At 35.4% G+C, this 60948-nt stretch overlaps 1 protein-coding gene across 1 annotated transcript; it reads left to right on the top strand.

Moving 5' to 3' along the window:
* Positions 1-37647: 37647 nt before the first annotated feature.
* Positions 37648-56153, top strand: LOC120353140. Its single transcript, XM_039435878.1, has 4 exons — positions 37648-37773; positions 54366-54442; positions 55117-55315; positions 56124-56153. The coding sequence occupies exons 1-4, from the start codon at positions 37648-37650 to the stop codon at positions 56151-56153; spliced, it is 432 nt and encodes a 143-aa protein (XP_039291812.1).
* The last annotated feature ends 4795 nt before the right edge of the window (positions 56154-60948 follow it).

Below are 60948 nucleotides of genomic sequence, written 5' to 3' on the forward strand. Positions count from 1 at the left end.
TAAGATCACTCTCAATCTAACTTTTATGTTTAAAGTGAGAATTAACTCCATTTGAATAAACTTTTCTACTATTGAATAACATGAAGCTATCATATTTGTTCATGTTTTGTAAGAGTAGTCACTGGTAACAAGAAATACTAATTTGATGATCCATTCTTATTTTTTAATTTCTAACAATGCAATAGAATTAAGAATCATCATATTAGAGGTTAGAGGAATCTGGCATCTTGTTTGCATTTTTAAAGAACACACTACTCCTACTTGAATACAAGTTCCAGTATGTGACCTTGCCATACCAGCCTATCTTTAAAGCTTTCTTTTTGTACAAAAATGATAGAATAAGAATTTAGAATAGCCGAGACTTATAGAAAAACACCTTGCAATTTTAAGTTAAGGTAAAATGACTATTTCGAAAGTTCTGGAAGTCGAATGCTAAATTGAGCCTTGTATTTCTTCTTAATGCAAAAGCTGGGCTGTATTATATTGATTGTTGTGCTGGATGTCCTGCTAGTTTCAAAGTTTATGTTTTCGAAGATAGAGAATTACATTTTCATTAATGACGGTTCTCTCTGGTAACAAGGAATATTATACTGTATTATCATCATTGACAGCAAAAACAATAAAATCAGTTCACCTGATTAAGTTAAGAATATAGTTCTAGTTTTTATCAGATTCTGAAAGGACTAGAGTAGGGGAAGTAACGAACATATATGATGATAATTGTGAACTCCATCATTATTGTTATTATTGGTGATAAACTTTTGATTTCAGCAATTTGAATTTTCCTCCTACAAGTAGATTTTACGATGGTCATAAAATGGTATTATTCAATTATGAATAAGTTCCGCATTTTTACTCAAGAAATTCTCGGAAGTGAGAAGTGAAGGTCATGAAAGTGGGGAAATGAAAATGGTTTCAGCTTTGAACGGTTTTGAATCGCTGACTTAATTGTAGGTATTGTTGATTTCAGGAATTAAATTCAGAGTTGAATTTTGTAAAGTTTCTTCAAACTCTTCTAGAAAAAAAAAACTGGGTGAGTGATCCTTATATGGACAGCTTCTTACTGATGCAAAAATAACTTCTAAGAATCGGTCGTTCTGGCTTTGTTGAAAAAATTCAGCTTCCACAGAACCTGGAGTTTTATTTCTGTTCAGTCTCGAGATACCGTAAATCCGAGGACTTCATTGTTCACATATTTAAGTAGCTCCATCGTTTGATAGAGCAATCAATTAGAATGTGAGTGTTCTCTTTTATCACCAACTGGACTTGATGTAATGATCTCATTTGAAAAGTAGATTGCATAATGATGTGACAAGTTTTTTATCACACACCAGCTTGCAAGCAATAATTGAAATGTGGTGAATTCAAGGATATATATTTCCATCGTGAAACTGGACATGTTCGACTGATCTGATATATATCGATGTCAACGCACTGAAATAAGTCGTCTACCCATCTCCACAATAAACAAAACTTGTTTTCGAACTTGACTGATTCCCAGCAACATTAGAAACTTATCGTTTTTGTACCAATTGAAGAATTTGAAGAATTGGAGGTGATTAATCTTTAAAAAACTAGAAAAATATGATGCGACATTCAACGAAATACTGTTTGTCAAAATGTAATGCTGTTCGCTTCTAGCGAATATCAATATTTAGCAATCTAATGACGCTTCTAGCATCATACACAATGCTTAATAAGCTGTATGAATGTTACATACACAATCGAACCTACATCAACAATACATCTCTGTACTTCATATCAGAATGGAAAATTATGGTAGTTGAGCTAAATAGATCAGTCAATTTGATTATAACTAACTTATCTATCTTCCTATTGGAAGTTACATGTTGTATGCATGCTAATAATGTATGTATTATATTAAACTACTACATGGATGAGCTGAAGGAGTAAGCTTTCCATCTCTCCAAGCCTTCTCACGTTGTTTTTGTTAGGAAACAAGTGAAGTGAACTTCTCAATGGTACGTACATTCTCCTTTTAATAATACATGTTGTGCAATAATTGTCTTTCATAACTTGCCATTATGTTCAGGTGTTTAGTGTTACTATCAATGGATGTCCCTGATGGCTCGAACTATTCTTCACCTTCGAAAGCCCGCTTTCAACAATAAAAGCTTCAATAATACTATATTGCAATCAGTATTTTACTACCGGTAATTTACTCTTATTTTCTTCATTCTTCACCATCATTACAGTATTATTTCAGAGTAGGAAAGAGATTTCAGAGTATGAAAGAGGTTTCAGAGATATAAACAGTTTCCAAAGTATGAAATAAAAATGTTAGAGTATAACCATATGTAATTTTAGAATGGAAGTATGGAGTAGTTCAACAATATCTATTAAGAAGGTTAACACACATTGCCTAGAGGTTCGACAATATCGGTAACTGAATAACATTTTATCATGTGTAGAATCTTTGATAAAAACTGAGGTGAATTTGAAAATGGGAAATTGAAATGTAATATATTATGCTATTGACACTTTTCTCTATGGACGTATCTTCGAGTTATCTATTCACCCTATAGCTTTCCGTTACCACAATTCATTCTAGTGATGCGAGTCACCAGTTTCAAAATCGTGATGGTATTGAAAAGTTATATTCCCGGTGGGGGATAGTAGTGACATGGAGGAAAGATAGCATGGAAAGATATCCCATGGCATATGGCATTTATGTTCTAGCGAACAGCTTATGTTCTATGGTGATAGTCCTAGTTGTTTTGTTCGTGAAGGTATGTGACGTTGGTAGTCTTTCATACTGTGCCGTTCTTACACTCTCATCCGGCCAAAACAGTAGGTTAATAATAGAGTGTAGACGACAGTAATCAGCTTGAGTCAACAAAAAATAGGCTAGAAATTTGGAACATAAACGACACATACCATTTTCTTATGCTATCCTCTATGGTAGTGAGGATTATTGCACAGATATTATCATAATATTCTGCTTACTCTAGCTTTTCAATCTTATAACATATTTTAATAATCCTCGTTCCTGCATAGGCTTGAATTCATTCTGGCTAATAGGCTAAATTCATTACTTATGACATTCACAATATGGAAAGGTAGCTCTACCCAATCAATCAATTCCGATTCGATGGTCGTCTAGTCAGTCTTCACAAGGAAAATTAAATTTCAATCAAATTTTCTATCTTAACACATAATGCCTGTGTCAGGCCACATTCAAACATTCACTCGAAGGCTCGTAGTTTAGAGATATTCGTACGTTAGCTATATTTTTTGTACAACTTATTATCCGTTACTCCTGATGTTCAGTAGATATTATTTTCGTGTAATATATTAGTATGTTGTATTGTTGAAGGGATTTCTCCGTAGAAATCGCATTAGTTTAACACTAGAGACCACAAATTGTTTGCAAAATTGTGAAAATAGTTCTAATGAAGCTGAAAACCTTGAACCCAGAGTTGGAATTGACTCTAAGTGATTGGGCAACATGCCGAATTACGTACCTTTCAATTGGGCTGAGATGCCGGTCACTGTCCAAGTAGTGTAGACGAAACTGAAATAGCTTGATGTAGGTCACTGTTTGGTGGGGGTTCCAAAGTTAGAGTCGGAATCTTGTTTTGTTGTGTGTGCACAGTGTACGACGAAAATGATGAGTTCTTTTTTACGAAGTCAGAGTCGAACACGCACTCGAGAGTCGGAGGTGGATTGGTAAAGTCAGAAAGCGAACTATGGCCGGCGCGCGCTCATTCCTTGCTTTATAAAATGCCCCTCCAGGCGCAAAGCAACGCAACGCAACGCAGAGACAACGCCCGCCCGCGCTCCATGCTCGATCCACGATCTCGCGACTCCACTAGGATTCCCTGTGACGCACGCACCGCCATCTCACACACCACGATTCAGAGAACACCGTTGCTTCCCGCTCGCAGAACAGCTGTGTTTTCCTCAATAATTGAACGATGCGTTATGACTCCACTCATCCACATGATGCAACAACCATTGATGAGGACGACTTGTTTTTAAATATTCAGGTTCAAGTTTAACATCACTTGAGCGATGCTATCACTGATGTCTCAACGGTATTCTATTAAGCTTTTTAATCGCCTCGCAATTTCCGTTCCAATCACTATCATTCGAAATGACTGACAGAGCTCATTCATTAACTCTCCTTCACAAATCAATTGCATCGATTGCACTTGTATTAAACCAGCGAATGGGATCTTCATGGGATCAACTCCAGCTACAAGATGTTACATAATGTTGTTAGATATGAAATTCATTTTTTTATACTTCAGGAGTTGAGATGCACCATCAAGAAGAAAAAGAATTGAAATTTGATTTTGAAAAAAATAATTAAGGAACAATAATGCGGCCAGGAACAAAAATTTCTTTGAATTTGAAATATTTGAACGTGATTTTTTTCAAATGAATTTAAAAATATCAATATCATGTTGAATTTATGCAGCTTCCTGGATAAATGTACTGTAGTATGAAATTGCCACAAATTGTTACCATTTAAGAAGTCCCAGAAGAAAATTCAAGCTGAATCTCGGGAACACCCCGAAAATATTAAAACTGTGATTTTCTTTATGAAAAAGAGGGGATATTTTAAAATATTTTTCAGGATTGAACATTCGGCAGATGTGTAAGCTTCCTACTTGCATGCTAATATTATAATAAGGAAAACGTGACGGAATAAATTGGTGATCAGAGAATGTATTCTTGTCAAAGACATAAAACAGCAGAACAGGGGATTTAGCGAGTGAGGATACACGACGGATTAGGCTGTAAGTCTGAGATTTTGGAATTTGGAGAGTTTACTTCACGAGGAAGGAAATGATAAAATGTTTAACTAATGATTTGGTTTAGGTGTTGAAAAGTTATAATTATGATCTTTTGATAGAATAATGTTGATTTCAATTATATGTTTACAACAGTCTCAAAGGTTTCTACATTTTTTTGTAGTTTTTGATATAAAGAAGTTAGTGTCAAAGACAGAAATAAATATTATAATAAACATTTTGAGAAATCTGACCAGCGTTCATATTGATATACAGAGTGAGTCATATGTATGGGAACCCCCCAATAAGTTGGAGATTGTTGTATATATAATACTGAATTTCAAACCTTCATAAGGGGGTGACTTATGGGTTGTAACTAGAATATTTTAAATGAAAACACCCATTGTGTGGTATATTATTTTAAAGACCTTTTTGAAACAAGAAAGATGGCATCGATAAGAAAGTTCTATGATACTCGTATCCAAAATGGCGCCTGATTGAAGTTTTAGTTTTTGAATGAATGAGGGTTTGTAACTCAAATATTTTAAATGTGAACACCCATTGTGTAGTACATCATTTTAAAGGCTTTATTAAAACAAGAAAGATGATATCAATAAAAATTTCTATGATACTTGTATCCAAAATGGCAGCTGATTAATGTTTTAGTTTTCAAAGAAATGATTGGATACAAAAAATATTATAGAACATTGATGCCATCTTTCTTGTTTCAAAGAGGCCTTTGAAAAGACGTACCATACAATGGGTGTTTGCAGGCACGGCCCTAGGGACTTTGCCGCCCTGGGCGAGAACGGCAACTGCCGCCCCCCCCGCAAGTATCCCGTCTTTAATTGTTAATCACGGGTTCCACACCTCCTTGAGCGATCGCCTAACGCCGGTTACACATTGGGCGGTTTCTGCCGGGGCGGTAATTTCGCCGTCGCCGCCGTTCGAGCAGTAGTCTATGGACTTGAATGGAAGCTTACACACTGGGCGGCAGAAACGCCGCGCGGCTATATTATTGCCGTTGGCGGCAACTGTGCAGCCGCCCACTGTCACTGCGGCTGGCGGTGTTTTTGCCGCTCTTGTCTACGCAGTGGCATACCTGACCAAATGGGCGTTTGGTCACACATTTGGTGGTTTTCTACCGTCGCCGCTGATCAGTCGTCTTTCCCAGTTGCTCCAAGTCAGAGGTCTTAGAAAATCAGCCTTTTAATTTATGTCTTGTTGTAAAGTTTGTAAGTTGTTTATAACATTTATTTATTGTTTTAAGTGTTTGACGAGTGTGAGAAAATGAGTAAGTTAATAGACAATGAGTTGTTAATATCATTTGTAGAACAGAGGCCAGTTTTCAATATATTGTTTGAATACATGAGAAAAGACCAGAACCATGTTTTTGATGTAAAATTCCCTTGTGCTAATACAGAGTGGCCCAAAAACCTCGTAGTTTAGGTTCATTTTCCAGTATTCAGCTATTTCCGGCAAAATCAGTGATCGAACAGAAAAATTTGCTCTTGCCTTTTTTAAGATCATTAATTCTGAAGGAAATGAGATCATTCGGAACTCTCTATCTCCAATGAGTACTGAGTTATGATTTTTCATATATGAGTGATATTTTAAGAAAAAAAAATCAATTTTGATCATATTTAGTATTTGATCAACCATATATCCCGATTACAATCCAGATGTAAAATTCTAAATCCCTCTGGGTGTAATTTTGTGCTCTAAAATCTGAGACTAGGTAGAACGCTCTATCTCATATAGATTTCCAGGCACACTTGACAACAATGCTCATTGTATTGTGAAAAACACCTCATTTTTAGCTTCAACCATCATCACCATCTATATTGTCCTCACAGTGCTATTTCGCACAATGATATAAGCTCATGAGATTATGTTTTATGAGAATCACCCGTTAGTTGACTTCATTTCAGTATTTCCTAGTGGAGAGGCGCGCGAGGACACGATATCAAAATGAAAAAGTTTTCTTAGGAAAACCTTTTTTTTTCAATCATTACTTTCTGAGACATGAGCGCCTAAAGTTTAAATTTTTGGTACAGAACATTTCAAATTCGGTATGAGATGAATCCATAGAATTCAAAGGATAAATTCTTCATGGTAAATCTTTGGGACAGAACATTTCAAATTCGGTATGCGATGAAACCATAAAATTCAAAGGATAAATCCTTCTTGGTATTTTTGATTTGATAAAACAAAAATATTCTGAAAATATCAATTTTTGAGAATGTTATTCAATTTACTAAAAATGACCAAAAATAGCTTCTAGTTGAGTTTTTTTGTAAATTGAATAACTTTCTCAAAAATTGATATTTTCAGAAAATGTTTCAAAATTTTCTTGTTTTATTCAATCAACAATACCATGAAGAATTTATCTCGTACCGAATTTGAAATGTCCTGTCCCAAAAATTTAAACATTAGGCGTTCATATCTCAAAAAGTAATGATTGGAAGAAAATGTTCTATTAAGAAAACATTTTCATTTTGATATATACCGGTACAAATCGAAAAATTTTGAAAAATATCACCAGTACAAGAAAGCTTATTTTTAGCCTTTGCACAGCCTTAAGACGTAGACTGCAACATAGTATTAGGCCTACTTAAGTTGCTAAGTAATTAGAACTACAATTTCTACAAGTTTGTTTAACACACCTGTTTAATTAAGTAGAACTTGTCTGACCTTTGCATGGGGAAATTCCTTCACCAATTCTTCAAGATCTGGGGACTGAACTATTTTATGTTCGCTAGACCACTCAGACATTGTGTTCCTGGGACATTGTTGATCTTAGAAAGTCTTCATTAGCTCGAGGTTGAAAAGCTTCTTATATAATTTTACCATTCACATTTTATATTATGAATTTATTATTTATTTGTATTTTAAAATTTTCCGTTCCTTTAAATTTGCCGCCCCCAAAACCTGCCGCCCTGGGCGGCCGCTCGGTCCGCCCACCCCTGGGGCCGGGCCTGGGTGTTTGCATTTAAAATATTCGAGTTACAACATAGAGGTGGCTATTAGAGGTGGCTATGGTTACAATCCCTAAGTCATCCCCTTATGAGGGGTTGAAATTCAGTTGTACTTCAAAATGGTAGAGTATTCGACCAATAACTTATCCTGAAAGTTACAGTATTATATCTACAACAGTTTCTAACTTATTGAAGGGTTCCCATACATATGGGAATATATTCACTCTCTATATTTCTGACACAATATTTAGGGCCGGTCTCCGAGCTTGGGATTTAGCTAAGTTCTATGTAGACTTTAACCAGCTGGAGTCAGAAAGTTGGCTTTCCGAAACGGTGCGAAGTCGCAGTTCTTATAACAATCTTTATTTTTCTTTTCTCATTTCTATAATTGGAAACTTTTCTCTTTATTTTACTTTGTGTTCAATTTTCTAGTCTTTTGAAATTATTCAACGTGACTATGACAATGACTAAGACTATGCCCAATACCTACTATTACTATAAGTAATAGTAGGTATTGCTATGCCCCGTTTCGGAAAACCAATTTTCTGACTCAAGCTGTTCAAAGTCTAGAACTTAGCGAAATCCCGAACCTCGAAAACCGGCCCTAAAGGCCCACCGCAAAGTAGGCCACGCTAATAAACGCCACTCCAACCCACGCCGTGGCATGTTTTGTAAACCATTGCTATAGTAAACGCAAATTAGTGAGGCCGCGGTGATGGTGGCACCATCTCTCAGTGAAATTGGTAAATTTCAAGAATTAAATTGCTTATGTTATTCTAAATATTGGAGATGTGTCAATCATATGAAAATTTTAAGGTTTTATTCATGTTTTAGAGGAAGACAAACAAATATTCGTCACTAGTACAATTACAACGGCTTAGTGAATGCTTGAATTGGTGCTTGAAATGTTGATGTCCATTCCAAACTATACAGTTAGAATAAAATGTATGACTGAATTAAAAAAATCATTGAAATAGCTATTTTTGATGACAAGTCAAGTTATGATGACATTTAAATGTAAACAAACCCGAAACAGACGAACTGTTTGAACTGTTTTTACAGCTTGAAATTTACAAATTTCACTCATAGATGTAGCCACCATCACCCGCCTCTCCTATTTGCGTTTACTATAGCAATGGTTTACAAAACATCCCACGGTGGGTTGGAGTGACGTGGATTAGCTTGGGTCAACTTTGCGGCAGGCTTGAGGCCTTGTTTGCGCCTTGAAGCTATATTAAAATGTTTGCCTCATTTATATTATATAAATGCTATATTGGGTTGCTTCACAGTGATACAGATGAGGCGATTCTGGTGGCAAAATAATAAATTTATAATTCCTAACTAATATTGCCACCTGTGAACATGTGAATAGAACTTCTATAAATAACTAGCTGGCCGGGCGAACTTCGTACCGCCAAAAAGTCAATGTATCTCATGTCATACTTGACTTTATTTGGTAAATCATGAAATTTATCTGACAATCAATATTTTCATTTACATTTCAATACGGACTTCCTATGTGCTTAGTCATGCAGCATTTATTGTTCCGAAAAGATACTCTTCTCAATCATTTGGTAGTAATATCTATCAGTTAAGTGCGGTGCGATATACACTGAAACACAGAAATCCATATTCTTTCCATCATCCATTTTTGGATCCATTTGAGCTAAATTAAAAAAAAAGTAAATTATTCTGACATTCTTCAGTAATTAATGAATGCAATATGAACAACTCTCTTCCATGAGGTGAATCATTTTTTCCAACATTTTCCAGTTTCTCAATGATAGGGGACTGATAATTTTATTATTTGTATATGTCTTCTAAGGAACCATTATCTACAGCTGGTCCTGGTACCAATCAACTATAGTTCAACTCCAAACCGTTTTTATACCAGTACACAATTTATCACAGGGTGACGTGTTTATTACAGCTGGTAACCTTAGATGCTAAATCATAGATTATTATCACAATATGATCTTGAATCATGATCTTCTTCCCGTTCTTCGGTAGCCGCTCGGCCGAAAATTTCAAAAACATAGGTCTGTAAAATGGATTAATAAATATCTATTATAAGGCCCATATTAAAATTTCTGGTCAGAAACTATCCCCAATATTCACACAACATATCCCCAAAGTTTCATGCCGTTCTGTCAAGTAGTTTTCAAGTCTATAGGCAACAAACAAACAGACACACAAACAGAGATCCATTTATATATATATAAATATATATATATATATATATATATATATAATATATATATATATAACGGAAAACTCTTTAAAGTTTTATAGGCTAATATAAATTGAAACAGGATACACACGACACAGATAGATTAAAAACACTTGAAAACTTACATTATATATATATAATATATATATATATATATATATAATTATATTATATATAATATCATACATATATTACATTAAAAACGAAAATTTTTCTTTTTTTTTGTTGTTGCGGTCTCCTATTTCGCAATTGATCATCTCTTTTCTCTCGAAATCTAACTTTTGTGTAAAGAAATATAAGAAGTTTCTGTTTTCTGATTTGGATCCAGCACTACCAAAAACGAAAGACATATTTCCGAAAATACCAAAGAATAAGGGAGTCTTGGTTACTTTTATGTATTTTTATAGTGCTCAAGGTCTCTAGAGCAAGGTCTCATGTTAGAGCAAGTTGGCGTCCACGCTGTCATTGCACCCACTTTCATGCAGTTTGCGTCGAAATGGAAACAATAAGCGAAACGTTGTAAACCTCAACAAGATGGCACAGCTAGTCGTGCTGTTGTGATATTCCAAATTGCCAGAATGGAAACTAGGCTATAAAACACCCGGCACTCTTGCCTAAATGATTGTCGATTCAAATTTCGGAAAGTAATCATTCATGAATTCTTTGAACGATGTGAAAGATAAATTTTGGTGAGAATTATGAACTTAGGAGGTTGAAAAACCTTGTCTTGAGTTGATGAACCTGGATCGAGCTTGCTTTGTTACTCGATCAATTTTTTCTGCAGTCTTATCCTTGCAGATAAATCCTGTTCTGAGTTTGAACTGTTCAACAAAAATCTTTTGCATACTAATATAGACTCGGTGCATACTAATTCAAATCACACCTGTGATTTAAAAATGAGAGCAAAAGCAACCATTTATGTCCTCTCATAGTTTTTTCTTTTAGAAGAATTAACACTTTTAGTTGGATTGTGAATGGCACAGTTGGAATCGGATTTATAATACTCTAAAATATAAATATTGATAAATGTATCGTAGCTGCTCCAGGCTGAGATGTTATAGTTGATAAATGGTTGATGTTATGGTTGGCTTCTAGATGTTGAGGTAGTCACTTGCTAGACACCTACTCTCTCTCACTCATAGCAATTTGACTCCTGCTTTTTCAATCTCTCGGCAATGAGACTTCGACGTGCAGCTGTCGGGCAACATAGAAGAGAGGAGTTTGCCAAGTGTTAGCTTAGCAAGTGGATAGAAGTACTGCACTTTTTTGTAATGTTGATGCAATGCTCTTGATTCAAGTAAATCAGTAATCAAGTCATGGACTTGTTGCGCAACATACAGATTTGAATCTTGGGAAATGTCTACTAGTGACCATCAGCCATCGCTCCTTATCACTTGGATCATTGCTACATTCTGCACGGTTATCTCTCGAGCTACCTATGCACCCAAGCAATAGAATACTTCTATTTCAAAGCTACGTTATCATGCTTTTAATTGAATAGGTTACATATTACGTATTTAGTGATTGCAGTGAAATTATTTGGATTAATACATTTTTGAAAATCATTATAAGTTGTTTTTTTCAAATGTAAGATACTTATTATTTACAATGCAAATCGAGAACGTATGCAGTGACTAGATTTCACCACGTTTTACTATACAAAACGGATATTTTCTATCCAGCAATATTGTCATCAAAATGATGTACGTTATAATAAATATATCTATGAGCCTTAAAGATAATATTTAAAGTTGAATTTTATTTTTAACTGGTAGGTAACCCGTGCTTTGTAAGGGTCTATTTTAAAACTTGACAAACTGAAAACTTGACGTAATGAAATTCTGAAGAATTGAAAATAGGCCTATAACCATCCTCGGTTAATTAAGAATCTATATGCAAAATTTAAAGTTAATCAGTCTAGTAGTGATGATGCGTCAAACATAATTTTCCTATCCCGTACGTGTAAAAGCCAGTTCTTTCCTTTAGATAAACTGGTTATTTGTTAGGCTGGGGTTAGACCAAAAGCGAATGCTGAACAAATATTAATAAAAATCTGGATGCACCCAGTTTGAAAGCTCTAAACCATGTGAACTAACATTGGATTCATATATACTTTTGGAGACAAAATTTATCATGCTTCTCATATTGTTCTATATTGTTTCAATGAGTTTTTGCTCCAGAATTCCTGCTCTAGCTCTATGCTTGATTGGTCTAACCCAAGCCTTATAATTTTGAATCATACTATGATTATTGAATTACTACATTGATTATTGACTATTGATTAAGGTTAAAGGTTTTCTATATCTAAAAAATTTAGAAATCTGTCAATTCCTTTCATTAGTTCAAGCTCACTTATGTCATAGATTTATTCAAACCCCTATTCACTTGGTCTAATGAATGCAGTGAATTGCTATAAGTGAATGTTAATTCAAATCGATCACCTAGTTAGAAACTGGTACTGGAGATACTTAGTTGTCACAGGCTATGAATATTAAAGTCATAACACTCTATTATCTATACTATAATATCTTGTTAATTCCATAGGAAATTGAGGATTTGAAAATCGGAATGTGATACATCAACTAACCTTCATTACTGCAATATTTTTGCAGAATAGGAGTGCTCCAGTTTGTTATTGCTGTCGATATCAAGGCAAACACAGGATTATCCTCATTTCTTATCAGCCGACATTGAATTTTTCCCAACAATGATACATTCATTTTTTGTCTAAATCTTTACTACAATAAAATGATTTTCAACTGATCTTCCATAATTACTCGTTATAAGGGAAGTACAGATTTCCGTATTATTTCCGTTTTATTAATATACACACTGATGTAGGTAAACCCTTATTCATTTTAAGAAATTCGCTGTAATCGTTTGTGAGAAATAAGAAAAATAATGAAATTAAAAATTGCAATTTTTATCTCAAGCTTTACTTTTCAAATGGACTTCACTTGCTTCTCTTGCTCTTATTGGAAAGGACTTTTCGATTTTGCTTCTGGACGATTGGAATGCTGAATTTGATAATTTTGAATCAACTTCGAACAAAAGACTGACTTCAATTATAAAGTAAGGAAATACCAAAGTTAGTAGACAGTTTGTCTACTAACGTTGAGGAAATACTGCTAATGGTGTGAAGCTACTGCTTCACGGTATTTATGAAAATAATCGAGTTTTTTAGTATGAAAGTCTCCTAGTTGATGTGATATAATTTATCAAGAAATATATCAATACGAAATAAATTTCACGTCATCATTTTTCCATTGAGGGATCATGCAAGTGATTATTTCTATTATCTCTGCTTTAACTTAAATAATGTAACATTGCCAACCATTACTCATATTATAACTTGGAACTATATGTGCATACCATATATTCTCAAATCAAGTATATTTCTTTGGTAGGCGTCGTCATGAATTTATTGTCATATTTTAAGTATATGTCTTGTGAGATCTATTCAATACTCATAACTATTTCATTATAAGTAATTGACCGAACGAAGTGAGGTCTAAGATTCAAGTCGACGGTTTGGCATTTCTATTAATGTTTAAATGTTTATATGTTTATATATTTATATGTTACGCATTTACGGCGAAACGCGGTAATAGATTTTCATGAAATTTGACAGGTATGTTCCTTTTTTAAAATTTTAAATTATCAACATTTTTTAAATAAATTTGGTCAAATCGCAGCTTTAAGGTATTTGGTTTCAATATTTTGTTTTGCAGTCATGGTATTATTATGCGTGCCCATCAGTATCAATATTCTCACATTCGAAAAAACTAATTTAATATGTGAATAAAAATAAACAAATGAACTAAATAATGCTGGAGAAATTACAATATTTTTGATTCTAAAAAATTAATTTTCATCAGATAGAAAGATCATCACGGAACTGGATGAATTATATCATATGCAATACAAATTCAAACGTGAACTGAGTTTGTTAACATTTAATACAGTTGACATCTGGTACTTGTGGATGAGAATACTGCGTGAGGTCTACTGTTCACAGAACTACTAGTTCATAACTAACTCTCCATTTGTTCTTCATAAATTCTCTCCTAATCTTTTCACCTACATATCTGAGCGAATGAACAATAGGAAAATCATTTGGAAATGTTGATATGAATCAGGATGGCATGATGTGAGTGAGCCTACAATGTGAGTTGACTAATTTTCAAATAATTCGGAAAGGTGCCTCATTTCCGAGGAGCCTCGGGAAAGATTTTGATCTGCCACTTTTGAATCTTTTATAATATTAGATTTCTCAAAAATGCTAAAATTTCTATTTATTTCTATGTGACCATCAACACGACAGACACGGCACGTCAAGTTGTTTTGGACAAAGCCACAAAGCCCAGTTGATTATTCAAATCAATCTCCAGCAATTATAATATTATCCATTGAGTTCACACTCCACTCGATTAATGATAATATAACAGACAACAAAAACATCTGTTTCAAGAAAGAATTCTAACATCATATTTTCTCAAAGAAGCATGGAATATTGAATAGTCTTATCACTGAATATAAATAGTTCTATAAATAGTTATAATTTAGATTAATAATGTTCTATTGATATAACATTACCATCAATAGAGACGAGAAGTTTGTATGTTGTAAGTGACTATTTAATTCTCTGAATATATTTATTCTTATTTGTATTGATTAAATTTCTTTCATAGTCGACTTCCCTGTTAATTCGAAGGCTGAATTGAAATCAAATGTCAAATTAATGAGGATAACCGGCATGAGTTGATACGAGTATTTCATACTTGAGAAACTGCAGAACTTATTAGTAACGTGTCTACGAGATTTAGCAAAAGAGGTCAGTCAAATGCATATTAGTTTTTTATTATGAACACTTGCGTCTAAGCCTAATAAGTAGATCCCAACCTGTCTAGGAAAATTTCGAAAAAAAACTATTTTGACAGCCATCGCTTTGATTACGTATTTAGGAATCAAGATTTCGTGTCACAGTAGTGAATGAATCAGTAGTAATGAATGCATTGCCTTTTATAGCAGAATGTTCATCAAAATCTACTATCACGAAAATTAAGTGTTGAATTTGTTTAATTTCCAATGATACTAGATTGGGTTATTGCAACCAACAATTTCTTGCCATACGATGATATGCGAATATAAATAATAGGCATCCATTTCTGGTGTTAAACGGAAACATGAGATTTACAGTGATGAATGATGAGATTTACAGTTTCAGGCTGGTTCTGAACTAAATTATAGATCGGATTAAAATATTTACTGACTACCCATCCAACTGATTGGACATGTGTCCAATTGCTTGGCTCTAGTGTAGATCTCCGAATGTGAAATTATTTCACTCCTTCAGTCCTTCCTCCCCAAGTAGCTAGGTTATCATGGAAATTCATATAGAAGACAAAATGCTATAAGCCAAATACTATACTCAGTTGAACTTTTACGAGAGAATTCCAGAAATTGTTGAAAAATAAAGGTTGTACTATCATTTTGAAAGATATAAACTCCTGCCACTCAGTGTCTTGATATAATGTAGTATTACGTTCACTAAAACTACAATCACATCATAATATCTAAGCAATAAACAAATGAAAAGTTTATTACAAGACGTTAGATGAAGCTCAATTATCAGGTATTAGGAGGGAGTCAACAGCTACTGTGGAAATGAAGGGGCAACAACCCTCACAGTGCTACACGTGTCCATGGCTGATTGCCTAGCCTTCCCCCTCCCTCCTTACCACAGCAGCAGTGAAAGTCGCGAATCAAGTTGACCAACTGACCAACCACGCTGCGAATCATACGATTTGACTATCTCTCCTGTCGTCATTAATTTGTATACACATTGCAATTGGCACTTTCAAATCATTCAAGGACAACTGATAAAGCTTTGACTTTTGATCTTATCAGCATCAATTTGTGTAGCAACAATCAGTCTTCCATTATACCGGATCGTTCATTTCAGCTTTTCTACATGTGACGTGGAATAATCGTAGATTGAAATATTGGTAATGAATTTTATCTGAAAAGCGTTTATCAGTCATAACAAAAACTCTTATCAGGATATGTTTGGTTATTGATGATCAATGTCATAAAAAGCTTTGGAAAACGTCAGGACCTATCAAAATTCATGCATAAATTTTCAGTTTGTATTATTTTTCTCCGTAGTATCCTACTTAAGATCGTATTTTGAAATAATGAGGTGTTGTAAAAGTATTTCTTTTTTCTCTCTCTTCTAATTTCACGAGGCTGGCCTACAATAAATATTTCGAGTCCTCCCTTAATAATGATGATTATCAAGATCTTTCAAACGTACAAGTCCCAATTATAAACATTTAGCTCTTTCAAGATTGAGTATTAAAAGTTCTACAAGAAATTGAAAAGTTCGCTACTTACAAAAATGGCCAACTTGACGACGTCATTAAACTAAATCAGAGTGATTCCTATCCAATGCCAGCAACTTAGTTATTTTCACATGAGTTGTGCAATTTTTTTAATGTTCCTTGATTACTAAATTCTATTAGATTCTTTACCAACGAATTACGTACCTTTAATGGCTCTGAGGCTTCTCTTTTCGTTACAGTTTACCGTTCTGAAATGAATTGGCAAAATTCGTCACAAAGAAAACATAGGCTGCTGAATCAGTAATGAGTTTTCCCTCTGAGTAAAGGATCTGTGTATTCAATGGTTGTTTGCACCAATCATTGACCGCTGTAGTCGACACTAAAGGAATGTAGTCGACACTAATTTAGTAATAATATTCCATTAAATATTTTCGAATTATATAAATTAAAAGAATAAAAAATTGATCACAAGGTAATGAACAACTCTTATAGTTAACTACAGTTTCAGATCTTGTAGTTCTCCAGTAATACTGGATGGCCACGTTATTTAGTCGGTCCCGGCTGTAGTATGATAGTCGTAAGGCCTATTTTCGGCTTGGATTTAGTTGTATATTTAGGCCAGGTGGGACCTGCCCGCAAGGGAGACCCTACCAATAAAAAGCTGTATGAATTGCTAGCATATGATAGCATTATGATAGCATAAAGATGAATTCAATTTCATCTTGCTCTATATATATATATATATATATATATAATATATATATATATATATATATATATATAGTAAATAGAGGGTAGTGAAGTAAGGAGATTTAAAGACGTTTGTGCTCAGAAAGTATAGGATGGTCAAAAAGTATAAAAAGTATAGACTAATAAGCTACTGTACTAACTTCTTATTAATGATCTAGATGGTTCATCAATGACGTCTTTAATTCACGGAAAACTTTATGAACAGGAACTTAATCTGCTCTGTAAAATACATTTTGAAATAAAACTAAGTATATTAAGTATATACTGTATGGTCGTACAACGATGCTTTTGTTTTTTCAATTTAGGATCGTGCAATACTTCCTTGTATCAATTGATCTGAATAAATGCATTCTAATCCTAAACAAAGTTGACGAGTTTCTGGAATAATTAAGCAATTATTTGAGAACGGCTAGTTGATCAGTCTGCGTTTAAGGAAAACTTATCTTGATTTCCTTCTCACACTTAACGTTTTCCAAGAGTCAAACTTGAATCCATTACTATTTCAGTTCCCTGATCCGTATTGCACTTATAAATTCAGAAAGAAGTAAGGAATACAGATGTTCATTTTTATATGACATGAGGAATAATCTTTAATTTATTCATTGCACTCAATGATATAGTCCAGGCAATGAATGCTCAAAAACGGGTATAGAGGGAAAAGTTGGGAAGGCAATTTCTGACCCCGCAGTTCTGCTAAGGGTAGTGAGGAGGTGAACATATCAAAAGTCCCCACCCCTACCCCCTGTGCTAAGGGGGTGGGGGTGGTTTAAAGGTACTATTTTTTGGTTTCTCGCATAAAACTCAAAAACTATGTATCCTGAGGACTTGACTGTCATATATAACAAATTAAAGCTCATATAATTTCCTATAATATTCATTCAACAACTTTTTTAATATCTCCTCTAGTTTTAGAGATATCCGCTCTTGAAGGTGTGACATTTTTGAAAAAACACGTTTGCCATAAATTTTTTCCTGTTTTTGCTCTTATAACTTTCTAAAAATCGATGGGAGGAATCAATATTGATTATAGAGCATTATAGAGCATAAGATTATAGAGCATTTAATTCTCTTCAATTTGATCTATAATTTCACACTTTTACGAATTTCCCTAGACCTTTTGAATCAGCTTTAGTGTTAAGTGTGAAATCTCCATTTTTGCAACAATAGACCAATTGACAAAGGAATTTGGAGAGAATGTTTTAAACAAAATGTTTGACTTTGCAGCTTTGTTGAGACTAGTTAGGAGGAGAACATATCAAAAGTCCCCATTCCTAACTCATTTGCTAGGGGAATGAGGGTGGTTGAAAACTTGCATTTTTCAGCATTTTGCTTCCACGCTCATATCTTGAGAACAATGCGTTCAACCGACATAACAAACTACTCAAAAATGAAGCTAAATAAATTAAGGAAGAATTCCTTATTTGCGAGAGAGATTAGCAATAAAATGGTAATTGGAACCTGGATACATTTCTCATTTTGTCATATCAAGTTAATATCATGAACCAATTTGAACTCATGAATTCATGAATTATTAAAGATGAAAATTTGAATATCTCAGTATTAGAATTAATTCGTTCATTGGATGAAATGTATAAGATCTACTATTATTAAATTGATTGCTAGTATTCGTAATAAAGACAACATGAGGTGACAAGTTTCAATCTATTGCAGGCTATCTTTCCTTCCTTTCAGAAAAATTATGAAATACTTTTGCATAAAGGCGCATTCAGTACCTCTATAGAATGATGATCAAGCGGATGCATAATGAAGGGATACTGTCTTATATTCTCTAATTAACTCGTTTATGTTGAATTAGTAAAGCTAAATATGATATTGTGAAAGCTTAACATTTTCTTTCCAATGAATAATAATCAATGAACTTTCACTTTCCTTGCCTTACCTGGTGGTGTGTGTGTGTGTGGTGTGTGTGTGTGTGTGTGTGTGTGTGTGTGTGGTGTGTGTGTGTGGTGTGTGTGTGTGTGTGTGTGTGTGTTGTGTGTGTGTGTGTGTTGTGTGTGTGTGTGGTGGTGTGTGTGTGTGGTGTGTGTGTGTGGTGTGTGGTGTGTGTGTGGGTGTGTGTGTGTGGTTGTGTGTGTGTGTGTTGTGTGTGTGTGTGGTTGTGTGTGTGTGTGTTGTGTGTGGTGTGTGTGTGTGGGTGTGTGTGTGTGGTGGTGTGTGTGTGTTGTGTGTGTGTGTGGGTGTGTGTGTGTGTTGTGTGTGTGTGTGGGTGTGTGTGTGTGGTGTGGTGTGTGTGTGTGTTGTGTGTGTGTGTGGTGTGGTGTGTGTGTGTTGTGTGTGTGTGTGTTGTGTGTGTGTGTGTTGTGTGTGGTGTGTGTTGTGTGTGTGTGTGTTGTGTGTGTGTGTGTTGTGTGTGTGTGTGGTGGTGTGTGTGTGTGGTGGTGTGTGTGTGTTGTGTGTGTGTGTGTTGTGTGTGTGTGTGGTGTGGTGTGTGTGTGGTGTGGTGTGTGTGTGTGTGTGGTGTGTGTGTGTGGTTGTGTGTGTGTGTGGTTGTGTGTGTGTGTGTTGTGTGTGTGTGTGTTGTGTGTGTGTGTGGTGTGGTGTGTGTGTGTTGTGTGTGGTGTGTGTGTGGTGTGGTGTGTGTGTGTTGTGTTGTGTGTGTGTGTGTGTTGTGTGTGTGTGTGTGGTGGTGTGTGTGTGTTGTGTGTGTGTGTGTTGTGTGTGTGTGTGTTGTGTGTGTGTGTGTGGTTGTGTGTGTGTGTGTTGTGTTGTGTGTGTGTGTGGTGTGTGTGTGTGTGTGTGTGTGTGTGTGTGTGGTGTGTGTGTGTGGGTGTGTGTGTGTGTGTGTGTGTGTGTTGTGTGTGTGTGTGTGTGTGTGTGTGTGTGTGTGTGTGTGTGTTGTGTGTGTGTGTGTGTGTGTGTGTGTGTGTGTGTGTGTGGTGTGTGTGTGTGTGTGTGTGTGTGTGTGGTGTGTGTGTGTGTGTGTGTGTGTGTGTGTGTGTGTGTGTGTGTGTGTGCATTACTATTTCAGTTCCCTGATCCATATTGCACTTATCAATTCAGAAAGAAGTAAGGAATACAGATGTTCATTTTTATATGACATGAGGAATAATCTTTAATTTATTCATTGCACTCAATGATATAGTCCAGGCAATGAATGCTCAAAAACGGGTATAGAGGGAAAAGTTGGGAAGGCAATTTCTGACCCCGCAGTTCTGCTAAGGGTAGTGAGGAGGTGAACATATCAAAAGTCTTCACCCCTACCCCATGTGCTAAGGGGGTGGGGGTGGTTTAAAGGTACTATTTTTTGGTTTCTCGCATAAAACTCAAAAACTATGTATCCTGAGGACTTGACTGTCATATATAACAAATTAAAGCTCACATAATTTCCTATAATATTCATTCAACAACTTTTTTAATATCTCCTCTAGTTTTCGAGATATCCGCTCTTGAAGGTGTGACGTTTGCCATAAATTTTTTTCTGTTTTTCTCTTATAACTTTCTAAAATCGATGGGAGGAATCAATATTGATTATAGAGCATTATAGAGCATAAGCTTATAGAGCATTTAATTCTCTTCAATTTGATCTATAATTTCACACTTTTACGAATTTCCCTAGACCTTTGAATCAGCTTTAGTGTTAAGTGTGAAATCTCCATTTTTGCAACAATAGACCAATTGACAAAGGAATTTGGAGAGAATGTTTTAAACAAATGTTTGACTTTGCAGCTTTTGTTGAGACTAGTTAGGAGGAGAACATATCAAAAGTCCCCATTCCTAACTCATTTGCTAGGGGAATGAGGGGTGGTTGAAAACTTGCATTTTTCAGCATTTTGCTTCCACGCTCATATCTTGAGAACAATGCGTTCAACCGACATAACAAACTACTCAAAAATGAAGCTAAATAAATTAAGGAAGAATTCCTTATTTGCGAGAGAGATTAGCAATAAAATGGTAATTGGAACCTGGATACATTTCTCATTTTGTCATATCAAGTTAATATCATGAACCAATTTGAACTCATGAATTCATGAATTATTAAAGATGAAAATTTGAATATCTCAGTATTGGAATTAGGATCCGACACGAACAATTTCGATCAAATGCAATTCAAGATGGCGGCTAAAATGGCGAGAATGTTTTAAAAACAGTGTTTTTCGCGATTTTCTCAAAAACGGCTCCAACGATTTTAACCAAATTCATACCTAGAATAGTCATTGCTCAGCTATAACAACTGCCACAAGTCCCATATCTGTAAAAATTTCAGGAGCTCCTCCCCATCTATGCAAAGTTTTATTTTAGATTTCCAATTATCAGGTCTCAGATATGATTTAAACGAAAAATTTCGAGTGGAAAATATTGAGCATGAAAATCTCTTCAATTAATGTCCAGTAACATTTTCACCTAAAATTGAAAATAAGCTTGAAATTTGAGAAAATGTGATTATTCAATTGCAAACTGTTGGCAACTGTTGATTCTATTAAATCATTCACTATGAAGAGATAGCAGATCTCGTGTGTCCAGCGTTATTGTCCTGTCACCAGCTGGCTCAGATCTTTGAATAGTAGTAGACTTGTGATGCGCGGGGACACTAGCGTCAGTTGATCAATTTTCATAACGGCAAGGAAAGTTGTTTGAGTGCGCCACACCAGATTTTTTCAATTGCACTTCATTCAAAGAAGATATTTAGCATTTATTTAGAAAATCCTAAATTTTCATTCCAGAGCGCGGAGTTACCTATCCAGACTACTTATCGAGTAAGCAATTAACTAAAATAATTTACCAAAATAACCTGCTGAATCATAATAGGTTGATCTTGATATCATCCAGTTTGAACAGGTAGTCTGCTTTCTGTGTCTGCAGCACAGTTGATTTTCTCTGCAACTTTGTTCTAGGAAGATAAGAAAACATTGGCAATGAAAGACTCTCGTTTATTTCAAGTTCAATAACCAGTTCAATACTTTTTGCCTACTTATTCACTCTTTCTTGATACACATTCAAGATCATTGATTGATTATCGATTACTTCTTTCTTCGTTTTGATAGAGGAGATAATCTAATTGCTGTCCAGTAATTCGCTTTGAGGAAGTAGTTACTGTAAGCTTCAACGAAACGTAGCATAAAACAGTGAGTAAAGACACGCATAACAAGTCCATAACCCTCAACATAAGGCGAACAAGAGTCTCCGTCGAACTAAAGGTCCCCGACAAGGAAAATTCCACTACCATTGTACGGACGTCCTCGGTCTTCAAGTCGATTCTATTCATACTGATTTTTCCTTATTACTTGAAAAAAATTGTTGGATGGCAAAATAAAATAGTGGAATTTGAAATCTGTGATATTGCTATTGCACTTGGAAGATCAATAATTTGCTGAGAAAAATGTTTGTGAAGGGCCTCTCTAAATGACGATCATTCCTCATACTATATCTAAAAAAGAACTCTAATTTTTTATAAGTATGTGAAACACATGAATTAATAATATGGAAAGAAGCATAATGAAATCTGTAACTTGTTGAAAAACACTGGGCGTGTCAAGGATTATCTTCCTCTGAACTTGGAAAGAAATAGCAGATTCCAACTGCCAATTCATTAAAAACAGACTACTTCTTGTAAATTTCCTCGATAACTTGCATTTAATTCAGATCGATTGATGAATAAAACATCAGAGCCTGCTAACACTGAGAACGAGTTAATCATTTGGATTCATGAACAATGAGCATGCTGAAAAACATGCACTTTAGACAAGTTGATGATCTTGAAAGAATATACTGTTGCACTATAATCAGAATAAGGACCAGCTGTTGTAATACTGGTAGCAAGTGATTTGTTTTTTTATTTTCGCACAGCATTTTTGCTTTCCACCTTGCACATTTTTCTCGAGTTTTTATGTTATCATGAGCTACTTACGAAATAGTTGGTGTTACCGAAGTTTAAAATGCAAAGTAGTAATGCTTGAAATTCATTACCAAGAGCGTCACCGTTCATTTAGATATATTAGATATAGATACCGTTCAGGCTATAGAGATACAGTTCCATGGATAATGTCATAGCCACCTCTAATACACCTGTATTAGAGGTGGCTATGATAATGTTCATAGAGGTCGTGGATGGATTTTGTGTTTTTCATATATTATGTGAATAATTCACCAATATTGAAATAAGTAATGAACTTTCGCCTTTCTTCGGAAGTAGAGGGCATTAGGCTACTGTCATTACCATAATTCTTTATTCATCTAAACGAGCTCATCTGAAAATATATTGGAAACAAATCACAATAATCTCTTGAAATATTTGAAGTTCCGTGGTTTTATTGATATGGATACAGTTGGCACACTCTGAGGATCTAACTCTCGGGATGTTGTTCCTACCCTCTACTGATTTCACCAACTCATTAGACCTACTTGGTAGAAATGTATCAAAGCTTTACGCAACCATTGTTGAAACATTATTTGATAATATATTCTCTTATATTGATAATTAGAAGCTTGGGAACGTTTTTATTATCAAGAACATGTCATAGTCTAATAGTAGAAGGTTGTAGCCTACACCAGAGAAGTCTCCTATAATTAATTCTGCTATTATTAATTCTGTGCCTACACTTCGTGAAGAGTTATGCGAGCCATGGAACTGGGAAATATTGCAAAAATAACGTTGGTTGGCTGTAGTATTTACGAGCGTCCTTTCGTCAGAATCCGCTGGAAGACAACAAGGCTTTTCACGCACTGCTACCGTTCTCGGCCAGTCGGTGGGGTGGAGGTTGGGGGGCACTGCTTACTGGTCGCTCAACTCAGACATCTCTCTCTCGTTTTATTGCAGAGGCAAGGTCGCTCGTAAAATTAATTGATCCGTACTCCCAAGACTATCACATCCAAGTACTATCAAAAAAATGCTTTGCTTCATGAGCAAATCATACTGTAAATCTTCCCTATTCTGTCGATAAAAATAAAATGGTAGACTATATTGGCTTAACCTACATTACTTTCTTGTTAATCTACTTCCTTCTCAAGTGACATGACTACTCGAACTATTCTGAAGTTAATGTCATGTAGAAATAAGGATGGAAGCAAGCTCGTCTGATAAGAGCAAAAAGTCATCCGATCCACATTATAAATTTAAAATTTTCATGGGACACTTCCAGTCTATTGAAAATTTTTCCTCCACATTTAAATTAATTTCACTGTGTAAAAGATGTTGATTTAGGCTTTTGAAGTGAAAAAGGGTTACCTTAAAGTATGATAGATCTTGAATAAGATACCTTCATATGATCAACAAGATAAAATAATATTATCAAAGGATAATGCTAATCGATTATTTGCTTCAAAACTGAATAAATAAGTGACTGAGACGAGACAATCAATTCATCCATCAATTTCGATCACCTAAATACATTCCGTTCACATCAATATTATAATCCATATTTATCATGATCCATCTCAAATACTCTGTAATGAGTGACTTGTGAGCCAGATGTGGGTTCGAAAAAAATCATTCCTCCCTGACCGAGAGCAAATAATAGCAAATTGTATTTGCATTTCCTATTCACCATGAATTTATTAGCGGATCATTAGCAGGTTTTACGTGCTACAGATTGTGCTCGATAAGTTTAAAGAAAAGTTTGAATTGACTCAGGGCTAAAATGTTATCAAATTTGTTTTTTTAACATTGCTCTTGGCTAATTTCAAAACTGGTCTGGTAGCTTGGGAATTCGACCCGATAAGTAGTAATAAAAGCCAAGCTTCAGAAATTGGATGATTAATTTGAATGCATTAGCTTGTTATGGCATTTTGAATTATTATGTTACTCAAATAATAATTCTCCTTCCAGCTCTTTCACCTTCATAAATTGACAAAGTTGATCAATCAAGTTCTATCCTGCAGTGTAGAAAATAAAAAATAATTTTTGTAAAGAAACTTTCAAGGGTCTTTCCTGGATTATTCCGCCTTGAACAAATCTACTATGAGATTCTCAGTCAATTGAAATAAACTGAGTATTGTAATGCTTTTTCTAAGTTTGAATGTGTTTAATTGGATTCACTTGATAATAATACTTGATTGATGAATTGGAGTGATTTCAAAATGAAGTTATCCACTTAAAGTCGGGTTCCAGTTTCCATTTGTTGATGTACCATGCATACAATTTCCTCCTGGAGAGTGAGTTGACTTTTAATTGATAGACACCAGACAAGCACTAAACCAAGCCAGGCGGTCCTTTTATAGAAGGGAATGTTTATTACAAACCCGAGCATCTCCGTGATCATCTAGTTCTTCTGTTGTGGAGATGAAGAATCACGTAATTTCACTGATCACTAAATCACGTTTGCAGTAAATGATGCTAATAACACATCATTGACGGTAACCTGACATGTCAAGTCATGTGCTCAAAGCTGATCAAGATTTTTACACTTGTTCCTTCCATCTTGTCTACAAAGTAGCCTTTACTTCTGTACTGTAATTCTTATTTTTTGCTATCAATAACAGGATTACATTCCAAGTGAGGAGGGATAAAGTATACTCTAGTGAATCTAAGTTATCTTTTAACGAGGCATCAAGCCGAACAAACATGCGAATGACCAATGTTATTCATTGTACGTGAGCTTGTAAGCTGTGTGTGTTTTTGTAATAAATATGGAAAGGCATTAGTCTCAGCGGATACTGGTATCAATCATTCACACCTTTCTTTTGCAAACCAGCCGATGTCCAATAATGTTGAGAAGAATCCATAAAGAAATAAGTCGACTACCTTTCCTTGATATAATTGACATTTCTGATAGACAGACACAAACTACATCTATGGAAACCAAGACGTAGTTCGACCCTAATGTAGACTACAAATCAATACTTGTATGTGTTATCAATTATCAAGTCAGCTCTGTTCTACATGCCAGGCTCAAGTATGTTTTATTCAAATTGTAACAATTCGAAATGAATGGAAATGGGAGATATTTTTTTCCTAATTAATATTTTTTTTATTCAATTTTTTCTCACATTACATGAATGATAAGTTTTACAAATTGAATTAATCATTATACATAATTATATCATCTTATATCTATAATAATAATAATAATAATAATAATAATAATAATAAAATAATAATAATAATAATAATAATAATATAATAATAATAATAATAATAATAATAATAATAATACTAATAATAATAATAATAATAACCTTTCCTTTTTCTTTTTCCTTTTTCCTTCGTCCTGGTACCCCCAGAAGAAGGGAGTTTATTATAGAAAATATAACAAACAAAAATGAAAAAATACACTTATAAAAAGAAATCTTACAAACAAAACAAATTAAGAATAATAAAAAAAGCAAGAATGACAAAGGATAAGAAGATTCCCTTTCAGTAGAACATTTCAAATAATATTATAAACCAGACGAATTATAAATTCTCCAAAACCTTCTAAAGAAGGTTTGACTGGAGGAGTCAAGCTTTACATTATATTAAAAAAACCATAGAAATAGTACATTGATATAATCAATCAGTGATCCCAAAATAATAGTTTCCAATTTAAATCATATCAAAAGAGAAATAGTTGTCAATCTTGGGTAGAAAAAAATTAATTGATACATTGATAACAATTCATTTAATTGTATTGTGTAGCAATAAAATAATAAAACAATGGGATTTCAGTTGTTGCTTATCACAAACAATAATACACAAGAAAAAATATATAAAAAAAGAAAGAATTCATGAAGATCATTCAAATTCACTCAAATTATTTAACAGAAAGTGTTTCATCTTATTCTTAACAATTGAAATTCTATCCAGACCAATTAAATCATCTGGCAACTCATTGAAAATAGTTGGTACAACATAACTAAGTTCACATTTTCCATGATAATTATTGTATTCGGGCACAATAAACCTCTTATAAGCAGCACCTTGTCTTCGCTCATGCAAAATTCTACTTGACATTTTATAGTTATTAGAAAAATAATTATTAATAAGATATCATATCTGAAAAGCTCGTTTACAGGAAGAATGCTATATTTTTTAAACAAATTCGGCTTAGGGTAACTCTCTTGTTTTGAATGAACTATTTTCAGCAAGGAATTTTGTAATCTCTTAACTCTATCAATTTCATAGCCACTTGCATTACCCCAAACATTGACACCGTATCTTACTACGGATTCAGCTAGGGCTTTATAACAACTATCAATGTCTTCTTTGAGACAGATCGCTGTAAGTTATATAAACCAAATAGACATGAGCGAAGACGCTGGCATACACTATCAATGTGAGGACCCCACTTTAAACAAAATCATCAATGAAAATACCAAGATACTTTTGAATTGTAACTTGTTTGACCTTTTCATTACAAGTACAAGGAGTTCCAAAGTTATTCTCATGTAGACAATTTAAGGAATGCATAGTAATATTAGTGGACTTCGAGGTTTGACGTGGCGGTCACATATGCATACAAGTGTTTTTTTTAAATTCAAAGTCAAGCCATTATCATGGATCCATCTTTGCATTCTATCAAAGTCTCTTTGTAGCAATATTCTTGCTTCATCAAAACTTGTGTGGCTGGCTACCATAACTGTGTCATCAGCATACTGAAATATTTTAGTTTCCTTTGAAACACCAACCATTGTGATTACTGACACCAGATAAAGCAATGGCCCAAGATTGGAACCTTGGAACCAGAGGTGACAAATTCATGGCGACTGTAGGATTTTCCTACTTTAACAGTAACCTTTCGGTTATTCAAATAATCTATTAACCAGTTAATACCTCGTCTTGACAAACCAATTTCACTCATGGACTGTACAATTTTATGAAAAGATAAAGTGTCAAACGCTTTCTTGAAATCTAGAAATAATATTAAAACATGGTAATTCTTATTTAATTTATTATTTATATAGTTACATAATTGGGATAAAAGCTGACCAGTTGATTTGTCGCGTTGGAATCCAAATTGAGCTGAAGGGATTAAATTGTGATTTTTTAAATGCATAACTAATTCATTACAAATATACTTTTCAACTATCTTATCAGGTGAAGAAAGTATTGAAATAGGCCGATAGTTAGAAATTTCTGATCTGGATCCATTTTTGAAAATCGGTCTTATTATGGAAGTTTTCAATTTATTTGGAACTTTACCTTCCTCTAATGATAAATTGATTAATCTTGTGATAATTGGTATGAACTTGATACTGTGATTTTTTATATCAGACATCAAAATATTATCAATCCCTGGAGATTTATTTGAACTCATACTTCTGATGATATTACCTATTTTTAATTCATCTGCATCAGGTAAGTCAAAGCTAGGGAAATTAACATTGGTATCATTATCATTTTCTAAATAAGTAGTAATATTACACTCATGTTTTGCAGCTCTAACACCTTCTGTGAATTCACTGCAGAAATGGTCCACAACCTCCTCAACCTGCCTATCACCAACCACTATGTGTTTCATTATATTATCATCAACTGACAACTTTTCTTGTCTACCCATGGCAACGTTGATTAATGACCAAGTATTTTTTATGCTATTAATGTTTGTCTCAAATTCATTTTTTAGAAAATTACACTTTGCCTTTTTAATATCTTTATTTAATTTGTTACGATATTTCTTATATGCTTCCAAGCCCTCTGGTGTACCAGAGTGTCTATACAAATTATCCCTTTCTTTCAATCTCCTATGCAACTCTAGAGTCATCCAATTCTTTTTAAGTTTAACTTGAGATTTGTTTTTAACTTTGATTTTTGATTTTTCATATCCCAAGTCATAGACTCGGCATAACTCATCATAGAGCTCATCACAGCTATTCAAACTTAAAATGCTATTAACATCAAGATCGCTGAGGTAACGATTTATTCTATTTTTCAAGTAAATATATTTATAATCACTCCCAATAGTTGAATTCACACTAAGATTTTGATCTATTGGACATGAACATAAAACAGAAAAATGATCACTTATTCTACTTTTTACTACACCAGTATAGATTGGTTCATCATACTTCATCCATCGAACAAAATAATGATCTAAACAAGATCTAACCGGTACTCCCTGCAGGAAAACCTCTCTTGTATTACTCCAAATACCTCTAACAAATCCCATGGAATAGAGCGTATCTAAGTATTCTTTTATAATAGAAGACCTATCCTCATTCAAATTGAGGTTGATATCACCTGACAACAAGAATTTACAATCAATGGGTACTTTATTAATATTTTCATTGAGCTCTTTGATAAAATTAGACTTAGATAAATTAGGAGGGCGATAAATACCCAAGAAATAAGTTTTGAAATTTGCATTAATACTAGAACGTACAAATCCTTGAACATTTTCAAAAGTAACAAAATTATAATCTATCCTTTCAAAAATAAAACAATTTCTTAGAAACATACAAACACCACCACCACCTCTATTTTCTCGCAACCAGAAATGCTTATTGAAACCCTCAATTTTGAAATGATCCATCAGGTAAGATTTAGTTTGTACTTCTGTGAAAAATATCAAGTCAAGTGATTGAATAAATTTATCATAAGCTAGTATGAATTCATCAAAGTGCAACTGGATTTTTCTAATATTGAGAGTAAGTGAATTGAAGTTGTAACAATAATAATAATAATAATAATAATAATAATATAATAATAATAATATAATAATAATAATAATAATATAATAATAATAATAATAATATAATAATAATAATAATATAATAATAATAATATAATAATAATAATAATAATAATAATATAATAATAATAATAATAACGCCTTTATTGATTGCAATAGAAATACAGGAAATGTATGGAAAATAGATAACAATAAAATACAATAAATAAATAAATTAACTTTTCATAGTCCTTCATTCTTCACATTTTAATTTGTCGCTGGCTTATATCCCAGGTTATTGTTTGACATTTGGGTAGGTTGGCAATTTTCAATAGTTGACCAGTGCATATCTGTAGCTCCACGCCTGCCTGCAGTAGGCTCCTACAACCCACCAATACTCGCCGTTCAGGTAGGGTTTCGTCTGCTGACAACACTCCTCCAAAAGTACCTCCATCTGAACTCCTTCAAGACAGGATACAGGCACTGAAAATTGCTCAACAGTCCTTGAAAAAGAGAGTTAGATGGGTTGATGATAATGCTACATTCAGCCTCAACCCTTCAAGACTGTTGGAGGGACAAAAACCTGTAGAAGCAAACAATGCACTACCTGCTGTAGAGGAGATTGAAGCTTTCTGGGGGTCAATCTATGAGGTTCGGCCTCTGCTAAATAAGGAGACTCCTGCCTTGGGGGCCTTTGCTGACATGTGCAGATCCATACGGAATGAGAGGGAGGATTGTGCACCAGTAACTGAGGAGAGGTGAGAGGAGTGATTAGAGGCTTAAGGAACTTCGCCTCACCAGGCCCTGATGGTATTAGTGGGTACTGGTGGAAACATCTGCCTTGTACCCATCGTCACTTGGCACGGATATTCACCAATTATTTGTGTGAACATCACCCCATCCCAGGTTGGCTGGTGGAAGGAAGAACGATCCTCCTACCCAAAAAGGGTGATTTGTCCAACCCAGGCAATTATAGACCAATCACCTGCCTGAATGTCTGCTACAAGATCCTTACAAGGATCATAAGTGATCGAATATTGCAGCACATTCAGCCAGTATGGCAGCAGTGTTTTGAGCAGCGGGGCAGTAAAAGGAACATGGCGGGCTGCAAAGAAAATTTGATTGCTGATAGATGCATCATGCAAGATTCAGTCCAATATAAACGTAACCTGTCCATGGCCTGGATTGATTACAGGAAGGCATTTGATACCACATCACACCAGCTAATAGTGCACTTATTACAATGCCTTTCTGTGCCTCCAAGCATAGTGAGATGCCTGGAAGATCTGTTTGCCCTGTGGAAACCCGTTTTGAGGTCAGATCACAGCAGAGGATGGTGTCAACTAGAGTGGTAACTTATAGGAGAGGTGTCTTCCAAGGAGATTCATTGAGCCCTCTTCTATTCTGCATTTCACTGCTGCCATTGTCTGCTGCCCTGAAGAAAACAAAGGGCTATTGCTGTGGCACACCAGGAAACAGGATCCATAGAGTGAGCCACCTTTTCTATATGGATGACTTGAAGATTTATGCAGCTAGCAAATCTGACCTCAAGTTGGCTGTAGGTGTGGTGCAGCGATATTCAAATGATATTGGCATGTCTTTCGGGTTGGACAAGTGTGCAGTAACACATCTCCTGAAAGGAAGGTTACAGGGCCTGGTGCAGGAAATGGAGCTTATTGATGGAAGCATAATAAGAGCCCTGAGAGCTGGAGAGTCATACCAGTATCTGGGATTTGATCAGAATCAAGCTCAGGATGCTGTAAAAATAAAGATGGCTCTCTGCAGTGAGTATAAGAGGAGACTCAGGAGGCTCTGGTCATCTGAGTTATCTGGTAAGAATAAAGTTGAAGCCACCAACATGCTCGCTGTGCCGGTTCTCACCTACTCTTTTGGAGTGGTTAAGTGGAATCGGAATGAGCTCCAGGACCTGGACAGGGAAACCCGAAAAAGGATGCACATGGAGAGAAGTTTACATCCCCGCTCTTCTGTTGCCCGAATATACCTGCCAAGGCATGAAGGGGGCAGAGGTCTACTTGGTTTGGAGAATCTGCACAACAGGGTGGCCTTACAGTTTGCCTGCAGCATACAAAGATGCTCTGATCCCCTTATGCAGCTGGTTCATGACCATGAAGTTGCAGGGGTTGGGGCCTTCCTATATAAGGCAGCACAGCATGCGGCAGATACCCTTGGTCTCGATTTTCGCACTGATCGGGAGGAGGAGCATGAGCCTAATCAGCTCAGGGCTAGAATAAAGACTGCTGAGTCCAGACTCCTGTTGCAGCAACATAAGGACAAGTCCTTGCATGGTGTTTTCTACAGGCATGTTGAGGAGCAAGGCTTGTCCAAGCCACTGACTTTTGCTTTTCTGAAGTCAGCAGCCCTGAAATCTGAGACTGAGGGTTTCATACTGGCATGTCAAGATGGTGTCATCAACACATTGTCATACCGCAGCAGAGTAATGCACATGGATGTTCCTGATATCAGTTGCAGGGTGTGTCATAGAGCACCAGAGACGATCATGCACATCCTGTCTTCTTGTTCTGTGCATGCAACTGCAGGCTACATCCATCGACATAATGCTGCTCTGCGAGTTCTCTATTACCATCTTAGACACTCATATGGTATCGACAAAACACCAGTGCTGCCTTATGCCCCAGGGGAGATTGAATCTGTTGTGGGGAATGAGAGGTGCCGAATTTATTGGAATTACTCATTCTCTACCACCAGGCTTTTAAGAGCCACAAAGCCTGATGTTGTCCTCCTTGACATCACTTCAAAAGAGAAATAGTTGTCAATCTTGGGTAGAAAAAAATTAATTGATACATTGATAACAATTCATTAATTGTATTGTGTAGCAATAAAATAATAAAACAATGGGATTTCAGTTGTTGCTTATCACAAACAATAATACACAAGAAAAAATATATAAAAAAAAGAAAGAATTCATGAAGATCATTCAAATTCACTCAAATTATTTAACAGAAAGTGTTTCATCTTATTCTTAACAATTGAAATTCTATCCAGACCAATTAAATCATCTGGCAACTCATTGAAAATAGTTGGTACAACATAACTAAGTTCACATTTTCCATGATAATTATTGTATTCGGGCACAATAAACCTCTTATAAGCAGCACCTTGTCTTCGCTCATGCAAAATTCTACTTGACATTTTATAGTTATTAGAAAAATAATTATTTAATAAGATATCATATCTGAAAAGCTCGTTTACAGGAAGAATGCTATATTTTTTAAACAAATTCGGCTTAGGGTAACTCTCTTGTTTTGAATGAACTATTTTCAGCAAGGAATTTTGTAATCTCTTAACTCTATCAATTTCATAGCCACTTGCATTACCCCAAACATTGACACCGTATCTTACTACGGATTCAGCTAGGGCTTTATAAACAACTATCAATGTCTTCTTTGAGACAGATCGCTGTAAGTTATATAAACCAAATAGACATGAGCGAAGACGCTGGCATACACTATCAATGTGAGGACCCCACTTTAAACAAAATCATCAATGAAAATACCAAGATACTTTTGAATTGTAACTTGTTTGACCTTTTCATTACAAGTACAAGGAGTTCCAAAGTTATTCTCATGTAGACAATTTAAGGAATGCATAGTAATATTAGTGGACTTCGAAGTTTGACGTGGCGGTCTCATATGCATACAAGTGGTTTTTTTAAAATTCAAAGTCAAGCCATTATCATGGATCCATCTTTGCATTCTATCAAAGTCTCTTGTAGCAATATTCTTGCTTCATCAAAACTTGTGTGGCTGGCTACCATAACTGTGTCATCAGCATACTGAAATATTTTAGTTTCCTTTGAAACACCAACCATTGTGATTACTGACACCAGATAAAGCAATGGTCCAAGATTGGAACCTTGTGGCACACCAGAGGTGACAAATTCATGGCGACTGTAGGATTTTCCTACTTTAACAGTAACCTTTCGGTTATTCAAATAATCTATTAACCAGTTAATACCTCGTCTTGACAAACCAATTTCACTCATGGACTGTACAATTTTATGAAAAGATAAAGTGTCAAACGCTTTCTTGAAATCTAGAAATAATATTAAAACATGGTAATTCTTATTTAATTTATTATTTATATAGTTACATAATTGGGATAAAAGCTGACCAGTTGATTTGTCGCGTTGGAATCCAAATTGAGCTGAAGGGATTAAATTGTGATTTTTTAAATGCATAACTAATTCATTACAAATATACTTTTCAACTATCTTATCAGGTGAAGAAAGTATTGAAATAGGCCGATAGTTAGAAATTTCTGATCTGGATCCATTTTTGAAAATCGGTCTTATTATGGAAGTTTTCAATTTATTTGGAACTTTACCTTCCTCTAATGATAAATTGATTAATCTTGTGATAATTGGTATGAACTTGATACTGTGATTTTTTATATCAGACATCAAAATATTATCAATCCCTGGAGATTTATTTGAACTCATACTTCTGATGATATTACCTATTTTTAATTCATCTGCATCAGGTAAGTCAAAGCTAGGGAAATTAACATTGGTATCATTATCATTTTCTAAATAAGTAGTAATATTACACTCATGTTTTGCAGCTCTAACACCTTCTGTGAATTCACTGCAGAAATGGTCCACAACCTCCTCAACCTGCCTATCACCAACCACTATGTGTTTCATTATATTATCATCAACTGACAACTTTTCTTGTCTACCCATGGCAACGTTGATTAATGACCAAGTTTTTTTATGCTATTAATGTTTGTCTCAAATTCATTTTTTAGAAAATTACACTTTGCCTTTTAATATCTTTATTTAATTTGTTACGATATTTCTTATATGCTTCCAAGCCCTCTGGTGTACCAGAGTGTCTATACAAATTATCCCTTTCTTTCAATCTCCTATGCAACTCTAGAGTCATCCAATTCTTTTTAAGTTTAACTTGAGATTTGTTTTTAACTTTGATTTTGATTTTTCATATCCCAAGTCATAGACTCGGCATAACTCATCATAGAGCTCATCACAGCTATTCAAACTTAAAATGCTATTAACATCAAGATCGCTGAGGTAACGATTTATTCTATTTTTCAAGTAAATATATTTATAATCACTCCCAATAGTTGAATTCACACTAAGATTTTGATCTATTGGACATGAACATAAAACAGAAAAATGATCACTTATTCTACTTTTTACTACACCAGTATAGATTGGTTCATCATACTTCATCCATCGAACAAAATAATGATCTAAACAAGATCTAACCGGTACTCCCTGCAGGAAAACCTCTCTTGTATTACTCCAAATAACTCTAACAAATCCCATGGAATAGAGCGTATCCAAGTATTCTTTTATAATAGAAGACCTATCCTCATTCAAATTGAGGTTGATATCACCTGACAACAAGAATTTACAATCAATGGGTACTTTATTAATATTTTCATTGAGCTCTTTGATAAAATTAGACTTAGATAAATTAGGAGGGCGATAAATACCCAAGAAATAAGTTTTGAAATTTGCATTAATACTAGAACGTACAAATCCTTGAACATTTTCAAAAGTAACAAAATTATAATCTATCCTTTCAAAAATAAAACAATTTCTTAGAAACATACAAACACCACCACCACCTCTATTTTCTCGCAACCAGAAATGCTTATTGAAACCCTCAATTTTGAAATGATCCATCAGGTAAGATTTAGTTTGTACTTCTGTGAAAAATATCAAGTCAAGTGATTGAATAAATTTATCATAAGCTAGTATGAATTCATCAAAGTGCAACTGGATTTTTCTAATATTGAGAGTAAGTGAATTGAAGTTGTAACAATAATAATAATAATAATAATAATAATAATAATAATAATAATAATAATAATAATAATAATAATAATAATAATAATAATAATAATAATAATAATAATAATAATAATATAATAATAATAATAATAATAATAATAATAATAATAATAATAATAATAATAACGCCTTTATTGATTGCAATAGAAATACAGGAAATGTATGGAAAATAGATAACAATAAAATACAATAAATAAATAAATTAACTTTTCATAGTCCTCCATTCTTCACATTTTAATTTGGGTAGGTTGGCAATTTTCAATAGTTGACCAGTGCATATCTGTAGCTCCACGCCTGCCTGCAGTAGGCTCCTACAACCCACCAATACTCGCCGTTCAGGTAGGGTTTCGTCTGCTGACAACACTCCTCCAAAAGTACCTCCATCTGAACTCCTTCAAGACAGGGCACTCCCCTAGAAGTGGACAATATCTTCTTTTCTCAAATTGCACAGCAAGCAAAGTCCACTGCCAGTAATGAATGAGTAGCCGTTGAGATGAATCAGCTCATTTCTTGCCTTAAATAGCCACTCCACCAACGGGTAGTCGTCCGTCACCTCCAGATATTCACTGAATTTTTGCAGTCTTGGAAACAACACCAGCCTCTGAGAACTCAGCACCTTCTCTCCACATCGACTCCCCAACTGCTGCTCCACTGTGGTGACAATGCCATCAACATTGACGCTTCCAATTGTCTCCGGTTCCAAAGATATCTGCAGCATATATCACTGACATCTTTCCACACCCTGAGAAGATAAAGCTGTTTCTCCATGACCTCCAACAACAAAATTCGAGGGTCTCTGTTCTCTGGTTCTTGGTGTAAAAACTTCACATGTAGCTTGAGGGTGCATGTGAACAAACTTGGCAGTCCATCTTCCAGAGACAGGAAGTAGTTTGGGGCATTCATTGGTAAACTGAACACCTTCTTGATAAAAGTCCTTTGAACTTTTTCCACCACATCATAGATCCTCGTCCCCCAAATCTGTGCTCCATAGCAAAGTATAGCTCAAGAAACAGAATGCATTTTTGCAGCAAATCCAATTTTGCCATTGAGAATAATCATAGCACATGAGTTCAGAGCTGCCAGTGCCATGTCAGCTTTCTCCTTCAGATGTCCAGTCCACGAAAGTTTTGGAGTGTATACCATTCCCAAGTACTTGTAGTGATCGACTACACCATTGAAATTCCAATTCTCAGACTGTATTATTCTTCCATCATTCCTAAAAATTATTATCTTCGACTTGTTTGAATTCACCTGTAGGCCCCACAGTTCAAAATACCTCTCTAAACCTTCTATTATTTTTTTTAGAAATCATTCTCCTCTCCCTGTCATCCTTCTTGTGTGAGCTGCTACCAGCACAGTATCGTCTGCATATGCGAGTAACTTGATACGTGTCCCTCTGATGTTTTTATCTCCCATTGGGTAGTCTTCTATATCATTGATGAAGAGGAAAAAGAGAAGCGGACTCAACAAACAGCCCTGTAATGGCTGTAAATAAGATATCCATAGTCAGGCTGATCGCCAATATTCGGAACGAATAGGCACTAGCAGAAGAAGAAGACCCCTGTAAACGTTTCAAATGCCTCTGACAGCACCTATTGTCCCCACACCACCCTTGAGCTTGTACCTTCATACATGCTTCTCAGGACATCAATGATTTCCGTTGATATTCTCATTGCAGCTGATTTATAAAAAAGAGAGTTCAACTCGATAGAAGGTAGCAGAATGCTCTACAAAGAAGGCATAACGCCTCTGCCTCTTTGAACTGCACTTTACTCTAATGCTGACAATGTTAAATCCTGGCTGAAACTCGCCGAGTACATTGTTCTGCATATTCCATGCCTCAAGTCACTGCAACAGTGCACCAGCAAACAATTTCCAACAGTATTTCCAAATGAAATGCCTTTATAGTTCGAGGGTACATTTCTGTCACCCTTCTTGATAATCGGGAATACTATTGCACTCCTGAACGACTCTGGAACGACTTCTGTATCCAATATCCTATTGAAGACACTGACCAGTCTCTCTTTGAAGCTCGTGAGGGCATTTTTGTAGAATTTGTAGGGAACCCAATCATCTCCTAGCGCCTTTTTATCCTTTAATTTCAGTAGAGCCCTGTTCAGTTCGTGCAGTGTAACTGGCATAACCAAAGTTTTGGGCTCCACATAACAAATTTTTCACAGGAAATGGTTGGGTTCAAGAGATCTCTGAAGTGCTGCATTCAGTCATCAATAGAAATACCTGCGCCTGAGAGAAACTGTGACTTCTTCAGCTTTTCAACCACACTTCAGAGCTCCTTGGCATCTGAGACAGTATTGAAACTCTCCACACAACTGGTCCAGTACTTCTTCTTCTTAGTACACAACTGTCTATATTGATGCCTCGTTTGCACATACTGCTCTTTAATAGCTTCACAATTTGTACTTCTGAAGACGTTCAATAAATCAGAAACCTTTTTCCTCGCAGCTTTACAATCGTCATCAAACCAACTTGGCTTATTAAAAGAGGAGGTCTGCCTATCTGGTCAAATACTTCTTAGTGGGAAGCACTCATATATTGGACTGGTGAAGCACCTAAGTTGAATATTATAATATCCCCATCCTGCTCGCCGTCTGCATCCAAACTCACCACCAACGCAATGATTTCTTCCCGATAGATGTCCTTCCTATGTGAGTTCCATTTTAACTTCGGCAGCAGTGGCATAATTTTTGTACTCTCGTGAAGACTATCCAGTTGGTCCCCTCTCAATTCAAGTACGATTGGCAGATGGTCTGAGAAGGTTGTGGGACGAACCTCAAATGATATTACATGTGGAATTATTATATCAGCTGAAACTGCGCAAAGATCTATTACTGAAGACCTCCAATATATGTGAATTCTCCACTCAAGTCACTCAGCATTCGTCCATTCATTAAAATGAGAGTAAAGTCACTGAACAATGATAAGAGAGCCCTGTCATTTGCATTCACAATATTGTGATTTCACGTTTCAGGGTTTTTTTGAAATGGTATTGTCAAGACTTTATTATTATAATATAATATTATCACTACACTCTTCTCAAATAATTAGTCAATCACATAAATCTTCGATCACTGAAGACAATCTTTCTTGAGTGCATTTTGATGGTTGGAATTTCAATGTATAACTCAATCTCAACATTTTGAACCTCAAAATCAATTGAACCGCCTCGAAGACATAACTCCATAAGTCGGAAGCTAGTTTCAACTAAGTCTTCTGTTTATCCTGTACTAGAATAAAAAGTTTAGACTTGCATTATTGAGTCAGTGTTTTTTTGTTTAGTCTGGCAACTTTTTCAAGCCTGTCCTTCCTTTTCCTTCTGCTGCTTTTCCCAGACTATCATCCGCCCATTTACATGTTTACTATAGATCCAGTTTGCTCTGTCTCCTTCTTTTTGTTCGCTCCTCACTAGCCAATCGCAGACCTTGAACTCCACTTCAATTTTTTCCCAATTTTACACCATCTCACTTTTTCTAATCCGCTTTCCTCATTCTTAAAGTATCCAAGCAATGCAACAGACTAGGCTACTGTCCGCAATTGGTCAGTCATTTACTCGGCTATTTTTTGAGAGGTTCACTTATCGAATTCCTCTTCTGTCAAGTTTTTCCATCGCGTGTCATCCGTAATTTAAATCCCAATACAGATAATACCTTTCAATATAGACTTATACTTTTTTCCATCAGATACTAAATTTCATTACTAGGCTCTCATCCCATTCTGTATCATGTGAACGTTTTCAAATTGTTCATTCTCGTTTGGGTTTAAATCTATTCATGCAGACTTTTCATTGCTGATTTACATGAGTAAAATAGATTTTTCTATGTTAAGACGGTCTACACGACAACGATATTTGCGCAAACCAGGTTTGCGCTAAGTTTGCGTCGTGTAGACGGGAGATCGTGTAGGTGGAGGAGAAGGAGGTAGAGGGGAAGGAGGTGGAGGAGGTGGAGGAGAAGGAGGTGGAGGAGAAGGAGGTGGTGGGGAAGGAGGTGGTGGAGGTATAGAACTAATTAACCTTTATCATAATAATAATTTATTTCTCACTTAATAATGCTATAAATTTCTCTGAAGACTTCGCTACAGCGAATTGTGACAACACAAATTAATCTCCTTCCATCTTTACTTATTAATCTCTTCTTTTACGATATCATCGAATCAAATCAAATGGTTTTTATTTTGACATCAATAGGCTACATGGCTACAATAATTTGGAACAAAACAATTTTTCAATCATGAACAGTTAACAACTATTACAGCATCGCTTAATTTTTTACATTGTACTCGTTAATATAAATAATAAACTTTTTTCAAAATTGCATACTTATCTAACAAGATGTCAAAAAAAGGAATACTACTTGCTTAATTATTAAAATTGTTTGCAAGTAGGAGTATCTTAAATGAAAAAAAAACGTTTTTCAATTGCTGCATTCATGCACAGATTCACACACCACTCACACATTATAATAATATATTTCATTTGTTACTAAAATCAAAGTTAACCAATGACAGTGAACAAACTCAATATTTTCAGGAGGAGAAGAGAGAAGCCACTTGAAAATTTGTTTTTCAAATGAAAGAATATTATTAACACTTTTTATGTAATCAGGCATATTATTAAACAATTTAGGACTAAGAAAGACAAAATATTTTTGAAAAAAAGTGTTGTAAGCTTTAGGAGGCCTTAGAAGATTATTAATTTGCTGTACTTCTTGTGCTGTATAAGTGATTGCCCTCGTACAATTGCCTTCCACGATCTCCTGATTGGATAAAGAATGAAGATAAAAATTTAAAACCATAAATGTAGCACGATGGTAAAACATTAAACAAGAAAATGATATTGAAAATCCATTGGAGCACTATATCAAAAGGTTTTGTTTCATGTACTAAACTCCAATCACGATTTCCAGACTCTTACAGCTCTTTTCATGTACTTGTCTCTCAAAATGTATTCCTTGAACTTTGTAAGCCTGATGCCTGGCCTGAAGGAGCTATAATCTCTCCATTCTATGGGAAACTGTCTCATTCCAACTATAAGCCTGATGGCGGAAATGCTAGTGTGAATTCAATGGGACGCTCGCAATGAAGGACTTGAATATATTTAATCAAAATGTCAGAGGTCTAAGAACAAAGTCAATGGAATTTCTTACTTCAGTTGTAAGTAATGATTTCGATATTGTAGCTGTAACTGAATCCTGGTTAGGCGATCAACATAATAGCTCAAGCTTCTTTCCACCCGATTACAATGTGTTCAGAGCTGATAGGCAATATGATACTACAGGACAGACTAGAGGTAGAGGAGGCTCACTGCTTGCTGTTAAAAGATCCCTACCTGCAACGAGGCGATTGGACCTTGAACTCTTACCTGAAGTCGTCTGGATTGAAATCAAACTTCCTGGGCATCATTTTCTGATTGCTTGTCACTATGTCTCTCCCACTTCTGATTTGTCATCCTTGAGCAGATATTTTGAAAAACTGAGTGAAAAATTGGTTGGTGACTCACTGGACCTGATTATATTGGGTGACTTCAATGCTGATGCTGTTCATTGGATGGATTACTCTCTTGTTCCCAATGCTCATTACCAAGCACTACGAAGAGCCGAAGTAGTATTACAGTTTCTGGAAGAGAACTGCTTGGATCAATTCAATAGGGGCTCAAATGATGACCGTGTACTTGACTTGGTGGTCAGTAACCTGAAGAACATTGTTGTATCTCATTCAGTTTCACGTTTCACCATTTGTTACCCCGTATGTTTATCATCCACCTTTTGCTGTAAATGTTCAGAACATTGCTGCGAACACACCAACTACTCCAAAAGCAGTATACTGCTTCAGGGAAGGAGACTATTATGAACTACATGGGGAGGTGAGAGATACTGATTAGCACAACATTTTGGACTATAATGATTCCAACGGAGCCGCAGCAACAATAACTGATGTCTAAAAGAAAGCCATGAATAACTGCATTCCAAAAAGGACACCTAAACGGTCAGCTTATCCCAGTTGGCTCTCAGGCAAATTGATCAGGATAATAAATGCCTAGAAAAAAGCACACAAGATATACAAAAAGAGTTTGCTTGACAGAGATTACTCAAAGTATTCTACTCTCCGCTCTCAGGTGAAAGGTCAATTACTTCAAGACAAATCCATTATGACTCAAAAGACAGAGACATATCTGCAAACCCAGACAAGATGCTTTGGGAATATGTAAGGGACAACATGACAGAATCTAATAATTGTCCATCCACTATATCAGTTGATGAGGTGACTGTGACTGAACCATACACAATTTTTGAGCAATTACTTTTCCTCCTTAAATCAGAAAAAGATCTCAACATCTGCTCATTGCAATCCAGTCAATGATATCCCCAGTTCATCATCTTTTGGATTACCTGATGTGAATGAGAAGGACGTTCTTAAGGAAATTCATGGCCTGAAAAATTCTTCTCCAGGCTCTGATGGAATTCCAATATCCATTATAAAAAATTTGAGTTATCTAATCTCTCCAGTACTGACATCGATTATCAAAAGCAGTCTCCTAATGGGAATATTTCCAGTGTCTGGAAACACTCTGTTGTTGTACCTATCCCTAAAAAGAGCAGATCCAACAGTATAAGAGATTTCAGACCAATCTCTATTCTGAACCCTTTTTCAAAAATAATTGAGAGAGTTGTCTACAGGCATATTTTTAGCCATGTAAAGACTACCATCACTGACTCTTAACATGGATTCATGCCACAAAAATCCACCACCACTAATTTGGCAAATTTCTTATCATATGTGGACCATGTGTGGAGAATCAAGAGCAAGTAAATGTGGTATACTTGGATCTAGAGAAGGCCTTCGACAAGATGCCCCATTCTGTACTGATTAGAAAGCTTTCTGATATCGGGTTCAATCAGGATCTTATTGGCTGGATCACGTCATATCTTGAATATAGAACATTTTGTGTACGATTCAGAGGAGCCACTTCCAGAAGCTTCACAACATCGTCTGGGGCTCCTCAGTGCTCCAATCTTGGTCCACTACTCTTCAGTATTTTTATGAATTACATTCTAGGAGTTCTGGACTGTGAGGTTCTGATGTATGCTGACGACCTTAGAATCTTCAAGAGAATCAAGTCAAGAGAAGACTCCTTATCCTCGCAAGACAACATTGACCGGGCTTTGGATTGGTCTAGGAGGAATTTTATGCCTATCAATGTGGGAAATACATTCATCATGACCTTCTCCAGGAAGACTAACACTCTTGGGTTTTGTTACAAAATTGCAAACACAAATATTCAGCTCGTCAAAAGTATGAAGGATCTTGGTGTTACCTTTGATAGTAAACTTCTATTCACTGTGCATGTTGATAATATTGTGGCAAGGGCAAGAAGACAACTTGGAGTTATGAGATGGATTGGAAGAGATTTCAGGGATCCCTGCACAATGAAGACCCTCTATTGTTTACTTGTCCGATGTCATCTGGAGTATGCTTCTATTATTTGGAACAGAGACAGACTATGTACACCCAATAAAATTGAATCTGCTCAGAGAAGATTTGTGCATCTTGTATTAAAACGACTCATGCCAGACATGGAGGAACCCTCTTACAGACAATTCTGCGAGACCGTGAAATTTGAATCTCTGGAATGGAGAAGAACCAAATTTGATGTGATGTTCTTATATAAATGTGTTCATGGGCAAGTGAATAATGGTGATCGATGAGTTGGAGTTGTTGTTCCTCCAAGAAATTTGAGACACTATCATCAATTTCACGCTTTCCTAAGAAGCTGTACCTCCCCTCTGGAGAGATGTATTGAAGTTGGCAATAAATTGTCTAATCAAATTGACTTTTTTGAAGCACCCAACATTTTTAAGAGGAAAATCCGATCGATGTAAAACATACTCGAGTGATACGAGTTCTAAATGTTTTTTTTTTGACAGCTGCAATATACCAAGGCCATGTGCCGTTCTATTTCACGAAAATGCCTAAGCATACTTACTAGTCACTTGGCGCCATGTGGTGGAACGGGTTGGCTATAAGGGGTGATGAGGAGGCCAATTATTATTATTATTATTATTATTATTATTATTATTATTATTATTATTATAAATTAATGGCTCAAGGGGAATAGATCTAGGACAATGATCCACTCTGTAAACATTATTATATTCTTCCCCTATTCTATGGTCATCATTATTTATCAAGGTTGCCACTTCTCTAGATACATTCACAAAAAAACGAATTGAATAAGTCAGCAACTGCACCCTCATTAGTGATAAAAGTGTCATTATGCTCAATCTTTAAATCAAATTTTCTTTTTTTTATTGGAATTTCCACATAACTTATTGAGAGCAGACCATTTTTCTTTCGGTGGAAGATCATTAATTGAAGAATGGAATTTGTGTTTTTCTTTTTGAATCCAAGAGTTGATTTTTTTACAGTCTTCCAGTTTGATTTTAAACTGCAGTTTTCATTGTTATGTTCTATTGATTCAAATTGTTGTAATCTTGAGTGTGAATTTACATTTACAGCAATTCTCTCAATAACTGTATATGGGATAAGCCCTTCTTTTCCAACCAATTCCAACTCCACTTACTTCTAGGTTTTTCCCCCTTCTTTTAATAGTTTTTGAAAGGCAAATAACATAGATGGACCACAAGAGTAGCTCGTCCATTGCGGGTGAGGAACATGAACAACACAATCAATCACCTACTGAATAGAATCTCATTTCTTCTGTGGTGTGACTCTCTTGAGATTTCTGTTAAAGTTGCTGTCGTGTGAACAGAGGTTTGCACAAACCGGCAGATTTACGCAAACCTGGTTTTGCGTAAGAATATTTCGTATATTTCAGTATATACGGAATATTAGACTCTGTATATTTCGAATATATTTATACTAAATATATTAGTATATTTCGAATATTTTAGTACTAAGAATATTTCGTTACACCGGCATTAGAATGAAGTTTGATAGTTTTCTTGGGCCATTGTGGCTCCACCATGCGATATCATAGAAAATGGGAACAAGTCACACTAGGTTTGGAAGCACCAGCAAACGCACCACCAAAAGTGTGGTAGCAGTGAGCCCCGACCTTTTGATGCACCAGCTGGTGGCGCGACCAAGTAATCTCATTGAATCAAGCTGTAATTGTAACTTGCCTAAAAAACCAGTAGTATAGTCACGTCAGGAGCCCTTCTATCAGGTGCGCACTGAAACTCTGACACAAGATCTGAGCCAGCCATCTCATTCGATATTTTTTACTTTCCTTGCCCTATACTATAGGTAAGGAAAGTATTGCTTTCCGAAAAAATTAAGGTACCCCGATTTCCAAATTTTTATACGTTTCAAGGTCCCCTGAGTCCAAAAAAGTGTTTTTTAGGTATTGGTCTGTATGTGTGTGTGTGTGTGTGTGTGTGTGTGTGTGTGTGTGCGTCTGTGTACACGATAATCTCATCTCCCAATTAATGGAATAACTTGAAACTCGGAACTTAAGGTCCTGGGTTTAACTGGGTTTTTCGCGATTTTCTCGAAAACGGCTCCAACGATTTTCATCAAATTTACACCTAAAATGGATGAGCTGATGTCATTGATGAGCTCTATCAACTGCCGTTAGTCCCATATCTGTAAAAATTTCAGGAGCTCCACCCCATCTATGCAAAGTTTGATTTTAGATTCCCAATTATCAGGTTTCAGATACAATTTAAACTAAATATTTGAAGTGGAAAAGATTGAGCATAAAAATCCCTGCAATAAATTAATGTTCAGTAACATTTTCACCTGAAATTGAAAATAAGCTCGAAGTTCGAGAAAATAAGATTATTCAATTGCAAACTGTTGGCAACTGTTGATTCTATTAAATCATTCACTATGAAGAGATAGCAGACTTCGTGTGTCTGCAGCGCTATTGTCCTGTCACCAGCTGGGTCAGGTCTTTGAATAGTAGACTTGAGATGCGCGTGAACACTAGCGTCAGTTGATCAATTTTCATAACGGCAAGGAAAGTTGTGTGAGTGTGCCACACCAGATTTTTATTATTTTGCTAGTGGTTGAAGTGGATCTACACTGTGAGTGCGGAATGTTTATCAAGTTCAAGTGGATTTGTGTAGAATATTGAGAAGAGATTACGGTAATTTGACTCTCAAAATTACTCATTCATAATTGTTTCATGTACTATGTGATGTTTCGGCAATATTATAGTTACTCGAAACAGTTGATTTTATAAAAAATCCATGTAAGATTACGAACAGACCGGTCAGGTCGATGTTTTACCTTTCAGTTTGGGTCGCACTCATGTGACACAAACACTTTGTGAAGTTTTGGACTGGGAGTGGACAGACCGGTAGAGTCTCGATCACGTTCCAGCACAATGACATTCGGAATAATGTTTTCATCATTGCCAGCTGTTTAGTGGCATGGTGATTTGGTTTGAATTCATTACCGAATAGAGACTGCCCATACCGAAAACCCCCTCGGTACGAATAGGTTTCATCAGGTTTGATTTCATTGCCAGGAAACAGCAAACAAATAAGGTTCCACACACGTTACGTGGACTACTACGGTAGTCCAGGCAATAGATAATCAAAAATCTGGTGTGGCGCACTCACACAACTTTCCTTGCCGTTGTGAAAATTGATCACGTGACGCTAGTGTTCCCGCGCATCTCAAGTCTACTATTCAAAGATTTGAGCCAGCTGGTGACAGGGCAATAACGCTGGAGACATACGAGGTCTGCTATCTCTTCATAGTGAATCATTTAATAGAATCAACAGTTGCCAAGTTTGCAATTGGATAATCACATTTTCTCGAATTTCGAGCTTATTTTCAATTTCAGGTGAAAATGTTACTGAACATTAATTGTAGAGATTCCCATGCTTAATCTTTTCCATTCAATTTTTTTTGTTTAAATTGTATCTGAAGCCTGATAATTGAGAATCTAAAATCAAACTTTGCATAGATGGGGCGCAGCTCCTGAAATTTTTAAAGATATGAGACTTGTGGCAGTTGATAGAGCTTATCAATGACTATTCTAGGTATAAATTTAATCAAAATCGTTGGAGCCGTTTTCGAGAAAATCATGAAAAACCCTGTTTTTGACAACATTTTCGTCATTTTAGCCGCCATCTTGTATTTAATTTGATCGAAATTGTTCGTGTCAGATCCTTATAGTGCAAGGACCTCAAGTTCCGAATTTCAAGTTATTCCATTAATTGGGAGATGAGATTATCGTTTACACAGACGCACATACACTCATACACACACACACACACACACACATACAGACCAATACCCAAAAACCATTTTTTTGGACTCAGGGGACCTTGAAACGTATAGAAATTTGCAAATTGGGGTACCTTAATTTTTTTCGGAAAGCAATACTTTCCTTACCTATGGTAATAGGGAAAGGAAACTAAAAACGGGTGAAGAGGGAAAAGTTTGGAAGAAGATTTTTGGAAATGTGTTATGTTAATAACAAAAGCCTCTTCTATCGCATTAACTTTTGTTAATAACAGGTTACTATCTTCCCCGCAACCATACGTTAAAAAACTACTACCCTACAACTACAGCTGTTCCCTAATAACCACAGCTGCAGACTAAACACGTGACAAAGTAATTAACTTATGTTGAAAACTTTTGTTTTAAACTCTGGTGTAAACGCATTATAATTACATTAGATCAGATGAAGATCATTATGTTAATGATCACACATGTTTCAATTTAAAGTATTTTGATGACAATTTTTTGCGTTTTATTCCGGCTATTATAATGAATAATCTCGTTAAATGAAATCATATGGAAGTCAATTATATTGATAACAAGATCATGTTAATAACAAGGAATTTTCTGTTAGAAACATGAGTTATTAACTTTTTTTGAAGAGAAACTTTTGACGATTCAGTCAAGTTAATAACTTTTTGTTAAAAGTCGTGTTATTAACTCCGGTGTAAACGCAGCTTTAGTATTTACTTGTGATCTATCAATATCAATAGGTTTGTCTTGTGTCATGTAATGACATCATGAAAGGAAATAGGAGCAGCTGATGGAATATTATGTTTTTTCGATTTAGATTTTAGCTGATTTTGAAACATGAAAATATCAGGCCCAGTAGCACAAAAGCCTGTTCAATATTGACTTCAATTAATATTATGATTTCATTCAATGAGAGCTTATTTCACATAATAATAATAACAGCTGGCATCAAAAGCAAAAATGTCAAACATGATTGAAATCGAAACAGCAGCGATCAACACAACATTATCATCTTCATCTGATCTAAAGTAAACAAATCATAGTAAGATTCACATCATTGTGTCAGCATTGTTTGAATGGGGAGCGTTGGTGGTATTAATGAGGAATACTGACAGTCAACGAACTGTTATGCATATTCTCCAATATTTTTATCAAAAGCTACCTTCTATTATCTTTGGTAAAACAATCAATGTTTGGGAATAATTGATTCATGGGAAAAGCGCCTTACTTCTATGGAAGATATTTTTACATTAGGAAAAGCAACAATGGCCGTTCAATAAATAATCCCTTTTTTCGCCAAGGTAAATTTTGGCCGAATTTCCTCATTCTTCGCAAACAGATTCCACAACGGACACTCCTGAAGTTTTGAAAATACCCTCCATATATCATACTGAATTATTAAAATTTCATCGAGATTGTTTAAGCAGTTTTTGCGATCTGTCAGATATACAAACAAAATTAGTCTTGATGAATAGGATCAATAATTGATAGAGGCAACTCCCGTCATAAAAGTTTGTTTTATGAAAAATAAAAATCTAGTGTGGGCACTCACACAACTTTCCTTGCCGTTATGAGAATTGATCACCTGACGCTAGCGTTCACGCGCATCTCAAGTCTACTTATAAACAAAGATCTGAGCCAGCTGGTGACAGGACAGAACGCTGGAGACATACGAGGTCTGCTATCTATTCATAGTGAATCATTTAATAGAATCAACAGTTGCCAAGTTTGCAATTGGATAATCACATTTTCTCGAATTTCGAGCTTATTTTCAATTTCAGGTGAAAATGTTACTGAACATTAATTGTAGAGATTGCCATGCTTAATCTTTTCCACTCCAATTTTTTTGTTTAAATTGTATCTGAAGCCTGATAATTGAGAATCTAAAATCAAACTTTGCATAGATGGGGCGCAGCTCCTGAAAATTTACAGATATGGGACTTGTGGCAGTTGATAGAGCTTATCAATGACTATTCTAGGTATAAATTTAATCAAAATCGTTGGAGCCGTTTTCGAGAAAATCATGAAAAACCCTGTTTTTGACAACATTTTCGTCGTTTTAACCGCCATCTTGTATTAAATTTGATCGAAATTGTTCGTGTCAGATCCTTATAGTGTAAGGACCTTAAGTTCCGAATTTCAAGTTATTCCATTAATTGGGAGATGAGATATCGTGCACACAGTCGCACATACACTCATACACACACACACACACACATACAGACCAATACCAAAAAACCACTTTTTTGGACTCAGGGGACCTTGAAACGTATAGAAATTTGCAAATTGGGGTACCTTAATTTTTTTCGGAAAGCAATACTTTCCTTACCTATGGTAATAGGGCAAGGAAAGTAAAAACGGGTGAAGAGGGAAAAGTTTGGAAGAAGATTTTTGTCCCCACAGCTCTGTTTTAGGTAGTAAGGAGGTCAACTCATCAAAAGTCCCGACCCCCTGTGCTAAGAGGGTAGGTTCTAAGTGGGGGCAGTTCTAAGGAACCATTTCTTGGTTTTTCGCAAATATCTCGAAAACCATGTGTCTTACAAACGTCCGTAAGATAAGATGTACATGTTTATCGATCCTGTCCAAAATTGAAGCTTACAGCATTCCCTACAACACTCATCCCACGCATTCTTTCATATCTATCATACTTTCCGAGATATCCGATCCTAAAGGTGTGACATATTTGAAAGAACACGTTTGCCTCAAATTATTTTCTTTTTGGCCTCATTCGTTTTCGGCAACGGACAGAAAACGAACCGAACCAAATGGAACCGTATAAGTGTTTAACCAGCATAAAAATCACATCATGAAAATGTGTTCGGCTCATCTGAGAAGACAATTTTTTTAAGCAAATGCCTTGCACCACTTGAAATGAATAGCAGATTTCTGTTCATATCTTAATCATGTGATGAAAGCTACTCTATAAGATTTTCAACACTCTGACACAATAGTTGGGCATCGAGCGATGCACTTGATAGATACAATGAACTGGAGTTACAAAACATTGTGACTAAACTGCTTTTTAAAGCGTGACAACCAGTGAGAATACGAGACTTGCATCTGTGAAGGAATGTGGTAAAACGCTACAAACAGCTGTGAGGAGGATGACAACAGTCTTCTGCCAATAAGCAGCATTGTACTGTTACTACTTTATTTCTTCATAAATGTATGGAATAATTTGAAATTTACATCAGCATAATTGAATAGGAAAATTTGATTATTTCTCTTTTTTTAGAGCAAAACAGTTTGCTAGATATATCTCCTAGAACTCGTCATTGGAGAGAGTTCCCTATGGAAATAGCTCGATGAAGCTGAGTCGAAACTTGATAGAGTTACCTTCTTTAGATTAGGAGCAAGTGGAATGCTTATCTTTTGCTTAGATTATAAATGCTCACTTCAGAATTGTTTTCTAAACAAGATTAAAAATGAGTTTTATGTTTGTGACAGTAGAGCATTATCATAGAAAAAAGATAGCATAAGTCGACGGACAACGGACCCATGGTATCCCATGGTATATGTAGTTTATTTTACAAATTCATAACTTTCAAAATCCAAGCCGATTTTTTGTTAACTCAAGTCAATTACTGTCGACTACTGTTTATTATCACTGTTTTGGCCGGGTGAGAGTGTAAGAACGGCACAGTATGAGAGATTACCAGCGTCACATAGCTTCACAACTACTAGAACTATCGGCTCGAGTTAATAGTGAAATTTGGACCATAAATGTCCTATATCATAGGATATCTTCTTAGGCTATATTTTCTCAATTGCATTATAAAGTCTATGCTATAGACTCACCAAATATAATGATTGATAGCGGATGTATGTGTAAAGATTTAATGTATCCAAAAAATAGGATGTTTTATGTGTGGTACAAAGTAGGTACTTGGTTTCCTCCTACAGGTTTCAATTGAGGGACGAAGCCCCTCTTTTTTGAACTTTTTTCGAGATGCACTTCCTACTACTTGGAAATTGAAGTGATGAAGATGTTGAGATTGAAAAATGATGGAATTTAATTCCTCTATAATATAATTTCGAATGGATTTCAGTCTAGATTTCAACAATTTATACCAAAATATACGTATAGTATCCAATAATCACTATTTATAGGGCTACTAACAACTAGCGGTCACTTTTACTAGGTAGGATCGAACTCAAAACTTCTCTCCGATCATTTTGTAGGGATTGAAAATGGGGCCTCGAGCTTTGAACCCCTCCGCCTCACATTACTGAATACTGATACTGTATCTCGAAGAAACAGAAATCAGAGAACATCACATTGAATGAGTTTGATTGAGTTTCATGTGACGTTTACAATCTATTGTACAAATGTAGATCAATAATTGACCGAGCGAAGTGAGGTCTAAGATTCAAGTCGACGGTTTGGCATTTCTCTTAATGTTTAAATGTTTATATGTTTATATGTTGCGCATTTACGGCGAAACGCGGTAATAGATTTTTATGAAATTTAACAGGTATGTTCTTCCTTTTTTAATTTCGCGTCGACGTATATACAAGGTTATTGGAAATTTTGCATTTCAAGAATAATATAAAAGGAAAAAGGAGCCTCCTTCATACGCCAATATTAGAGTAAAAAATCTGGTGTGGCGCACTCACACAACTTTCCTTGCCGTTATGAAAATTGATCACCTGACGCTAGTGTTCCCGCGCATCACAAGTCTACTATTCAAAGAATTGAGCCAGCTGGTGACAGGGCAATAACGCTGGAGACATACATGAGGTCTGCTATCTCTTCATAGTGAATGATTTAATAGAATCAACAATAATTTGCAATTGAATAATCACATTTTTCGAATTTAAAGCTTATTTTCAATTTTAGGTGAAAATGTTACTGAACATTAATTGTAGAGATTTTCATGCTCAATCTACTCCACTTGATTTTTTTTGTTTCAATTGTATCTGAAGCCTGATAATTGGGAATCTATCTGCATTGCTGGGGCGAAGCTCCTGAAATTTTTACAGATATGGGACTTGTGGCAGTTGAGCTTATCGATGACTATTTTAGGTATGAATTTGATCAAAATCGTTGGAGCCGTTTCCGAGAAAATCACGAAAAACCCTGTTTTTGACAACATTTTCGCCATTTTAGCCGCCATCTTGAATTGCATTTGATCGAAATTGTTCGTGTTGGATCCTTATAGTGAAAGGACCTTAAGTTCCAAATTTCAAGTTAATTGGGAGATGAGATATCGTGTACACAGACGCACATACACTCATACACACACACACACACACACACACACACCACACACACACACACACACACACACACACACACACACACACACACACACACACACACACACACACACACATACAGACCAATACCCAAAAACCAGTTTTTTGGACTCAGGGGACCTTGACACGTATAGAAATTTAGAAATTGGGGTACCTTAATTTTTTTCGGAAAGCAATACTTTCCAGACCAATACCCAAAAACCAGTTTTTTGGACTCAGGGGACCTTGAAACGTATAGAAATTTAGAAATTGGGGTACCTTAATTTTTTTCGGAAAGCAATACTTCCCTTACCTATGGTAATATGCCAAGGAAAGTAAAATCAGACTATAGAATTATTCATCATAAATCAGCTGTCAAGTGATTACACAGATGTGTGGAGCTCAGGGGTGCCCAGCCCCCCCAAGGGCAATGGCGCATGCCCCCCCCCAATCCAAGTGTAATGCCCCCTCAATCCAAGTGTAATCCCCCCCCCCCAAGTACCCCAATTTCTAATTCTACATTCCAATCTTCCATAGGATATTATTTACCTTTGTTCTTGTGAGGAATTCTTTCTGTTTTCATAATATTGTAAAAATATACACCATCGTTTCTTATCTCTTTTAAAATAGAAATAAAGAATCTTTTTGAAATTATTTTTGAGACTAGCAGTGCACCCGTTCTTGTTCAGGAGGACTAAAAAGTACTACATTACATAAGGAAAAACTACATGACAAATATTTCAATAGGATATTAAAAGATAAGTAAGGGAGGCTTCGCTTTTTAAATTTAAAGGTTACTTATAAAAAGTTGAATAATAATATCATTGATATTCTTTTATTGCAAAAGAATATTGCATAGCAATTTTACATACAAATTTGGAACGATTTTATTCATACAATATATAATGACGGCAAGTTTAGGTATTCTAAATCCTATAGCAATACTGTTTAGATGTTTAAATGTTATATGTTTGTATTTCACCGGATCTCGAAAACGGCTCTAACGATTCTTACGAAATTCAGAACATAGTAGGTTAATAATATAAAAATTCGATTGCACTAGTTTTCATCCCTGGGGAAACTCGCTGAAGGACATAAAACTTCTAATTTAGATTGCTTACATACCAAATTGAATAAGAAAAAAACACTCACTATAATCACTTAGAACTGTAAAATAATGATTAACTTTGAATATTATGATATATACCATCTCATGTCAACAAATCAGATTACTGTATTTTGATCGAGTCAATTAAAATTTCTAGATTTCTCGCGAGATACGATAAGCTAATTGATTACACAGCTCATCTCTTACACAGGCACACACTTCTTTTGTTATCGACAGACAACGGAATAATCATCTGTTTTTCCAAGGATGAATTATCCTTTTCATGTCCTTCAGGGAGTTTCCTCAGAGATGAGACCTAGTGCAATCGAATTTTGATATCATAAACCTACTATATTCCGAATTTCGTGAAAATCTTTAGAGCCGTTTCCGAGATCCGTTGAACATAAATAACCATATAACCAGATATAAAAATAGAAAAATATAAACAGATATACAGAAATTGCTCGCTTAATATAATAGGATAACAACTTATAGTCCAGTCAAATGGTCGTTTTTCATAAAACAGCCCCGAAAGAATTTTTTCGATAAAATCTGTATTTTGTGGCGCTATAAATTCTAATCTGCAATTTGCTGACACGCAGAGGGCGACTTCACCCCCAAAATTTTAGACTTTTTTCAAGTTCACCATTTAATCTCGAGAACCTTGAATTTATCGAGAAAAAGCATTCTTTATATAATACTAGCAAGAACCCGTGCTTCGCAAGGATCTATTTTTAAACTTAACGTAATGAAATTTTGAAGAATTGAAAATAGGCCTATAACCATCCTTGGTTAATTAAGAATCTATTAGCAAAATTTCAAGTTAATTAGTCCAGTAGTTCAGACGTGATGATGCGTCAAACATAATTTTCCTATCCCGTACGTGCATAAGCCAGCTCTTTACTTATTATACTTTACTTTAATTATTATAGATAATATCAAAGAGTAGTAGTAGTAGTAGCCTAATATCAAAGACGGACATCTGACTACCTGGTCAAAATTCAACTAACTATTGATTCTTATAGTATTTTTGGCGCTCTTTCCAATGGTGCATTCCATTTCGATCAAAAACGGCTTCTTATATGCTATTTCCATCCATGTTTTCCAACATCTGTTTCAAAAACGGACAGCTGTTACAATGCTTCATTTCAAACACGGACATCTGTAGATACTAAGATGAAGAACCAATGAGCAAGGAGTATCAGATCATGTGACCAACAAAACTGTCATGGCGTATACATGTGTTTACTGCAAAGATTGTAAAGGAGGTATCGACTTTTAGTTTGCTATTTTTAAGTGCTTTTTTAGTTGGTTGATCCAGAAAGTGCTCGCAAGAGAAAATCACAGCCAGAGAAATGGAAAAGAAACACAGAAAAGAGAAAAAAGTAAGCATAACTCATACACTATCATATTGTTATTACTCACATTCAAACTCAATTTCTAAATTATTATTCACAGTGAGAACTAATCTTCATATCAGTAAATTATAAGAATTAATTCTTAATCAGTTCATAATGTTTTCATTATGTACTATGCTGTGAATTTTAAAGAATTTTCAATTTGAAGACCTACCTGTCAATACTGAATTTGTGAGCTCAATTGTCATTACTCTTCCTGTTTTGAATCATTATGTGATCAAATAAAAACGTAATACTCAGTAAAAAGTATTGTCCATATGAGAGAAAAGATAACATTATTATATAACCTAGATAAAATTCAACCAAAATATACTTATTATCTAGCCTACTAGCCTATGATGGTACTTTATGGTTTCTAGTATTAACCACTGAAAGGTATACAGCAGATTCCACCTAATTTGGCAGAAATTGGTATTATGTTATGTCAGGACAGTCTGTGAACAGTCTTTGAGAGCATATTGGTTCATCTCTGGTGTTATTCTCGACTCAATACAGTCTTGCAGACCACTTGCAGACTGTCCTGGCAGAGCTGACAACAGAAAACAGTATCCTGACATCCACTAATTCAGGTGAAGTTTGCTATACAGGTACTACTCTTGTTTGTAATCTATCTAAAAATTTTCTGTGTTTCTCTGTTGCAGGTATAGTGCTAAAGGACTGCCCAACTACCCGACATGCAATCACAGGGTTGGCTTTCAATGTACTTTGCTGACAATGCGTGATGTGAAAGATTTTCATGCTGCTTTTTATTCAATCCCTGAGAAAGGTAAGCAGGACTCTTTTATCCTGAAATACTGCCGTGCAGAGCAACCGAATCCAAGAAGAAAAGTGAAATTACCAGTCAGGGCAAATACAATTTATGAATACACCATTGTGAACCAAGCTGGGAACAATCTGAAAGTTTGCCGAAATACTTTCCTCAATGTATTGAATATTACCAAACATCGAGTTATTGGTGTATTTACGAAGTTCAAGAAAGGTATTAACCATGTTCCAGTTGAGACCAGGGGTGGGAATCACAAGGAAGCTAAATTTGCTAGTAAAAGAGAGGCAGTTATGTCTTTTATCAGTTCCTTGAAGGCTTGTGAATCACATTATGCAAGGGAAAAAAGTACACGCATTTATCTACCCTCAGAGCTATCTGTGAAGAAATTATGGACAATGTTTAATAATGATAAGCCTGATAATGAACAAGTGACAGAGTGTTTTTTAGAAAAGTTTTCTGTGTTAACTGTTCAACATAGGATTCTCAGCACCTGCTGTAGACGAGTGCAGTACATGCATTGAACTTACTCAAAGAATCTCTATTGAGAAAAACGATGCTCAGAAATCTGAATTGCAATTTAAATTAAAACTGCATAAGAAGCAAGCTAATCGGTTTTTTGACCATCTGCGAGAGAAACCACCAGGTTGTGCTATTTTTTCATTTGACTGCCAGAAAAACCTGGTACTTCCCAAAGTAAGTGACCAAATTGCTTACTATACCAGTCAACTGTATTGCTAAACTTGTCTGTTGTAAGAGGATTATCAACTGACTCATTGAAACGTGACAATGTTTCAATTTATTCATGGACTGAGAATGAGGCAAAGAAGTCTTCCAGTGCAACAACTGATCTGTCTGATTGTAATTCTATTCGACTGGTTGCAGATGGATGCGCTGGTCAAAATAAGAATGTAATTGTTGTGACAATGTGCATGAAGTGGCTTGCAATTGATGCGCCAGAGTCAATAAAAGATTTGGAAATAATTTACCCTGTCACTGGTCATTCTCATGCCAGCTGATAGAGTATTTGGGCTGCTGGAGAAAGAATTCAAAAAGAAACAGAATTTCATTTGTAAAGAGGAATATCATGAAATCTTCAAGAAGTATGGGAAATTGAAGCTGGTTGAAAAAGATTGGAAACTACTCAATTGGAGAGAGCAGGCAATCCAGCATGTCAAATCGGCAAGTCAACTTCATTTCCAAATTTCTAAATGCAGACGCATCATCCTACGTAAAACAAAGTCAGGAAATGTGACTGTCCGAGGAGAGATTGGATATGGTTTATTGACGGAAGAGAGAGACCCATTATTAAAGTGAATCATTCTATTGCTGACATAAATCCAACAGTCATGTCTGTCGGTGTTCCATTGAAGCCTGAAAAGTTAACAGATGTTGCTAAACTACTAGAGAAACATTTTGGAAATAATTGGAGAAGCCTGGAGACACTTCAGTGGTATGTCAATGTGATTGATGCGGATAGCGGATTTCAAGATGAGAACACAGCAAATAATAATGAGTGTGAGTGCATTGAATTGCAAGATAATGACAATGTCGATGATGGGAGAATTGTGACAATACACCTGAATAATTAACATGAAAAAATGTTAAAACAACAGAACTGAATCCTTATCATTCTACCTTCATTTAGAGAGGCTTTTGTTTGAGCTGAATGGAAATCTATTTATAAAAAAATGAATGTCTGTTTGTTTGTATGTTTGTTTGTTCCCTGTAGATTTGGAAAATACTTGACATAAAGGCATGAAACTTTGGGGATATGTTGTGTGAATATTGGGGATGGTTTCTGAACAGAAATTTTAATAGGGGGCTAATAATAAGAATAAGAATAAGAATATTTATTTGCCATTAAATACAACACTGTACAATAGGCATCGTCATTTTGTTTGAAAAAGAACAAAATACAATATATACACATATAATCTATGCTGTCATTGATTGTCACTAGGCATGTCAGTGTAGTTCATATATTCATTTAAATCATAAAATGCTTTTTCTTTCAGCCACTTGCAAATAACTGCCTTATATCTTGGTTCCGGTAGTTGTCTAATTCTCTGGGGCATCTTATTGAAGATTCGGAACTGCTGGAACTTGTGACTCATGAAGGTATTGTTGAGACGAATATGAGGTGTTGTCAGGAACCCACGCTGTCTTGTTGCGTAGCTGTGAATCTCCTCTTGTCGTATGAAGTTGGTTTCATTTTCTCTCATGTGCATCAGATTACAAAATATGTACATGCATGCAGTGTCATTATCTGAAGTTCTGGGAAGGCTTGTCTGCATGATTCATCATTCCTCAGACCAACGATGCATCTGATTGTCTTTTTCTGCCATACAAAAACCCTCTTCATACCACTGCAGTTCCCCCATAGGCGAAGTCCATAGCTCAAGTGAGAATGAAATAACCGTAATAGGCTGATATCAGCACTTCTTTACTGACACAAAGCCTCAGTCTCTTCAGAGCGTATAAGCTGCGGGATAGTTTTTTGCAAAGGAAATCAATTTGATTGGTCCAGTACAGCTTAGGCTACTTTCACATGATAGGCTACTTTCACACGATAGGAGACGTGCAACTTGAACACTGAACAGTGTTCACGTTTTTTTGTCGAAGTACATTGAGTCAAATCGTGTCTTTCACATGGTGACTCCTATCCAGGAACCTCGTTTTGTCACGTCTTTTCCCCTCGAGGCAAGCAGAGGCAAGATCTAACAACAACGCCGACGTTTGCTCAAAAGTATGACTCATCACTTTTTCTCAAAGTCTAACTTCCTTAAAAATATAGATGGAAGATTTCTGATTTCGGATTTGGATTCAGCGACCCCAAATTCTTTAGGGCGTAAGTCCCGTTTTCGAAAATATCCAAAAACAAGGAAGTTATGGCTGTTTTTAATAAAGCTTTCTATTATCATATAATTATACGGTAAAAACGAACAGGTACTGTACTATACAGTACGTAAGTACTGTAGCTATTATAATACAACTTACACTGTATTCGTGTAGGAAATTTGGTAGGTTATTTATCTTGATTTCTGAAAATACCTAAAATAAGGGAGTAAGATAACTTTGAAAAACCAAAGTTTTCCTGCCGATTGAAGAAACATTAAAAATTAGTCTAAGACATATTATGTCTTAGACTAAAAACGTGTACAAATATCAGATCACTATTCAAGCTATCAAGCTTTTCATAAATTTATTTGTCTCCTCATGGCAGAAGGTTTGCGCCCAACGTTTTCACTTAAACATTTATGTGATTAGAGCACATTATCGTATTGATATTTTAAATCCAGTTACAAGTACATCGATTTTCGTAAAATTGATTTTTTACCGTTCCTATGAATTCTAAGAATTCTATGAATTCTTTATACAGGTTCAGCACAACTTCTTAAATAACATTATGTTTGCTTCAACAGAATTCATAAGGACGACAAAACATCGAACAACAAAAAAACGCTTTCTGAGTAACTGGCTTTAACAAAGCATGGCTTCACGAAATACAGTAAGATAATTTAGAATAGTTGGTACAATGGTTATGCTTTTCGCATTATGGCAGCACTGTGCTTGCTCACTCACTTCTCCAGTTGACACTTGTTGACTTGTCAGTTGTTTACTTGACTTGACTTTGACACCTGTCATTACGCGATGTCTGAGTTTGATGTGGAGCTGTTGCTGCTTACTGCAGTTTGCAACCGACCTGCTCTTTGGGATAAAAGTCTTGATATCTACAAGGACCGGAATGAAGTCGCCAAAACTTGGATGGAAGTTAAAAAGAAATAGTCAATAATTGCTGGGAATTTAAAGTGATATTCAACGATTTGAACCTGATAAATTGGATTGTTGAATGACAACTGAAATTTAGTGAATTTTACTGTACAACATTCCTTTCCTCCTATTTTATTGGGTGATGAGTGGAGATGATTTATGATTTCATATTTGGATTCATCTTTTCATAGTTCAATATTTTTTTGGAAAACTAGAACTTTTAAAAATTGAAAATGTTTATGTTTAAACTTCTCAGGTGTTCAAAAACTTCTTGAAACCTTTGCCTGTCCCTTTGTGAGGCAGGAGTATTATTATCTTAGTACGTTTACTATTATAATCATATGATAATGGAAAGCTATATTAAAAACAGCTATAACTCCCTTGTTTTCGGGTATTTTTGAAAATGGGACTTACGCTTTAAAGAATTTGGGTCACTGACTCCAAATCCGAAATCAGAAATCTTCTATCTATATTTTTAAGGAAGTTAGACTTTGAGAAAAAGTGATGAGTCATACTTTGAGCAAACGTCGGCGTATTTGTTAGATCTGTTGGCTTATTTGTAAGATCCCCATGTTAAATTACAGGAGAGCTGCAAAATATGAAATATGATTGTCAGTAATATGATCATCCAGGAGCGAGGACTCTGCCATGTGAAACTGGCCATAGGAGACGTGCAACTTGAACACTGAACAGTGTTCACGTTTTTTGTCGAAGTACATTGAGTCAAATCGTGTCTTTCACATGGTGACTCCTATCCAGGAACCTCATTTTGTCACGTCTTTTCCCCTCGAGGCAAGCAGAGGCAAGATCTAACAACTACGCGCCGACGTTTGCTCAAAGTATGACTCATCACTTCTTCTCAAAGTCTAACTTCCTTAAAATATAGATAGAAGATTTCTGATTTCAGATTTGGATTCAGCGACCCCAAATTCTTTAAAGCGTAAGTCCGTTTTCGAAAATATCCGAAAACAAGGAAGTTATGGCTGTTTTTAATAAAGCTTTCTATTATCATATAATTATACGGTAAAAACGAACAGGTACTGTACTATACAGTACGTAAGTACTGTAGCTATTATAATACAACTTACACTGTATTCGTGTAGGAAATTGGTAGGTTATTTATCTTGATTTCTGAAAATACCCCAAAATAAGGGAGTAAGATAACTTTGAAAAACCAAAGTTTTCCTGCCTATTGAAGAAACATTAAAAATTAGTCATAAGGCATATTATGTCTTAGAATAAAAACGTGTAACAAATATCAGATCACTATTCAAGCTATCAAGCTTTTCATAAATTTATTTGTCTCCTCATGGCAGAAGGTTTGCGCCCAACGTTTTCACTTAAACATTTCTATGATTAAATTGTGATAGAGAACATTATCGTATTGATCTAAATCCAGTTACATGTACATCAATTTTCGTAATCTCTCAGCTGAATTTTATCCTTCACCTTCTCATGGAGTTCATCAAATGTTTTGGACCACATGCGGAAATAGTTTAAAAACTTTTTATCGTCCTGTCTGAGTTCTTTGAACAGTGTGGCGTGAGCTCCTGCGTAATCACGAAGTTTATTGATAGGATGAACCCAATGAAGTCTAGCTCTTGCTAGCCGTTTTTGACGTCGAAGTTTGTGTCGACGGTATACGACATAAAAGGCAAATGCTCGCGCTTGGTCCATAGTTCTATGACTGAGCAATGGCGGATCTAGAATTTTATTTTGGGGTGCTGAACAGGGGAAAATTTTGTGAAAGGGCTTACCAGATTTGTGAAGGGAACCAGCGCCGATGCCTCTAGGGGAAACTGCTGTCACTGTATGTGCGTCCTCTATAGTGCGCGTTTGTTTCAATGAAACCAGATAAAGAATTTGGGGTCGCTGAATCCAAATCCGAAATCAGAAATCTTCTATCTATATTTTTAAGGAAGTTAGACTTTGAGAA

Source organism: Nilaparvata lugens, chromosome 1, assembly GCF_014356525.2.
Source record: "Nilaparvata lugens isolate BPH chromosome 1, ASM1435652v1, whole genome shotgun sequence".
NCBI lineage: Eukaryota > Metazoa > Arthropoda > Insecta > Hemiptera > Delphacidae > Nilaparvata > Nilaparvata lugens.

Bases quoted from the DNA above. Each gene is read 5' to 3' on its own strand.
- LOC120353140 (XM_039435878.1), top strand. From the start codon at position 37,648: ATGGTTGGGTTCAAGAGATCTCTGAAGTGCTGCATTCAGTCATCAATA. The intron at 37,774-54,365 runs GTATTGAAACTC...GTGCTTTTTTAG, and splicing joins GCTCCTTGGCATCTGAGACA to TTGGTTGATCCAGAAAGTGC. The intron at 55,316-56,123 runs GTCAGGGCAAAT...GACTGGTTGCAG, and splicing joins GAAGAAAAGTGAAATTACCA to ATGGATGCGCTGGTCAAAAT.